Below are 71,279 nucleotides of genomic sequence, written 5' to 3'. Positions count from 1 at the left end.
AGAGAGAGAGCACAAGCAGCGGGGGGGGGGGGGGGGGGGGGGCGGCAGGCAGAGGGAGAGGGAAAAGCAGGCTCCTCGCTGAGCAGGGAGCCCGACCAGGGGGCTGGCTCATGACCTGAGTCGAAGGCAGACACTTAACCAATTGAGCTACCCAGGTGCCCCTGTATACTTTAAACTTACACAACATTCTTTGTCAATTATATCTCCATAAAGCTAGAAAAAAAATTTTTTTAAAGAATAGTTAAAAGGAGCGCCTGGATGGCTCAGTCAGTTAAGCGTCTGCCTTCGGCTCGGGTCATGATCTCAGGGTCCTGGGGTTGAGCCTCATGTTGGGCTACCGGCTCAGTGGGGAGTCTGTTTCTCTTTCCCTCTGCCCCTCCCCACCACTTGTCCTCTCTCTCTCTCTCAAATAAATGGATAAAACCTTTTTTCTTTTTTTTATTAAAAGATTTTATTTATTTATTTGACAGAGAGAGACACAGCAAGAGAGGGACCACAAGCAGGGGGAGTGGGAGAGGGAGAAGCAGGCTTCCCGTGGAGCAGGGAGCCCGATGCGGGGCTCAATCCCAGGACCCCGGGACCACGACCCGAGCCGAAGGCAGACGTCTAACGACTGAGCCACCCAGGCGCCCCAGGGATAAAATCTTAAAAAGAAAAAAAAAAAAAAAACAGTTAAAAAGAATAAAAGGTGATGCCAATTCTGCCTGGCTCTCTCTTGGGACACTCCCCCTTGGAACCCAGCTACCATGCTAGGAGGAAGCCCAGGCCCCATGGAGAGGCCACATGCAGTTTCCTACTGACAGCCTCACTGAGGTCCCAGCTGATAGCCAGCACCAGCTGGCAGCCACGTGTGTGAGGAAGCCTTTAAGATGACACCAGTCCAGCCACCATCTAACCGCAACCACACAGGAGGCCAAGAGCAAGAACTGCCCAGCTGAGCTCAATCAACCCCCACACCAAAAGATAATAATAAGGTTTATTGTTGTTTTATGCCACCAAGCATGGGTGGTTTGGTACATAGCAGTAGATAAATGGATGCCAAGGCAGAGACTTACCAACATTTAGCCTCAGACCGCCATGGGTAAGTGATGCCAAGCTCTTTGTCCTCCCTCCGGACCCTCCTCTTCTACCCCCAGGAGCCAGGATCTCAGAGCGCAATACTCATCATCTGATCCTCATACCACATGACCACCGGACGTCAAACCTCCTATCTGGGTGTGAGCTGTGGGGATAAGCTTCAGGCAAGTGCTTATCCCTATTTACTCTTCTGTCAAATGTGTAATAATTCCAGTCCTGTCCACCTCAAAGGGAGGCTACAAGGATCCATCCTGGAAGCTTGAGTTTAAGGGGCTGTTATTATTATTATTATTTTAAGATCTTATTTATTTATTTGACAGAGAGAGAGACAGCGAGAGCAGGAACACAAGCAGGGGGAGTAGGAGAGGGAGAAGCAGTCTTCCCCCCCTTCCCCCCCCGCCCCGAGCAGGGAGCCCGACGCAGGGCTCGATCCCAGGACCCTGAGATCATGACCTGAGCCAAAGGCAGACGCTTAATGACTGAGCCACCCAGGCGCTCCTAAGGGGTTATATTTTTTTATAAAGATTTTATTAAGTAATCTCCACACCCTTCTTGAACTCACAACCCCAAGATCAAGAGTCACACGCTCTACTGACTGAGCCAGCCAGGTGCTCCTAAGGGGTTATTTTTAATGCTTGCATTTTAGGATCTCGGTGGCAACTAAAAGATAGGTTATAACCTATCACATTTATAACCAACACAGGAAGTCCTGCAATGTGGGGACATCAAGGATAGGGGCAAACAACTCAGTGGTTGCTGTGCAAATGAGAATGGCAACCAGTGGCCACTGGGATGATCCTGGACCGTTGAGAAAAGTAAGTCAGGGATCAGACTGGCAGAACAACTAAAGTGGACCTGGGGCGGGGATGTATGTTGGCCTAGAGAACTTAAACACCATCTAAAGAGGACAGTTAACATCCAGCTTGCCCACCCATTGCTATATGACAACACCACTCAATTGCCATACCTGATCATCTTTTCAAGAGAACCTCGAAATATGGATTTTCATTTGAACTCTCCCAATTTAAAAAAATTGGCAAGTAATTCATATTTTATACTTTTTGGGGGGCCCTATAACACACTTTACTAAGCTGTTTGCCAAAACCAAAACAATACAATGTGGTCTCTAAGGGCACACTAGTGGAAAGTTCTTCTTGGACAGGAGGCTCCAGGATGCTTAGATGAATTTTGAAAGGAGTGGAGAGGGGGCCAGTATATTGTTGCACCTGTCAAGGGCCCCTTCAGTATCAGAAGGAGAGACAGGAAGGTCGTGTATGTGTGGGAAGCAGAAATGATCACAGCCAAAGCAGCAGAATCCTGGCACCATGAGTTTACACCTTGGAGCTAGGTGAAACTGGGTTCAGATCCTGACTCTGCAGCTTACCAGCTGGGTTTTCCTGACCCTCAGTTTCCTTATCTATAAAATGCAGTTAATAACGATTTTTATCCCATAGGATTGTTGAGGGGGTTAAACATGGAGGGTTCGAAAGAGTTCATGATGTTAGCTGCTATTTCCCCCCACTTTTTTACTCTGCCATGACTGCAAATGTTTCCACTCAGGAGCAGGTCTCTTTCTGCTTTCTCTGCTTGGCTCTTTCTAGACCCAGGTGGGCACCTCTTCCTCTGAGAAACCTCCGAGGCCCCCAGGCTGGTGCAACTTTCCTTCCCTCCCCTCTGGACGCTTTGTTCAGATGTGCCCTGGCATCAAAGGTCTATGTGGTGGTTTTTGGTGAGTCTTTGGCCCCCAGGGCTAGGAAGTTCCCCCAGAGCAGGAACCAGGTGTGAGTCATCCATGTTCCCCAGTAGTCTGCCCTCGAGTGGGTGGCCAGCAATGTTTGTGGAATAAAGGGAAGGGAAGAGGAAGGGAGGGGTGTCACAAACAACACTCAGATCACTGGCTGAACCTTGGGCCCCAGGCCTCTGGCAGTTAAAGCACAGGTCGAGGGCTGATCCTTGTCTAACACTTAACTGTGTGTAAGTGTGTGTCTGAATGTGTGTGAGTATGTGGCGGTGTGTGAATGTGTGTGCATGTGAATGAGTGAGAATATGTGTGTGTGTATATCTGTGTGTGATGGTGGGAAAAACGTATGTGTGTGCGGCTTTATATGATTGCATTTATGTGTAAACACACACATGGTCACTAAGATGGAGCTCCAGGGGAAAGGGTCTTTGCGCTGTTCCTCTTTGTGTCTTCACATCCCGCATCTGGCACTCCCCTGTATGTGCGTGTGTGTGGTTGGGGGCGGGGGCGGGGGTTTATCAGGAAGAGCATGATGGGAAAACAGAATAGCACAGTACTTACCAGCAGGGGTCCAAGAGTCAGATGTCATCAGTGCTTCTAACTTTGGGCCAGGTGACCACTATAAGCCTCAGTTTTTTCATCTGTAAAGTAGGTATAATCGCAGCAGCTAACCTATAGGGGGGAGCATAGGAAGTAGTTAATAAATGTCAGCCAGTATTATTATACAGAATGTCACTATCAACACCCAGAGTGGATGCTTCCATGGGCTAAAAACCCTCAAAATATGTCAACAGACTACTAGCCATATCCGTCAAAATTCTCTGAGCCTCAGTTTCTTCTACAAGGAGCAATAAACTGTATTTTGCCTCCCAGGGCAGCTAGGAGGTTTACGAGCTCACAGGACTGGGGTAGGCAGAAGCCAAACGTAGGAGCAGGGTGCCCTCTACTGGAAGTATGGGGTAAAGGTTGGCTTTCCCCCAACTAGTCGCTGACCTCATAGGTCAGGACTACCAGCAAACTGAGCAAACTGAGCAAACTGAGCCGCAAAGGGATAGCCCTGCGGAGAGGATTTCTACAGCTCCCTAGCATTAGCTGCCTCTCCGCAACCCCCTTTGTCTGCTGGACTCCTCCTTCCTCAGATCTCGCTTTAGGACAGCCAGACTGGGCCAGGCACCCCTGTTACAAGTTCTCAGAGCAAACCGTATTCATTTTGCATTCCCCTGTGTGATTATTTAGACAATGTCTATCTCTTCATGAGGGAAGGACTCATCTGAGAAATGAGAGGGAGTGGCAACATCGCAGACCACTGGATTCCTAGGGTCCCTGGACTAGGCAATGCTGGAATAAAAGGATTGTGGGGGACACCTCCGTGGCTCAGTCGGTTAAGCATCTGCCTTTGGCTCAGGTCATGATCTCAGGGTCCTGGGATCAAGTCCCGCATTGGGCTCGATTGCTCAGCGGGGAGCCTGCTTCTCCCTTCTCCCTCTCCCTCTGCCTCTGCTGCTCCCCCTGCTTGTGCTCTCTCTCTCTCTCTCTGGCAAATAAATAAATAAATAAAATCTTGAAGAAAAAAAAATAAAAGAATCGTGGAAGCCCAGATTCTAGTATGCTAGAGTCAAGAAGACATTTAAAAAAAGTTTTTTTCATCAAGAAAAAAATTTGTCATTTTCAAGTCAAGAAAACATTTTCTTTAAATTTTTTGTTTAAGTTCAATTTAATCAACATGTATTATTAGTTTCAGAGGTAGAATCCGGTGAGTTATGAGTTGCATACATCACCAGTGCTCATTACTTCAAGTGCCCTCCTTAATGACCATCAGCTGCTTACCTCATCCCCCACCTCCCTTCCAGCAAGCCTCAGTTTGTTTCCCATAGTTGAGTTTCTTATGGTTCGCCTCCCACTCTGTGCTCATCTTATTTTATTTTTCCTTCCCTTCCCCTATGTTCATCTGTCTTGTTTCTTAAATTCCACATATGAGTGAAATCATATGGTTTTTATCTTTCTCTTACTGACTTATTTTGCTTAGTACAATACCCTCTAGTTCCATCCATGTCATTGCAAATGGCAAGTTTGCATTCTTCTTGATGGCTGGATGTTTTCTTGGGTCAAGAAATGTTTTCTTGATGTCTGAGTAAGAAAACATCTCTTAACCCAAGAAAACATCCAGCCCCCTCAGGGGAAGGCTCCAGCTTCAGCCGGGGACATTAGAGACCTGGATTTGCAGAGTTCCTGACCCCCACCCCAAGGATAGCCAGGTCTGTGGGCTGAAGCCAAGAGACCCCACAAGGTGGGTTCCTGGTCTACGTCGGAGAGCATTAATTCATTCCACAAGTATTGGGTGCCTTCTGCATGCCAGGCACTCAGCTGGACAATGGGAATACAGGAGTAGGCAAAACCAGACACATTCCTGACCCTCCTAGAAGCGTGAGACAGTCAGACACATAATCAGATGATTTTGACATAATGATACATAGTTGCGCACACCCCCATATTTGAGTCTGAGGGCTCCTCCAAGGGAAATAACCCGTCTGCAGGTGGGCACAGTTGGCTCCTGGGACTCTCATAGGCCCCCTCACCACCCCTGATGCAGTCAACAGTCTAGGACAAGAAGATTGGGGGGGGGGGGGCGCCTGGGTGGCTCAGTTGGTTAAGCGACTGCCTTCGGCTCAGGTCATGATCCCGGAGTTCCAGGATCGAGTCCCGCATCGGGCTCCCTGCTCGGCGGGGAGTCTGCTTCTCCTTCGGACCCTCCCCCCCTCATGTGCTCTCTCTCTCCTTCATTCTCTCTCAAATAAATAAATAAAATCTTTTAAAAAAAAAGATTGAGGGGGTCTGGGGGAGTCCTGTTCCAAGCTCTCCAAAAAATCCCCCACCTCTGTACCCAACGCCCAGCAGTGACATCAAGGCCCACCCAAGGGTCGCGTACAAATCTGAGAGGGCCTGGAAGGAGGGTTGTGGAAGGAGTTGGGGAGGTGGGGAGACACCCTGATAGGCATGGAACAGTGGGAGGGGTCTCCCCAGAACTGCATTATTCCATCTCATCCCCATTGATGGGCATCCTCAGGATCTGGACTGCAGTCCCCCATCTGGCAGCCTCCCAAATAATTCAGAGTCTAAGTGCTGGTCCCTGGAGCTTGGGCAATCCAGAGGGCCCTTTGGCCAATGGGAGGCCTCCTTCCATCTCCACCCCTCTCCCCTTTCCAAGTTGAAGACCTAAGTGTCTGCAAAATCAAACACCCAAAGGGCAGGTTCAAAGGGCAGACAATGTGGCTGGCTATAGGGCCTGGCCTGTCTCTGCCTATTATTTAGGGTGCCTCACAGCCTCCCTGGAGTCCTAGGCTGGCGCCTGGCTCGGAGAAGGCCAGTCTGACAATTTTTGTCCACTGTGGCCTTGAGCACAGTGGGCATGAGTGGGGGACCCTCCAGGAAGCGCTTGTGTATTCAGCCTGATTTTTTTTTTTTTTTTTTTTACTTATCTCGGCAAATACTTGTTTGTGTTTTTTTTTTTTCCCTTTTAAACAAATAATGACATACCAGACACACTGTCCTGGGTGCTTTCTTTTTTCTTCACTTAACATTTTATCTTGATGACTGAATATTCCATATCAATAGATAAACACCTTCCTTTTTAAGAAGTGGCGGCAGCACCTCAGTAATCCACCGTTTGGACTGTACCATATTTATTTAACAAGTCTACTGAAGGGCATTTCGACTGTTTCCAATTTTTTGCTCTTACTGTCATTTTGCTCACATGTGCTTATGTCTTTGGGATAAATTCCTAAGAAGCAGAACTGTTTGATCAAAGGGCACATGAGTTTGTAATCTTGTTCCTGGGATGTTGCCCATGAAAGTTGGGTCAATGTACCATGTATGAGGGGCCTGCTTCCCCACAGCCTCACCAACAGATAACCAACTGTTATCATACATTTTAATTTTTATCAATCTGATAGTAAATGTAAAAAGAAATTTGATCACTCCCCCATAAACCATAGGAGCCTAGTTTCCACCCCCAGGTGCCACTAATAAAGAATCCCCTCTCTCTGATTTTTTTTTAATATATATTTTTTCCTACTATGTAATGATGAAAGGGTCAATCCACCAAGATGACAAAGCAATTCTAAGTGCATATGCACAAAACAACAGAGCTGTAAAATATGTGAAACAAAACTGATAGAACTGAAAGAAGTAGACAAATCCATAATTACAGTTAGGAGATTTTAATATACCTCTCAACAATTGATTGTTGGACAGAACAAGTGGACAGAAAATCAGCAAGGACACAGAAGACCTCAACAATATCACCAACTACAGTATCTACTTGACACAGACAGAATAGTGCACCTAACCACAGAACACACGTTTGCTTCTAGTGCCCAAAGAACACATACCATGATTGACCCCATCCTCAGTCACAAAAAAAAACAAATCTTAACAAATTTAAAATAATTGAAATCCTACAGAATGTGTTCTCTGATCACAATGGAGTCAAACTTAGAAATCAATAATAGAAAGATAATGGAAAGATTTCCAAACACTTGGAAACTAAATAACAGGCTTTGAAATAGTCCTTATGTCAAAGAGGAAGTCTCAAGGGAAATTATGAATAATAATGAAAATAAAAGCATAACATATTAAAATTTGTGCCAAAGCAGTGCTGAGAGGGAAATTCATAGCACTAAATGCATATATTAGAAAAGAAGAAAAGTCTCAAGTCAATCATCTAAGCTCCCACGTTAAGAACATAAAAAAACAGAGCAAAATAAATCAAAGCAAGCTGAAAGAAGGAAACAGGGGCACCTGGGTGGCTCAGTCAATTAAGCCACTGCCTTACACTCAGGTCATGATCTCGGGGTCCTGGGATCGAGTCCCACATCAGGGTCCCTGCTCAGTGGGGAGCATGCTTCTCCCTCTCCCTCTGCTGCTCCCCCTGCTTGTGCTCTCTCTCTCAAATGAATAAATAAAATCTTTTTTAAAAAAGAGAAAGGAAATAATAAAGATCAGAAATGAGTTGAAAACAGAAAAATAGGGAAATTCAATGAAACCCACCGCCAATTCTTTGAAAAGATTGATAAAATTGACAAAACTCTAGAAAGACAGACAAGAAAAAAGAGAGAAAAGACACAAATTACCAGTATCAGGAATGAAATAGGGATATCACTATAGACCACACAGACATTAAGAGCATAATAAGGGAATACTACAAATAACTCTACACCCACAAATTCAACTTCAACAAGATGGCTCACTCCTCAAAAAACACAAATGACAATGTGAAATAGGTAATTCGAAGAGCCCTGTACTATTAAGGAAATTAAATTCATAATTTAAAAACTCTCAAGGAAGGAATTTTCAGACCCAGATGATTTCATTGGAGAATTCTACCAAAGTTTTAAAGAATTATCACCAATTCTACACAATCTCTTCCAGAGAATAGAAGAGAAAGGAATACTTCCCAATTCTTTTTTTTTTAGAGAGAGAGAGAGCGCGCGCAGATGCGCATGTGAGCACACGAGTGGAGGGAGGGGCAGAGGGAGAGGGAGAGAGAGAATCCCAGGTAGGTTCCCTGCCTAGCATGGAGCCCAACATGGGGCTCAATCTCATGACCCTGAGATCATGACCTGAGCTGAAATCAAGAATGGGATGCTTAAGCGACTGGGCCACTCATGAGACCCTTCAATTCGTTTTATGAAGCTGTATTACCTTGGTACCAAAACCAGAGAGTATGAAGAAAAAAAACTACAGCCCATCATCCTTCATGAATACAGATGCAAAATTCTTTTTTTATTAAATCTTAACAAAGTATTAGCAAATATAATTCAGCAATAATTGTAAAGAATTATATACTATATAATTCTTTCAAGATCAATGGGGCTTATTCCAAGCGTGCAAATGTTTTTTTACCCATGAACATAACCTACCATATTAACAATTTAAAGAAGAAAAATCTCATGATATCAATTAATATCAGAAAAAGCACAAGACAGAATTCATCATCTGTTCATGATTTATTTATTTTTTTAAGATTTTATTTATTTATTCATGAGAGACAGAGAGAGAAAGAGAGAGAGAGGGGGAGGGAGAAGCAGGCTCCCAAGGAGCAGGGAGCCCAATGCGGGACTCAATCCTAGGACCCCAGGATCATGACCTGAGCCGAAGGCAGACGCCCAACCATCTGAGCCACCCAGGCACCCCTGTTCATGATTTAAAAAAAAAACAGAAATAGGAAAAGAGGGGAACTTTCCCAACTTGATAAAGAGCATCTACAAAAAAAATCTGTGGCTAACATACTTAATGGGGAAAGATTGAATTGAATGCTTTCTGCCTAAATTCAGAACAAAGCAAGGATGTCCGTTCTTACCATTCTTATTCAACACAGTGCTGGAAGTTCTAGTCAGTACAACAATGCAAGAAAAGGAAATAAAAGGCATACAGATCAGAAAGAAATAATAAAACTGTCCCTATTTGCAGGTGACAAGATTGGCTACACAGAAAATTCCAAAGAATCTACAAAAAACAAAACAAAACACAAAATGTCTACGACATGTGAGCTCAGCAAGGGTAATCTTTTATCCATAAGATACAAAAGAAACACAAAATCAATTGTACTTCTATATATTAGCAACGAACACATGGCCACCAAAATTTTAAAATGCTGTATCATTCAGGAAGAGGAGGAGATAAGCGGGAGAAAAAGAAGAAAGAAATACCTAGGTGTAAATCTAACACCACAGGTACAGGACTTGTATGCTTAAAGTTACAAGATGCTAGTAAAGGAAATCAAAGAAGATCCAAATACATGGGGAAACATACCATGTTCATGGATTGTAAGAATCAACATAGTAAAGATGTCAGTTCTCCTCAAATCCATATACAGTTTAATGCGATTCCTATCAACATCCCTGGAAGAATTTTTTAGACATGGACAGGATTATTCTAAAATTTATGTTGAAAGACAAAGAAATTAGAATAACTAAAACAATTTTGAAAAAGAGTAAAGTCAGAGGAATCAGTTTACCTGATCTCAAACCTAATTGTATAGTACAGAAATCAAGATTGTAGTACTGGCAGAGGGACAGACACACGGATCAATTGCGGGAATAGAAGAGGGAACTTAGGGGCGCCTGGGGGGCTCAGTTGGTTAAGCGTCTGCCTTCAGCTCAGGTCATGATCTCAGGGTCCTGGGATCGAGCCCCGCATCGGGCTCCCTGCTCAGTGGGGAGTCTGCTTCTTCCTCTCCCTCTGCTGCTTCCCCCACTCATGTGTGCACTCTCTCTCTCTCTCTCAAATAAATAAAATCTGAAAAAAAAATCACTCATACTTTGCTGGTGGGCACATAGCACAATGGTACAGCCCCTCTGGAAAACAGTTTGGCAGTTTATTCTTATAATAAAATTAAACATGCAATTACCATACAACCCAGCAATTTCACTTTTTAAAAAAGAGATTTTAAGCATTCTCCACATCCAATATGGGCCTTGAACTTACAGCCCCAAGATCAAGAGTTGCACGCTCCACTGACGGAGCCAGCCAGGTGCCCCCAACAATTCTACTTCTCAGCATTTATCCCCGAAAAATTAAAACTTACATTCACATAAATACCTGTACATGGATAGTCATAGCAACTTTATTTATAATAGTCAAAAAGTGGAAACAATCCAGATGTCTTTCAGCAGGTGACTGGTTAAACCAATTAGTGCATCCATACGAAGGAACGGTATTCAGCCATAAAAAGGAATGAACTTTGATAAATGCAGCAACCTGGATGAATCTCCAAAGAATTATGCTGAGTGGGAAAAGCCATCCAAATAGGTTACATAGTGTAGGATTCCATTTATATAACATTCTTTTCTCTTTAAAGATTTTATTCATTTATTTGAGAGGGAGGGGGGGAGAGAGAGAGAGAGCGCATGCGTACAGAGGGAGAATGAGTGGGAGAAGCAGACTCCCCGCTGAGCAGAGAGCCGGATTCGGGACTCAATCTGAGGACCCTGAGATCATGACCTGAGCTGAAGGCAGATGCTTAACCAACTGAGCCACTCAAGCACCCTATATAGCATTCTTGAAATGACAAAATTATAGAGATGGACTATAGATTAGTGGTTGGGGGAATAGAAGCAGGAGAGAAGTGGGTGTGGCTATAAAAGGGCAACATGAGGGATTTTTTTTTTTTAAGATTTTATTTATTTGACAGAGAGAGACACAGTGAGAGAGGGAACACAAGCAGGGGGAGTGGGAGAGGGAGAAGCCGGCTTCCGGCCGAACAGGGAGCCCGATGCAAGCCTTGATCCCAGGACCCTGAGATCATGCCCTGAGGCAAAAGCAGACGCCCAACAGCTGAGCCTCCCAGGAGCCCCCCTTTTTTTATTTTAAATGACACATTTATTTCAAGATCTAACAAGTATCCCTACTAAACTGAGATTTGATGTTACAAACTTGTTATTCTTTTTTTAATTTAAATTCAATTAATTAACATATAATACATTATTTGTTTCAGTGGTACAGGTGTGTGATTCATCAGTCTTATATAATACCCAGTGCTCATTACAACACATACCCTCCCCAATGTCTATCACCCAGTTACCCCATCCCCCACCTCCCTCCCCTCCAGCAACCCTGTTTGTTTCCTAAGATTCTCCTATGGTTTGCAACATGAGGGATTCTTGTGGTGATGGAAATGTTTTGTATCTTGACTGTATCAATGTCAATAACCCGGTAGTGATATTGAGCCGTTTTACAAGATGTCATCATTAGGGGAAACAGGGTAAAGGGACCATGGGATCACTTTGTATTATTTCTTACACCTGCATGTGAATCTTCAATTATCTCAAAATAAAAAGTTTATTAAAAAAGGATAATGCTTATGGTTGGAGAGTGGCCAAGTTTTTTTCATCCAATAAATTAGAAAATACTTGAAATATAATTATACCCAATTTTGGAGAGTATCAAGAATAGGAACCAAATTTCTGGAGGGTAATTTGGCAAATTGGATCAAGACTTTGACAAATATTGGAGCTCCTGAGTGGCTCAGTCAGTTAAGTGACCAAGTCTTTGTTTTGGCTCAGGTCATGATCTCTGGGTTGTGAGATAGAGCCCTGTATCTGGGCTCTGCACTCAGTGGGGAGTCCGTTTGAGATTCTCTCCCTCTCCCTCTGCCCCTCCTTCCCACACTCTCCCCCCAAAATATTTTTTTTAAAAAAGGACTTTGACAAATATTGATATTCCTTAAGCAAGCAGTTCTATTTCTGTTTATCTGAAGCCACAGTGTATCAAAGGTGGGACATGTTATTTCAGGGAAACTGAAACAAGAGATGTTTGGCTACATAAATTGTGATACATCCATAGACTGGAATTTCTGTAATAAGAGAAACTGCTTAATATAGGAGTTAGGAACAAATTTTGGAGTCTGACCACCTGTGTTGAAATTCTAGTTTACTTATTAACTGTGTAACTATAGGGGAATTACTTAACCTTTCTGTGCCAGTTTCCTCATTTGCAATATGAGGAAAACCTACTTAATATTATGAGGATTAAATGAGCTACTATTTACGAAGCACTTTGAATCCAACCAGGCATAAACTGAGAGCATTATGAAGCTAGCTCACATGATAATTTTAGGTATATAAAAAAAGGACGTATAGGGGAACCTGGATGGCTCAGTCGGTTAAGCGTCTGCCTTTGGCTCAGGTCGTGATCCAGGGTCCTGGGATCGAGTGCCCTGGTCGGGCTCCCTGCTCAGCGGGGAGCCTGCTTCTCCCTCTCCCTCTGCTTGCGGCTCCCCCTGTTTGTGCTCTCTCTCTATCTTTCTGTCGAATGAATAAATAAAATCTTAAAAAAAAAGAGGCATAAGACAGTCTATACAATATCTCAGATATAGAAAGCATATATATGTAATGAGAAGAGACCAGAAGGAAATTTATCAAAATGGTAATAGTCATAATCTCTGAAGTCATCTCTCTGAATTAGTTTTTCTTTTTTATACTTTTCTGTATTTTTTACATTACATGTAATGTATCTGTTTAACAGAAAAATTTATTAATTTTCCAAAGTAAGAAAATGGACTTAAAAGTGCTTTGTAACCTGTAAAGTGCTGTATCCATGTGAAGGTAAAGTACTTTTTGATTAGCACTAACCTCTAAAGTGATATTATTATTCTTTTTTTTAAAATTTTTTAAGATTTTATTTATTTATTTGAGAGAGACAATGAGATAGAGAGAGAGCATGAGAGGGGGGAGGGTCCGAGGGAGAAGCAGACTCCCTGCTCAGCAGGGAGTCCAATGCGGGACTCGATCCCGGGACTCCAGGATCATGACCTGAGCTGAAGGCAGTTGCTTAACCAACTGAGCCACCCAGGGGCCCTAAAGTGATATTATTATTCTTATTCCCATTTTAGAGTAGAGGAAAATGAGGCTCAGAAAGAGGATGTGCCTCCCCAAGGTTCACAGCAGGAGCGTAGACAAGGAAGTTTGAGGCTTGACAGGCAATGGGCCAGGTGGAAGTACTCTCCACCAGAGAAGGATGACAGTGAAAGGGGGATGGAAATCACTTCTGAAGAAACAAACTGGAAAATAAAGTATCTGTGCTATATAAGCACAGAATCAGATAGACTGTGGTCAGGTTTTAGTGGGATGTTCTTGCTAGGTTCATTCTGGAGCAGGAACATTTTCTTCCAATGGTGCAGAAATGTACATTTCAACAATGTATCATATTTACCTACTAAATTAGCAAAAAACAAAAACAAAAACAAGGATAATATAGATGCTGGTAAACATGCAGTAACATAAACTCAGACACCACAGATAATTTTTAGAAGCTATGGCAATAAAATCAGGAGGAGCCTTAAAAATGCTTATGTTCGGGGGCACCTGGGTGGCTCAGTCGGTTAAGCATTTGCCTTCTGCTCTGGTCGTGATCCTGGGGTCCTGCTCAGCCAGGAGCCTGCTTCTCTCTTTCCCTCGTCCTCTGCTGCTGCCCCTGCTTGTGCGCTCTTTCAAATGAATAAATAAAATCTTAAAAAAAAATGCTTATGTCCTTTGATCAAGTTACTCCAAATTCTAGGATTTTTTCCCCTCAAGGAAATGATCCAAAATACATAGAGAACTCTGCGTGAATGAACAACTCATCGCAGTTCTAATAGTGAAAAAATGGAAAAACCTGTGTGATACATCCATTCCGTGTAAACTTTAAAAAAAAATTATCCTCGTACATATTCTCTCATCTTGCTGGGGTATAGGTTACATGGATGTATGTATTTGTCAAAATTCATCTGTATAATACTTAAGTTCTGTGTATATCACTGTTTACCATTTGTATACTCTCTTTTTTTAGATTTTCTTTGTCAGAGAGAGAAAGAGGAGAGCACAAGCAGGGGGAGTGGCAGGCAGAGGGAGAAGCAGGCTCCCAAGGAGCCTGATGTGGGACTTGATCCCAGGACCCTGAGTTCATGACCTGAGCCGAAGGCAGACGCTTAACCAACTGAGCCACCCAGGCACCCCATAAATTGTATACTCTTGAAGAACATGGTGGCGGGGGCGGGGGAGGGGGCCTTCCCCTACCAGATATCAAGGTTTACTAGAAAGCTTTAGGGGCTCCTGGCTGGCTTAGTTGGTAGAGCATGCCACTCTTGATCTCAGGGTCATGAGTTCAAGCCCCACATTGGGCATGGAGCTTACCTAAGAAAAAATAAAAAAATTAAAAGGTTTACTATTTACTGTAAAGCTTTAGTCATTTCAACAGGGTACAGTTGGCATAGATCAATGCATTAAAATACAGAGTGCAGAAACAACCATGTATTTATGGACATTTAATCTGTGACAGAGACGGCACTGTAGGCCCCTGGGGAAAGGATGCACTAAGTGGCACTGGGACAGCTGCTTATTCATAGGGGAAAAAAATGAAACAGAATTCCTACCTCATACCAACCACACACATATTTGAATCATAAAACTTTGGGAAGACAATACAGGAGAAATTCATAAACCATAAACCTGGAGAAGATATCTGCAACACATATGATTGGTATGTATCCAGAATATGCAAAGAATTCCTATTAATTGAAAAGGAAAAACAAATCATCTATTTTTAAGTGGGCAAGACATGAATGGAACTTTTACAGAGAAAGGATAGCATATAGGATTCCTATAAATAAATAGCATATGAATAAGTGCTCAACCTCATTAGTCACAGACATCCAAATTAAAACCACAATGAGAGATCATTTCATACTTGCCGGGTTGGCAAAAAATAAAAATTGATAACAGGATGTGCTGTTAAGGGGACAGAACAATAATTTTTATCCAGAGTTGGTGGGGGTACAGACTGATGCAACCACTTTGGGAAACAGTTTCATATTACCTAAGTTGGACATGAGCATACCTGAAGAATGTTAGAGCAAATTATTTGTAGTAGAAAAAACTGGAACAACTCAGGGCCCATCAACGATTTAATGAATTAGTAAATTGTGGTATATTCATACAATGAATTATACAGAAAATAAATGAACCATAGCTACACCATCTACACAAATGACTCAAAAACAATGTTGAGAGAAAAGCAAGTTGCAGAAGAACATATACAGTATGATTTCATTTATACAAAGGCAAAAAGCAGTCAAAACTAAATGTGCTGTTTAGGGATAGTCACATAGGTAGTAAGGCCCATTAAGAAAAGCAAAGAAAAAAAAAAGAAAAAAGAGAGATGTTAAAGAGTCTTCAGGTGGCCAGTTAAAAATACAAGGAGATACATTTTCGCATCCATCAGGGCAGCAACAGAAATTTGCTAGACTGACAAGTGGTCACAGGGATATGGAAAAACAGGCCCTCTCAGATAATACTGGGGGGTGCGTAAATGGTAAAACTACCTTGGAAAGCAATTTGGCAATATCTAGGAAAGTTACAAATATGTCAGGAATGATTAAGGCAAAATTCACTGTAGCAATAACTCGTGGGGTGGAGAGAAAGGGCACGTGATTGAGAAGGGAAACAGGTGGCTTCTGGCATAAGGCACTGTTTTAATCCACGGACAGTGATTGAGAAGGGAAACAGGTGGCTTCTGGCATAGGGCTCTGTTTTAATCCACCGACACATGGGCAACTTGACACAAATGGTCACAACAGCCATAAGTGTGGGTGAAATGGCACAGGAAGGAGCAGAGCAAGAGGAAAAAGGTACATCTAAAGGCACTAGAGAAAGAGGAAGCTGCTAAGGTCAGAGAAGGAACTGAGTGAACAGGAATAAATACTGAGAGGAGAGACAGGAAGGAGAAAGCCAAGGTCTATTGTGTGCTGCAGGGGGGTGGGAATGCAGGCCGAGGCATATCTGTTGGATTCAGCCAGGTTTCCTGATGACCTTGGCTGCAAAAATTTCAGCCAAGACCTGGGGGTAGAGGCCACATAGCTGAGAACGGAGTGGGAGGTGAGAAGTGCAGATCCGGAAAGGGACAACTCTGAAAACGTTTGAGAAGGGGAGGAAGAAAATGGACAGCAGCTGGGCGGTTGGGTGGGGGGGGGGCAGGGTTCTTTGAGAGATGTTAAAGGGTCTTCAGGTGGCCAGTTAAAAATACAAGGAGATACATTTTCACATCCATCACATCCAGGGCAGCAACAGAAATTTGCTAGACTGACAAGTGGTCACAGGGATATGGAAAAACAGACCCTCTCAGATAATACGGGGGTGGGGGTGGTGGTGGTGGTAAATGGTAAAACTACCTTGGAAAGCAATTTGGCAGTATCTAGGAAAGTTACAAATATGTCAGCTCAGAAACTCCGCCCCCGGGTACATTGCTGCCCCAGAGACACCCACACATGTGCACTAAGAGACAAGTACAGAAATGTCCATTGCTCCATGTATGCATTAGCGATAGACTGTATATAACCTGGACATCAGCAAATAGAACAGATAATCATGGAACATATACATGAAATGCTGTCCACCAGCAAAAGTAAAAATAAGTACATGTTTAGCTATATGCGTGACTCGTACAAATGTAATATTGACAGAAAAAAGCAAGTTGCAGAAGGCTAAGTACAGTATGGTACCATTTATATAAAGGTCTTAAATACAGAAAGAATTCTATGAAACGTTTAACAATGCACACATATGTAGTAAAAGTAGTATAATGCATGCACATTTACCTAAACTCAGAATAGTAGTTACCTGGAGGGGAAGGTGGAATTATCTGGGATGTGCTGGGTACCTGAGATATTGCAACTTTACGTATAATCCGTTTGGTAGGTATCATTCGGTCCATTTTACTAATGGGGAAATTGCGGCTCAGGGAGGTGAGCTGGTTAGAATAGCAGTTTCACTAGGTTTTGATTATGGATTTCCTGGCTGAACGAACGAAAGAAAGGGAGCCTCAGGTTTGCTCTCAGGCCTCTCCCGGAGCTCTCTTCCAGACCCACCGCGGACAAAATCGGGTTTTTTTTCTCAGCAGGATTCGAAGTCTGTTCCAGCCCCTGCGCCCTCCCACCTTGCGTTGGGCCCCTCCCCGGACCACTCAGCGCTAGCGGGACTCATGAATATGCAAGATAGAGGAAGATATTTAAAGGCGCCGGCGCCTACTGCAGATCCCTGCCCAGCGCCGCCCTTCCTGCGCTAGTCCCTAGCCCCAGTGCCAGCTCCCTTCGTCCGTGTCCATCACTCTGTGCGGAAACTCTACCAGCATGTCGGACAAACTGCCCTACAAAGTCGGTGAGTTCCAGGAGTGCAGCTAGCTGGGTCGGCTCCGCGCCCGCCGGGGATTTGCCTGGGAGGCGGCCGCGGGGCCCTCGCGGGGCGCTCATGGTCCCCTTGAATCTTTGGCTCGGCTGATGTTGGCCCTGCGAGGCCGCCTGGGGGTTGGAGTTCTCGTGTCGCAGCGAGCCCGTCGTCGGAGGCGGCCGTGGACTACAAGTCCCGGCGTGCCGCGCGAGGCCCAGTGCAGGGGCGCGGGCTGCGGAGCCGCCAAGTGGCGGCGTGTAGCGCCGGGAGGAGGCTGGGCCAGGCGGAGAGCGCGCACCTGGCCGCGGCCTGGGACTGTTGGCACCTGCAGGGACCTACTCCAGGAGGCCAAGATCCTGCCGTCTGGGCTTGGACCGGCCCCTTGGCCAGCTGGGTGAACCCGAACAAGTGCCTACCCCTGTCTGGGCTTCCTGTAGGGAAGGCGAGGGCACTGGAGTTCCTAAGGCGTGTGCGGAGGAGAGGCCTGGAGAGCGAGCCAGAGGCCGGCCCTAGTCCACCCACAAGGGACTTTGGGCTCGTTACGCAGCCTCTGGGGTCACTCTCCCGGTCAGCAGGGACAGTCGTGCAGAGAATCTCGAAGAAAATTTGGAGTGCTTAGAAAAATCCTTGCTGTCCTGTGGATTGAAGTTGATAAACTGGCAGTTGATGTTTCATGGGCGTTTACTGTGGGATGGGCACCACCTTTGATCTTTATTCTACATCAATTCATTTTATTCTCACGGTTTTTTAGGGAAGGGACTATTACTTTCTCATTTGATGATGAGTATGCAGAGAAACAGGAATGAAGGTAGCTTGCTCAAGATCTTACAGCTGGGAGGTGTTGGGGCGGGATATGAACGTAGGCCTTGAAGGCCTCTAAGCACACCTTTTCACCACTGTATATAAGTGAACACACTTGGAGCAAACCTAATGAACTTTCGGCACGAACCTGTTCAGGCTGCTAGCAGTTTTTAAAGTAAATTCAAGACACCGTTAAACCTAGAGAAAGGCATCAGTATTTTTGGAGCACTTGCAGTGTATTTGGTGATTTGCGAGGTTTACAAAATAGTCTTTGGAAGTGGACTTTATCCTATTATACAGAGGAAGAAACTGAGGCACTAGTAGGAAGTACTTGTAAAGATTCTGTGGAAATAGGGCACCTGGGTGGCTAAGTGGGTTAGGTGGCTGCCTTGGGCTCAGGTTACAATCTCAGGGTCCTGGGATGGACCCCCGAGTTGGGCTCCTGCTCACTGGGAGTCTGCTTCTCCCTTGTCCTCTGCCCCTCTCCCGGCTTGTGCTCTCTCAAATAAATAAAATCTTCAAAAAAAAAAAAAAAAGATTGTGTGGAAATAGTAGCTTATCAAGTAGCCAGTTGCCCCCATGAAACTGAAGCCCAGAAAAGTTAAGTCAAGGTCTCATCAGTGCCTGAGCTAGAATGGGGGCTTGTCATACTGTGGCGAGATCAGCTGGTCAGGGTTGAGGGCCTATTTGGAATGTTGCTGATGGGCTGGAAAAGGGGGAGGCAGTGAAAGGGGAAAAGAAAAGAGGAATCAAGAAATCTTAAGATTTTGGCTGGGGTGGCTGGTCAAATGGTGGTTTCATTTCCTAAAATGGGAAGATTGGGGAAGTAAAAGTTTGAGAGGGAGGAGGAGTCCCAAGGGCTCAAATGTGACACATAATAGATCCAGCTGGGTGGGTATCCAAGTAGAGATGCTGAGTAGGTAAGTTGGATTATAGGAGTCCTAAATCCCGGGGAGAAGTTTGGGCTGGAAATAACATAGGAGTTGTTGCTGTAGGGGAGGTATTTAAAGCTGTAATGTGATGAGCTCATCTGGTAAGAGAGAAGAGGGAGATGATGGAGCCCCGAAGGCTTCCAAACATTAGAGTCAGTTATAGGAAGAGGAGGCAGGAGGGTGGGAAGAAAACCACAGGACGATGGGCATAAGCCTCAGGAGGACATCATTAGTGGGAGCAGTGCTTCAGGGAGAAACATGAACATAGATAATTGGCCAATAGATGTAGGATCAGGCCAGTCTTGGGAGACCTTGAGAACAGATTCAGCGGAGCAGTGAAGTTCTGCAAGGTGAGAGGACAGGGGATCAAGCCCCATCCAGCAGAGACTGTTCTCTTACTATTTTTTTTTTAAGATTTATTTATTTATTTGAGAGAGCGAGAAAGAGAGAGAGTACATGAGAGGGGGGAGGGCCAGAGGGAGAAGCAGGCTCCTCGCTGAGCAGGGAGCCCGATGCGGGACTCGATCCCCGGACTCCGGGATCATGACCTGAGCCGAAGGCAGTTGCTTAACCAACTGAGCAACCCAGGCGCCCGAGACTGTTCTCTCATAAAAAGAATGCTTGATCTATTGCAACAGAGGAGGACTAGTAGATTGCACAAAGGAAATATGGCATAGTTCTGAATTCTTCTCAATGAATTGTGAAGTGAGGTCATTAGTTGATGAGGAGAGGTGTTAGGGGTTTGGACAGAGTAGGAAAAGAGTAAATTTTTCTTTCTTTCTTTTTTTTTTTTTAAGAGAGAGTGTGTGCGCACACAAGATAGTACAAGGTGGAGGCAGAGGGGGAGAGAGAGTCTTAAGCAGACTCCACGCTGAGCATGGAGCCCAACGCAGGGCTCAATCTCACAACCCTGAGATCATGACCTGAGCCGAAATCAAGAGTCGAAAGCTTAACGGACTGAGCCACCCAGACGCCCCCACATAATGCATTTTTTTAAAACAACTTTATAGAGGTATAATTGACATACCATAAAATTCACCCGTTTAAAGGTACAATTCAATGATTTGTAGCAAATGTATTGAGCTGTGCAACCATCATATGGTTGTGATTTTCCTGCTGCTGGGCTCACTGGCTTGGGTGCAGTGGAGGGTTGGGTTTAACTAGGGTGGGAGTTTTGCCAAGGAGTTCTCAGAGGGAACAGGGGAATCTTAAACTGTGGAAGAAGTTGAGAATAGAAGGTGGTGTGGTGAGGGACTGTGGAAATCGGTAGGATTAATGCATTAGAGGTTCACCTGATCAGCTTTGCCGTTATTGGAGCTGGGGCTCCAGAGGGAGAGGATTGGAAAGATGGGACATGGCCAGAGTTGGTTTTGAAATCAAGATTTCCAAAGAGGGGTCAGAATTGGTGATGGCCTGCCAAGGTAGATGGGTGGGGGTGGGGTGGGAGGGTGAAAGGGGAGGGGGTGCATATTGAGGCACTGTGGGAGTCGTCCCTCCCATGAGGGAGGACTATTTTCTTCTCTGAAATTGTTTAGATACACGGTAGGAAGCGGACTTAGTTTCATTATTTGTTACTATTAAATTCTCTACGGTCCTTTCCCTCCCACCCACCACCTCTTTGGGTGATTGGCAGGATCTAAATTTCCCTAAAGATAAAAATCACCAGGAGTCCCCTCATCCTGGAACTATTGAATCTTTTTTTCCAGGGGTATGTTACAAGTATTGCCTGATGACTTACCAGGGAAGTTTGTAACCACTGACCTAGGGAGTGGGCTGGGGTGGCCTGGGAGAGAGCGAGGGTGAGATTATTAGAGAGAAGAGTATTGAGATGGTGAGAGAGCTTATTATAGTATTCTTCTTTCCTGTCTGAGAATTTGGACAAATTTGACACATTTGGGGTGTCAGAAGCCAAAATATAACTCTCATTACTGATAACATCAAAGCCAGAGGCTTTATAGATGACTCTTGAAGCCCGATGATCCTGCTAACAAACTGCCAAATTCAGCAGTTACCCTCCAGGTACAGGCAAGGTGAGCTTAGGTAGGTCCTCATGTGGAAGAACTTGCTCCCTGCAGGCTGGCTGGTTACTGCTTGCTTGCAGAAGGGAGAGCTGAACTGAGCATGCCCTTTATTCCTCCCAAGTTTACCAATCAGACCAGTCACGCTGGCTTCCCCTCGGGCAGAGAGAGGCCAAGAGCATTAGTTACACAGGTGAGTTTACTCCGAGTGGAAAGAAACATTCGTAGTGGGGAAGCAGCATTTTCTTTTCTTTTTTTTTTTTTAAGATTTTATTTATTTGAGAGAGAGAGAGCACACGAGGGGGGAGTGGGAGAGAGAGAAGCAGACTCCCCGCCGAGCAGGGAGCCCGACGCGGGACTTGATCCCAGGACCCTGAGATCATGACCTGAGCCGAAGGCAGACGCTTAACGACTGAACCACCCAGGTGCCTGAAGGAGCATTTTCATATGGTCAAGAAGATCAAGCAACTGTGTTGAGTCCAATGTGTTGTATATCATTTATGAGTGATGAAGTCATGAAGAATGATGACTTGGAAGATGGAGCGCCAGGAGCCAAAATCTTTAGGGAATGAGCGGTTGGTAGGTGACATCAGAAAGGGTAGTGGGAGGCACCTGGGTGGCTCACTTGGGTGACTACCTTCAGCTCAGGGCTCCCTGCTCATCAGGGAGTCTGCTTCTCCCTCTGACCTTACCCCCTCTCATGCTCTCTCTCGCTCTCTCATTCTCCTCTCTCAAATAAATAAATAAAATCTTTAAAAAAAAAAAAGGGTAGTGGGAGGTATGTTATAGGCTGATAGCTGTTTTTCAAGGGGCACTTACTTGTAATTTTCACATACCTGTGCGATTCTTTGTTTACATGTGTTCTCCCACAAGGCTGTAAGCTGGGGTTAGGCAGGGACCATGTCTGTCTTTGACTGGCCTGGCTCCATAAGTCCTTGTTGAGTGAGTGAGAGTGCGGAGACCAGATTGCTCACTTTAGTGTTTTGTGTCCACAAGTGGATGAGTGAGAATGGTGGTGTTTTGTGGTTGGGAGGAGGCAGCTCATGGAACTCCCATCCGTCATGGCCCTGCAGCCGACATCAGCCTGGCCTCCTGGGGACGCAAGGCCCTGGACATCGCGGAGAATGAGATGCCGGGCCTGATGCGCATGAGGGAGATGTACTCGGCCTCTAAGCCACTGAAGGGTGCCCGCATCGCTGGCTGCTTACACATGACTGTGGAGACAGCTGTCCTCATTGAGACCCTCGTGGCCCTGGGCGCAGAGGTGAGGCCCTCAGCATTTCCTGTGGGGGGTGGATAAGTCCAATGTGGTGCCCCTGGGGCCCAGCAGGGGCTCCAAGCTTGTCACAGTGTCACCACCCTTTGTGGTAACTATTCTTAGGCATATTTTCGCCCTGATTGGGAAGATAGTTTGAGTTCCTTCAGTTCACATCCTCCTGACTGAGGAGCTCTGGGTAGGAAAAACTCAACAGTGATATCCCACTGAGGCGTCTAAGGACTACCTCTCATTGGCCCTCCCAGGGTCACATGCCCACCATGGAGCAGTCACGGTGCCAGAAGGATGGTGTGCTCTCCTTGTTTCAGCCTGGGTTATAAGTACCAATGGCTGGCAGCTCTTCTAAGCTCTCTGAGAGTTTTGGAGTAAGACGGTTTCCCAAGACGGGGCAGGGAAGAGCAGCCAAAACCAACTAACAGAGTATACCAACACTCAGTCCTTGGACCTCTTGTTTCTTTTCAACATTCATACTCAGTGGTCTGATTTTATGGCTTTAGATACTGTCTGTATGACTCCCAAATATATGTGTATATATATATGTAGCCTGGACTTCTCCCTGCAACTCCAGACTTATGTATCTGGCAGCTGATGTGTCAGTCATCTCCACTTAGAGATCTTATAGACATCTCAACCTCAACATGTCCAAACTCATGATTTCCTGCCCCCCCCCCCCCCCGCAATCTTCCTCCTGTACGTAAATGGAAACATCAGCCTTCCAGGTTCTCTCAGTTCATCCCCGACTCCTTTTTCTCTTTCACCCCAACAACTAATCCCACAGCAAATTCTGTCATCTAAACCTTCAGAATAGACCCATCATCACCTCCATTGCTACCATTGCATTTCTGGTCTGAACTCTTACAGCAGCTTCTTCACTTGTCTCCTTGCTTCCTTGTGGAGCCCTTTGCCCTCCACACACAGCACCAGGTGATGTTTTAAAACCTAAATTGGGTTTCGTTAATGCTCTGGCTCCCGTCCACTCACCAGTTGTCCCCAGCCTATGGTTGAAGAACCTGTTGGGCCTCTTCCCCCCTGATGCAGGGCTTTGCTTGATCGCCGTCCAGTAGATGAGCTGTCTGTGACCAGCAGCCCTGTCTTGTTGGCCGTTCTAGGTGCAGTGGTCCAGCTGCAACATCTTCTCTACCCAGGACCATGCAGCTGCCGCCATTGCGAAGGCTGGCATTCCAGGTGAGTCCTGTTTGCTGCCGAGGGATGTGGGAATGCATGCTGGGGCTCTGCTTCTCCCTGTTTGCTTCACTGACCCCCACTGCGACAGGTTTTCCCATGGTGGGGGAGAGGAGTCATGGTTGCAGAATTCTAGTCTAGTAATTTAAGGAAAGAGTTGTCTTGTCCCACTGTCATCTAAAATCCTATGAAATGCACTTACTGGCCCATCTCCAATCATGTATCCAGGGAGGGTGGGATCTTATGATTGGGAACCACATGATGTTGAGGAGAAGAAGTTCCTTAAAGGAAGATGTAGGTCTATTTCCAAAAGAATCAGGGAGGGATACCGAGCAGAAAAAGAGCCTCAGAGGTCTGTTGCCTAGGGTCTGGTGGTCTAGGGGGCTGAGGAAATACTTTATCACAAGCTGCTAGAGAAACAGGCACACGTCTGCTGGGACTTGGGGAGGGAAGTGGTTAGCTCTGGTGGTGATTAATTAGGACATTGACAATTCCCTCTAACCAGCCATAGGTTTGGGTGGGGGAGGAACCTTCCAGAGCCTGGACTGGCAGGTCCCCCACTCCTTAGCCTTATTTGGCTCCGTGACCCTTTTCTGGGAAAGACCTTGTTTTCAAGACCACTGTCTGCTGTAGTTTGGGGGAGGGGGCAGCTGGGCCTGTTTGGCCAGTTTCGTGTGCTCACAGGAGATTCATGGGAGCCCAACGTCAGTGACCCAGTCTGGGCTGGCAGTTAGGAGTCCTGGATAATGGTGCCTGTTCTGGAATGCCCATGCTGAGTGACCTGGGCACCTTTTAGCCCTTCTCAGGGCATCTGTGAATGATAATGATGGTCATGCCTGCCTGAGAGTGTTACTGTGAGGAAAGATGAGATGGAGCCTGAGGTAGTTGGACTAATGTCTGGCACAGAGAAAGTGCTCCATGCATAGTAGCTGCTATTGGTAATTTTTTGACCAGATTTAGCCCAGGACAACCCCCCCACAGAGACTGCTGGGCCCTCAAATCCTTCCAGTGCAGAATGAATCTTGGATCTTGGCTCATGGGCCCACCTAAGTGTGGCTCACTGATCCTGTAGCACCTTCATTCCAGCAGCAGGCATTGTGGGTGGGAGCCCCAGTCACTGGTTGATGTCCCAGGCCTTGGGGCTCAGACAGAAGGGGAGAGGGAAGGATAGAATTATTTCCAGATACTTATATCTGGGGGGCTGTCCTTGGCTTCCATCTCACTTAATCAGTACTATTAAGAGATGAAGAAATTGAGCCTCACAGAGGTAAAGTGATTTGCTCAAAGTCACACAGCTGGTGAATGTAGAGCTAGGATTTGCACTCAGACCTATCTGGTTCCAAGTTCTGTTCTTTTCACCGCCTGAGTCCTCAGAGGGGCTGGAGGTGGCTGGGGCTGGGAATTTGGTTGGAGATCGAATTGGCTGTGTTCGGGTGGTTCCCTGGAGCAGGCATCAGTGGGGAAGGCCAGGCCCTGATGTACTGTGCCGCTCAACCTCCAGTGTACGCCTGGAAGGGTGAAACGGACGAGGAGTACCTGTGGTGCATTGAGCAGACACTGTACTTCAAGGACGGGCCCCTCAACATGATTCTGGATGACGGAGGCGACCTCACCAACCTCGTGCACACCAAGTACCCACAGCTCCTGTCAGGTAGGTGGGGTAGAGTAGGTGGGTGGGCAGGGTGTGGGGAGTCTAGATGGGGCCTGCTTGCCCATGTGAAAGCAGCAGGCCTGGCAGAACTCCACTGCCTAGAGCAGCCCATTCTCTGGAAAATGGGAGGATGGCAGGTTCCTGCAGACACGCTGGGGCCTGTCTTCCTGATTTCTGATGGTGTGGGGCTGAGGCAGTGAGGGGAGGCCTGGCTCAGGTCTGGTTTGAGGGCAAGCATAAGGCCAGGGCTGGGAACAGCTGGGAAGGAGTCAGCTTTGTTAAATCAGGGTGGGAAGGAATGTAGAGGGGGTAGTGAGTACAAAGGCCCTGAGGCAGGAAAGGATGGACTATTCAGGAAACTCAACGGAAGCCAACTTGGCAGTTCTTTACTGGGGAGAATTGCAGGGGGTGGCTGGAGCTTTAATTAAGGGCAGATGTGTAAGGACTTAACAGGCCAAGAGAGGAGTTTGGCTTGATCCTAAGAGCAAAGAGACGTAATTGGGTGGTATTAAAAAGATTTATCTGAAAATATACACATTAGAAATGGCTGCTGGCTTCTGTGTAGAAGATGGGTCGTGGCTGGGAGACCAGGCAAGAGACGATGGTGGCAGGGACTAGGGCGGTGGCAGTAGGAATGGAGCGCCTAGGGATTACTGGGAGACAGTCCTTAGGCCTGGTGATGGTGGTGACTCGTCTTGCATGCTGGCCTGGAGGATTGGGTGGCTGGTATCGGTCAGAGATGGGAACCCAGAAAGAAAAGTAGCTTTTGGGGGCAGAGATGAGGAATTTGGGTGAGTTGAGGTGGGGGCTCTTTGAGGCTCTTGGGGGTCTCATCCCGGAGGCACTGCCGTTATCCCTTCCTGGCCTTAGCCTCATTCCCTCCTCTCTGGTCCAGGCATCCGAGGCATTTCTGAAGAGACCACAACGGGGGTCCACAACCTATACAAGATGATGGCCAACGGGAAGCTGAAGGTGCCTGCCATGAACGTCAATGACTCTGTCACCAAGGTAAGTCTGTGGGGCAGTGTCATGTTCAGCTGTTCATTCCCAGTGCAGCTCAGGAGTAGGCCTCTGAAGAAAGGCCCCTGGGCAGGCTGTAGGCTAGGGACTTGAAGCCCTCATTTGAGGGGGGATAAAGGGGTAATAAGTGACTGAGGGTAATAAGTGCATTAAAGAGGGAAGAACTATACCATGAGTTTTAGAGCTGGGCAGCAAGAGCTTTAAAGTGAAGCAGATTCTAGGCAATCTCTCTTAGCAGTTGATCCTTAGGAGGCCTTCTAGACTGGCATAGAAAGGCTAGGGAGACCGTCTTGGGCTGATCCGAACAAGGGGCATATGAGCACATTAGCTGGTGGGGAGCAGTCACGAGAAGTGATCAGCCCAAGACCCCCTAGGGCCAAGAGGCTGAGAGTAGGTCTGAGGCCCCAGGGCCTTGCCTGCCCCTGTCACCCTTTTGCCCCCTCTTCTTTCAGAGCAAGTTCGACAACCTGTATGGCTGCCGGGAGTCTCTTATAGATGGCATCAAGAGGGCTACAGATGTGATGATTGCAGGCAAGGTGGCAGTGGTGGCAGGCTATGGCGACGTGGGCAAAGGTTGTGCCCAGGCCCTGAGGGGTTTTGGGGCCCGCGTCATCATCACGGAGATCGACCCCATCAATGCACTGCAGGCTGCCATGGAGGGTATGATAGGGCAAGGGTTGGCTGTCAGCCACTGGGGCCAGAGGGGCAGGGCCACCCTGGATGACCCGTGGACACCGTCTCTGCACAGGCTATGAGGTGACCACTATGGATGAGGCCTGTCAGGAGGGCAACATATTTGTCACCACCACAGGCTGTACTGACATCATCCTTGGCCGGTAGGTGCCAGGTTGGGGGTCATGGGGAGCGAGGAAGAAGGCAGGCTTGGGGCTGCTCTTTGTCCCTGACTGTCTTCCATGGGTCGGCACTCCCCAACAGGCACTTTGAGCAGATGAAAGATGACTCCATCGTCTGTAACATTGGACACTTTGACGTGGAGATTGATGTCAAGTGGCTGAACGAAAATGCTGTGGAGAAGGTGAACATCAAGCCCCAGGTGAGAAGCCCCAGCAAGGTGGGCAGATGGAACACAGAGGGGGATGTGTTTGTGGGCTGGTCACCAAGGAGGGTAGATGAGGCTCTGGCAACCTGGGCAGTGGAATGGGGGAGGACGAGGGCCTGGTTTCAGGGCCACTTAAATCAGAATCTTAGAGTGACACCAAGACATCTCCATTTTTTTTTTAAAGATTTATTTATTTGAGAGAGAGAGAGAGAAAGCACATGAGAGGGGGGAGGGTCCGAGGGAGAAGCAGACCCCCCGCTGAGCAGGGAGCCCGATGCGGGACTCGATCCCGGGACTCCAGGATCATGACCTGAGCCGAAGGCAGCCGCTCAACCAACTGAGCCACCCAGGCGCCCAAGACATCCCCATTTTTTTTTTTAAAGCTCCCAAGATGATTCTGCTGTGCAGCTAAGGTTGAGCACCACTCCAACTTTGACTAAGCATGATGATTGAGAACATAGGATTTATCTTCAAAATGTTCAGGCTCAAAGTGCAGCAACTTAACCCTTTAAACTTCAGTTTCTCTATCTGTGAAATGAGGATAATAATAGTACTTAAATCATAGGGTTGTTAGTAGAATCAAATGTGATAATTATACACACACACACACACACACACACACACACAATTAGTTTGTGTATGCTCTTAGCCCAGGGCATATGGCAATAATAATGATAATAACATTAGCTAATACTTACTAAGTACTTAGTATCTGCCAAGCCATGTGTCAAGTGCTTTACACGTGTCAGCCCATTAAATTCTCACAGCAGACCCGTGAGGTCTGTAGCTCAGAGCTACGATAAATATTAATAAATATTATATCTTAATAAATATTAATATTCTTTTTTTTTAAAGATTTTTATTTATTTATTTGAGAGAGAGAGAGATAGAGAGCATGAGAGGGAAGAGGGTCAGAGGGAGAAGCAGACCCCCCCGCCGAGCAGGGAGCCCGATGCGGGACTCGATCCCGGGACTCCGGGACCATGACCTGAGCCGAAGGCAGTCGCCCAACCAACTGAGCCACCCAGGCGCCCATAAATATTAATATTCTTAATATCTTAACTAATTGTGAGTGCCAGGCCCTGTGCTGGGGGTTGTTCTAGGACAGTCCAGTCCCTTCACAGACACCATTGGAGGCAGGAAAGCCTGCTGGACAAGAGGGTAGGATGAGGCAGGGATGGACATTGGGAAGAGTGCCCCGCCGACCCTCACTGCTGCTCTGCCCACTTGCAGGTGGACCGCTACTGGCTGAAAAATGGGCGCCGGATCATCCTGTTGGCTGAGGGCCGGCTGGTCAACCTGGGCTGCGCCATGGGCCATCCCAGCTTTGTGATGAGCAACTCGTTCACCAACCAAGTGCTGGCACAGATAGAGTTGTGGACCCACCCAGACAAGTATTCTGTTGGGGTCCACTTCCTGCCCAAGACGGTGGGTTTGCATTTCTACCCTCTCCGGGGTCCTCCCAGCGTCCTCCATAGGGCAGAAATCATTCTCTCCATTTAAAGGAAGAGGAAACTGAGGCCCAAAATCAGGGAATGACTCCCAGAGAGTGGCTGTTGTCATCTGAAGGCTTGACTGAGGCTGGAAGATTCAGTTCATGTCAGTGTTGGCAGGTCTCAGTTCCTCACTGCATGGGTCTGTCCCCATAGGGCTTAAGTATCCTGATGAGGACCACCACATGGGTCTGTCCCCATGGGGCTGCTTAAGTGTCCTGACGAGGTGGCAGCTGGCCTTCCCCTAGAGTGAGTGATCTACGGGAGAGCAAAGGAGGAAGCTGCAAGGGCCTTTTAGGACCTAGTCTCCCAAGTCTCACAACATCTTTTCTGCTTTATTCTATTCATTAGAAGTGAGTCACTCAGAGAGTGAGGAATTGGCGCTTGAAGGAAAGGGTATTACGAATTTATGGACAAAGAATTTAAAGATATATTTTAAAACGATCACAACCATTTTAATCTAAAAGGGAACTCTTGCCTATATAAAGGAGAAGTCTAAAATTCAGACAGTGGACCTAGGGATTCATCTTCCTCTGTGTCTTGGCTGTTTTCTTCTTTATATTCACTTCACTTGTCTAATAGACTTGCCACTGACGAGCTGAGACCGATACCTTCCCTGTTTAAGATTCCCTCCCTGTTATAGAAATTGAAGAATCCCTGTCTCTGTCATAGAAAATATGTTCTGTCCTAGATAAATTCCAGAGCAGCATTTGGCTGGTTGCTTGGGTTGGTGGAGGATGAGGAAGGAGATGTAGTTGATGGTCTCACCAGGGCTACTTCCTCTTGAGGAAGGGCAGCTGGGCAGCCAAAAACCACATCCACTGAGGCTGGCTGTGAGGATAGAATGAGGTAATATGTATACATACATGTTACAACACGTATGACAGATACTTCAAGAGTAGTTCTTGTCTCTGTTGGTAACTGGATGCAGGTAAGGGGTCCCAGAGCATGGCACTGATTCTAGATCTTCCTGTGTTTCTCTCCAGTTGGATGAAGCAGTGGCTGAAGCCCACCTGGGTAAGCTGAATGTGAAGCTGACCAAACTGACTGAGAAGCAGGCCCAGTACCTGGGCTTGTCCCGTGATGGCCCCTTCAAGCCTGATCATTACCGCTACTGAGAACCAGGCCTATTGTTTGCCTTATAACTGCTGGCCTTGCTGGGGTTCCACCTCTCTTCCCCCAAGAGCAAATGGCACCAACTTTGAGATAGTTTTGTTAATGTCCCCCACTTACTCCCCAGAACTAGTCACTCTGTCTTTGGCCTCTGGTGCATCCCTCATACTGTTGTAAGTGTGGCAGAAGGAATTGAGAAGCCCCTTCTCAAGCCCTGGTCATGATAGAAGTACACAGGAGATAACCCACAGGGAACCGTGAGCTCAGGGATTTTGGAACTGCTCACTCAGTCAGTCCTTACTTGGGTTGGAAGTCAGCAATGGTGGTCACAAAGTGCATGCACTTTACCATCTAGGCCCTCACCTGGCCTATGGACTTGGTACACATGTTCTTAGTTTACTGGTTCACTGGTTCCTCAGCCCATGACAGATGAGAATGAACTATGTCAAAGAACAGGGAGGAACTTTTGGGAGTTTGATGCCCCTGAGAGCCCACCTTAGTGCTGGGCATTCTCTTGTTTAAGAGGTTTCACAGAACAATGAAGTTAGTACTTTAAATTTCTATTTTACAGAGGTTAGAATATACCGTTAAGGGACAGCCAAAAAAGGATAAGAGAAGTGACAGCCAGAGGTTGAGAGAGGCCAGAGAATCATTAAAAGCAGGCATAGATCTACCACCTCTTTGTAATATGATGGTTCCTATCACAACCCTGGATCAAAAAGATTAATTTGGTTTATAATGTTTAATTAATGTTTATAATGTTAAAAGAGAGCAGGAAGGTGGGTAAATAAAAATTTTGGTGCCTAAAAGAATTCTGAGCCTTTATTATATAGATAATCCACAGCCAACAATATATGGCATAAGTAGTAAGAAGTAATAGTTGCGTGCTGATGAAGACAAGGGGTTGTCGGCAGTGTGGGGTGATTAAGGCTGCAGGCAAATCCTTGGACTTGGAAGAATGGGTAAAGCGAAGAGAGAATTCTGTCTCTTGAGGTATGTCTTGTAAACAGCCTGTTTTTTAACCTAATTTATCATTTAATAGGTGAATTTAGCCCACTTATATTTACTGTAATCCATGTTCAAATGTTTTCCTCTACCTTATATTTTTGTGTGTTCCATTCATATTTTCTTTTCCTCCCCCTTTATACTTTGGGTTGATCCAGTGCTACTTTGGGGGGGGAGCTATTATTTATTGAGCATCTATTGGATGCTAGGTGCTTCGTAATTGATTTTCTTTATTCTCACAATAAGCTTAGTAATAATGTTACCCTAATTTTATAGTCGAGAGTGGAGACTCAGATTAAATGTCTTTCCTAAAGTCCCACAGTTTATAAGAGGCCACTTACAGGAAATTGAGGTCCCTCCTATTTGCTGAAATGGTCATATGTTGAACTCTGTGCTGGTCTTGGAAGTCAACCCACCTGGAAAGGGTAACTGGAGCCTATTCTAAGGGTCATTCACTGGATGGAGGGCCTGATGGGGCTATTGGGATATTTGAGACCTGACCCTAGCCTTCTGGGATCTCAAGCTAGAGGGAGAATGCCCTTAAAAAACAGCTTTGCCATCTGCTGGCATTCCTTTTTCTCTGCCCAGCTTTCGAGTTCAGTCCCTGGCAGTAAGAGGAGAAAGGCAGCAGGGAAGAGGTGATGCTTGAAATGGATTTGGAAAGAACTGATGATCTTTAACAGGAGGAATTGATGCCGAGGGCATTCCGGGCAGAAGAACAGCTTAAGCAAGAGTGAGTTGAGGGGATGGGGTAGGAAAGAGTTGTTTGGCTGTAGTTGGGGGGAGCCCTGAGGTCAAGGGCTCGAAAGGTGGCCTGGAGGATAGGAAGGAAAGGCTTTGAACACTAAGGTGAGATCGCTGGTTTTAATCCTTGAGCTGCACAGGCTCCTGAAATGTCCCTACTTGACTGAACGTTCCACAAATGTGGTTTGTTCATGTTTGTATTCTCAGCCTCCGGCTATGAGGTGGTATTATTATTCCCATGTTACTAATGAGGACAGAGGTTCAGAGAGGCCAAGTAGCCTGACTCCAGGTCATACAATACGTTGTATGCATATATGACACGACTCCACTGTAATGTAAATAATTTTATGAATTTTGGTACTTCAACGATTACCAGTAACAAATGACATAGGACCCACTTCTCAACTGATTGCGACACCAGTGGTCAAACAGATCCATTACCATGCCCACTGCTGTTTCTTGCATACCTAATTGTCCATCAGGCATTGTGCTAAGGAAGTGCTTACTTACTCCTTGTGATAACCTTGTAGGGACTTGAATTCCTGTTTTGCAGATCAGGAAACAGGCTCTGAAAGGAGCCATGAGAGTGAACTGGCTTTTGTTACTAGGTAGGATTCTGAGCCCCGATCCAAGCCCTATCCATACCCACAGGCCCAGGTTTAGGACTGCCCAGCATTTGGATCAGTAACTCTGGAACTGTAATACAGATCCCCTAAAGGCAAGACTTCCACCAGAGAGTGCTGCCCACAGCACCCACCTCAGCAACTCTACCATGGTGGTCTTTGGGACAATGACCTCTCAGTGGAAAAGAGGGGCAGGCCACTGTTCCTCTGAGCCGGAGAGGTTAGACACTTTGGCTCACATGGCAGTCATGCTGCTCCCTCCAAGAAGCCCCTGCCTTTGTGTAAGCACATTCCCTTCCCTCAAGCCCGCCTCCTTCCAGACCTAGAAAATAACCTTTCTAGAGTTCCCTCCTGTGACATCCCATGCAATCCCCCACCTCCAGTCTCCCAGGAGTTCTGGTTTCTGTTATCCAGGCCTTTTTTTCCTCTTTCCTGTTTGGAAATGTCCTGCCAGTTCTTAGAATCTTTCTTCTGAAACACCCTCTCCTACACTGTGTATAAGTATCTTTCGAGCAACATCCTCACTAAGACACAAATGTTTGTACACTTACATGTAGAAATGGGGATGGCCTCAGGTAAACTCAATAAAACTACACTGTGTATAAAAACAACCCCCTCCTTTTACATCTGGTCTCAGCCTTGCCTCTGATCTCAGGTCTGCTAATCTGTCACATGTCTAACACTGACCAGGTACCTACAATGAAAGATGATGTGTCTCCTATGTCCCCAGTCCCCACTCCTGATGTCTGGGCTCCACCATCAAAGCTTCATGGGGAGAGAAGGAATTGGCCAAGGGTCCTGTAGTATCTAACCTGGCCATGGCTGTTTCCGCACCACCCCCCCGCCCCCAGGTAATGGAGAAAGGAGGTTAAGGCATTTGGGGGTTGGGTGGGGGTTGTGGAGCAGGGGGCTGGGCTTTGAAAGGAGGAGACATGGGTCTGCTGTTAACACCATGTGACTTGGGGCAGGCACGAGTATCTACCTCAGGTGGCTGTTTTGAGGGTCAAATGATGTAACATGTATGAAGAGTTTCATGTCAAGTTTTTAGTGTTGTGTCAAGCACAGTGGGTGTGAGGGAGCAGTTTTGAGGGCAGAGAATTTAGAATATTTGGAAAATTAGACAACACTTCAGAAAAAAAATCATAGGCTCTTAGAACCAGGAAAGGCCTTAGAGCATCTACAATACAAATCCAGCATTTGTATATGGAGAAGTCGAGGCTCAGAGAGCTTAAGTGACACTCAGAGTCATCCTGCAGATCCAGGTGTTCAGCTTGCCTCCAGATCGGAGCTCTTTCCTGGATACCAACCAGGCCCCTCTGCCCACATCTGTGTGTTGACAGGGCCCTACTAGGCTGGGGTCTAGCTGGCATCCTTTTCAAGTTGTGTTGGGCATGAGTAATGAGCTTGGAGGGGTCATGTGGGCCTGTTGATACCAGTGGGAACTAGAAGAGACAGCAGGCAGGGGTCACCACTGTGTTTTGGGGTGGTCCAAAGTTTCAGGGAACCTCAGGAATCCAGATTCTTATTCCTGAGACCCACTCAGGACTACCCCAGGGGACCCGGATAGGAAACCTGCTTGAAGTGATGGAGGCAGCCAGGGGCGCTGATGTGATCCAGGCCTTGTCAGTCAGCTTCAGTCCCTTCCTCATCTATCCGCTCTCCAAACTGGCTCAAGGACAGGCACATGGCTCAAGTAGGTCCAGACTCAACTGCAGGGCTTTAGGACTTTTACTAGAAATCCGGTGTGTGCAATGTAGAACATTGTCCAACAGCGACCCCTGGAGCTTACTATGGGCTGCCTGGACCCAGGGAGAGCTGTGCTTGTTCCCAGACACCCCCAGGACTACCGCTTTCTCTCCCAGGCTGGGGGAGTTACAATCTCACAGGGGTCCCAAAGGTCCCAAGTGCTAGGCAGTATGCTTTTTATTTTTATTTTTATTTTTTTTAAAGATTTTATTTATGTATTTGACAGAGAGACAGTGAGAGAGGGAACACAAGCAGGGGGAGTGGGAGAGGGAGAAGCAGGCTTCCCGCGGAGCAGGGAGCCCGATGTGGGGCTCGATCCCAGGACCCTGGGATCATGACCTGAGCTGAAGGCAGACGCTTAACGACTGAAACACCCAGGCGCCCTTAGGCAGTATGCTTTTTCTGACAATTGCCATAAGTACAGTTGGTACCTAAGGCCGGTCTGCCTGCACTCACACTTGTTCTCATACTTGCCCTATTAAAAGGGAGAGAAACAGGTGGGTGGGAACATACCCCTACAGTGTGTCCAACAGAAGGCCTTGCCTCAGCATGTCTCCTTTGCTACTAACTGCTGGCTTAAGGGTAACTCCAGTAAAGCCTCTTCCCTAACCCAGTGGCTCTTAACCTTAGTGTGCATCAGAACCACGTAGTGGGCTTATTAAAACAGATTGTTGGGCCTACCCCCAGAGCTTCTGATTCAGTAGGTCTGGGATCAGGCCCTACAATTTGCATTTCTAACAAGTTCCCAGGTGATGCCTATGCTGTAGAGCAATCGTTGTACAATTTGCCTCTGTGCCGGTTGCACGGCAGATGGCACCTGTGGAAGAGACCCACCTGTCCTGAAGATGGAGAAAAGGCACGCTCTTCAGTGGGGCTGCCAGGCTTGGTAATGATGTGAACTCAGACCTGCTTCTTTGCCCCAACTAGGGGAAGCCTACCTGAGGGTGACAGCAACACAGACTTGGGAGACAGAGTGACACATTCCAGAGGACCTGAATCTAGACTTTATGCTAACTAGAAATACCCTCTGGACTTTTTAGTGATGTGAACAACAACAAAGTTCCCTTTTTCTTTTAGCCTGTTTGAACTAGGTTGCTGTCTCTGGCAATTTCAAGGGTCTTGCTGAGGTGGAGAAGATAGAAATGACACCAGGTTGTAGGAAAATAACAGAGAAAATGGGAAAAGGCCTTTAGGCTGAATCTGCTATAAAGTGTTGGCTCCAGGGAGATAGAATCTCATACCTGGCTTGCAGTGGCCTACGGCTTAAGGTGGGCTGGATGTGAATCAGCAGTGAGGTGTAAGGTCTACACATAATACTTAGCCTTTCTGAGCCCCAGTTCCCTTATTTATAATACCTACCTCAGGAAGTAAATTTGGGAGCTTGGGTATCATCCAGGCACAAAGTAGCTGCTCAATCATTTATCACTGTTAGTGTGACATTATGATAATTGCAGAGCACATGGTCTCAGGCTGTAAGAAGCAGCTCTGGGTCTGTGGCAAAAGTGAGGAAACAAACTTAGAGGCATCCTGGGGAGAGGGGGTACGTCTCAGGGCCTCCAGAGGTGTCAGCAAGTGCAGGTTTCCATGATTCTGGCTTGAGTGAAACTACTGAAGATTAGTTGGGGTATTGGGCCTTCAGGGGTAGGGGGGTGGGGGATGCTCTGTCAAATGGACATCAACTGATTCCTAGATAATTTTAAGACGGCAGAACAGGCTGCTTTGGGATCCCAAAAGGTCAGCCTTTGGCTCATCAGTGAATTGACTGTCCCCTTCCCCTCATTAAGTCCCCCCCAACACTTTATTTCCCAGCTCTCCAGGGTTAGCACCTCTGTCACTCCCCACCAGGCCCCATTTCTACTTTTCCTTTGCAACCTCTGACATGCATACATATGCAGAATTCCAGATGTTGATAGATATTGGGATAAATAATGAGAGGGGAAAAGATAAAAGAGAAGAAAAAATAAAGTAGCAGAAAGAGAAATGAAGAAAATCCCCATTTGGAATTGCATCAAAGGGTATAAAATGCCTAGGAATAAACTTAACCAAGGAGATGAAAGACCTGTACAACTCTAAAAACTATAAAACATTGATGAAAAAAACTGAAGATGACACAAACAAATGGAAAGCATTCCATGCTCATGGATTGGAAGAACAAATGTTAAAATGTCCATACTACCCAAGAAATCTACAGATTTAATGCAATCTCTATCAAAAAACCAATAGCATTTTTCAGAGAACTAGAACAATCCTAAAATTTGTATGAAACTACAAAAGACCCCAAATAGCCAAAGCAATCTTGAAAAAGAACAAAATTGGAGGTATCACAATCCTAGATTTCAAGATATACTACAAATCTGTAGTAATCAAAATAGTATGGCGTTGGCACAGAAACAGATGCATAAATCAGTGGAACAGAAGAAAGAGCCCAGGAATAAACCCATGATTATATGGTCACTCTTCAAAAAAGGAGGCAAGAAAATGCAATGGAAAAAAAAGTCTCCAACAAAGGCGTTGAGAAAACTGGACAGCTACTTGCAAAAGAATGAAACAACCACTTTCTTCCACCACCACACACACACCACAAAAACAACCTCAAAATGGATGAAAGACCTAAATGTGAGACCTGAAACCATCAAAATCCTAGAAGAGAGCATAGGCAGTAATTTCTCTGGCATCAGCTGTAGCAACATTTTTCTAGATATGTCTCCCGAGGCAAGGGAAACAAAAGCAAAAATAAACTATTGGGACTACATCAAAATAAAAGTCTCCTGCACAGCAAAGGGAACAACCAATAAAACTAAAAGATAACCTACTGAATGGGAGAAGATATTTGCAAATGACATATCCAATAAAGGGTTAGTATCCAAAATATATAAAGAACTTACAGAGGTCAACAACAAAAACACCAACCCAATTTTTTAAATGGGCATAAAACATGAACAAACACATGAAAAGATGCTCAATATCACTCATCATCAGGGAAATATAAATCAAAACCACAATGAGCTATCACCTCACACCTGTCAGAATGGCTAAAATAAACACAAAAAACGAGTGTTGCCAAGAATGTGGAGAAAAAGGAACTCTTGTGCACCGTTGGTGGGAATGCAAACTGATGCAGTAGCCACTGTGGAGGTTCCTCAAAATATTCAAAATAGAATTACCACATAAATCCAGTAATCCCACTACACAGTATTTACCCAAAGACTACAAAAACACAATTCAAAAGGATATTGCACCCCTATATTTTATTGCAGCATTATTTACAATAGTCGTATTATGGAAGCAGCCCAAGTGTCCATCAATAAATGAATAGATAAAGAAGATACGGTACACGTACACACACACACACACACACACACACACACACACACACACACACACACACACACACACACACACACACACACACCAGAATATTACTAAGCCATAAAAAAGAATAAAATCTTGGCATTTGCAACAACATGAATGGATCTAGAGGGTTAAATGCTAAGTGAAATAAATCAGAGGGAGACAAATGCCATATGACTTCACTCATATGTGGAATTTAAGAAACAAAACAAAAAAGAGACAACCCAAAAAACAGCCTCTTGACTATAGAGAACAAACTGGTGGTTACCAGAGTGGAGGTTAGTGGCGGGGGGGAAACGGGTGCAACAGGTGATGGGGATTAAGAGTACCCTTATTTTGATGAGCACTGAGGAATATATAGAATTGTTGAATCACTATATTGTACACCTGAAACTAATATAACACTGTAGGTTAACTATACTGGAATTAAAATTTTTTAAAAATTAAAAAAATAAATTTGACTGAGATTGAATTTTTATTAAAAAGAGAGGGGGAGGGAGAGAGAGAGAGAAAGGGAGAGAGAAAACTTTTCCCCAAAGTCAAAAAGCTCTGCTTTTTGATTTGGGGAGGAATCAGCTCACCCAATGGCTTACAGATGTGATCTCACCAAATTAGATGACTTGGAAAAGTTATTTTTTTATCATCATCATTTTCATTATATTGGTATTTCTGGAGTTGTCTTTTATTATTGTTCTGGCAGTTTATACAGCCACTGGATCCAGGAATTCTAAAGAGGAGTTCTGGACAGTGTGGAAACCTTCAGGAGCTTAAGCTATTTGCTGGGCTCCCCAGGCAATAAGAAAGCATCACCACCACCACCACCACCACCACCATCATCATCATCATCATCATCATCAATCACCATCATCACCATTAGGTGGTGCCACCTCCCAGATTCTACAACTCCCATAGCCAGTTGGGAGAGCTGGCAACAGGAACTGTCTCTCTGCAAGCCATTAAGGGAAAGCTTTCTGGAGTGAACATAAGCATTTGATGATTTTTACCAATAAAACAAAGGACATTCCTGCCCCACCTTCAACCCCTTCAACACACACACCCCACCCCCATTGTAACTGTATTTGGTTCATGGAAGAAGAAAGAGGTGAGCAAGTTTATTTCAGGCTAATCTGGAATTTACTACAAATAATTTGGCTAATTCAGTTAAAATCAAATTATTTTCTTCCCCTATCCTGTCCCCTTCACACATAGAAATTAGCTCTTGAAGTCAGAATCCTCTATAAAGTTTCTGTGGTAGGACTGGGGGTTAACATCCTGACAGCGGGTGGAGATGCTACATCTGCAGTTGTTCATGCAGATGAAGGATCTTATAATAAGGAGCCAAAGATTGCCAATTAGGTTGGCCTATGGTCCACAATCCAGGAAGGGGTTTGAGGCCCTGAAGGTCATGGTTTTTGAAGAACATTACTTCTGTAGAACCATGAGCTTCAATTTCTACTTTTAAAAACATTGAAGACTTTAAGAAGATGTAAAGACTTGCATGTTTTATTATTGTTCTGGCAGTTTCTTCTTTTATTATTGCATCCAAATTCTAACACATTGGCGAGCCCCTGGATCAGATTTTGAAATAAATTATTTGCCCTTTCTCTTTAATAGAAGATTGTTTAGAGATCACAGGGGGAGCTGTTAAAACCTTTTTGCAGTAACTTCTCTGTGTGAGTTAGATCTTTCTCAGTACTGTGCAGCCAAAACAAGACAGAAACAAACTGGTTGCTGAGGCTGACATAGGAGGCAACTGTTAATCTCGAACCCCAATTTCAAATTTTTGTGTGCATCATTATCATGTTTTACTAACTTGAAACTGCTTTAATGTGTATTATATAATGAGGATCCGCCTTAAGATTTCAACTGAGGAAGGGTACGTCTTTAAAATTAAAGCAAAGCAAAGCAAACCATTGCTTCAGATTATGTTGCAGAATTTCTGGAGATGGAAGTATCCTCAGAATGAATCTGGGGCAGCTCTCTCATAGTGACCAGCTGCAGATTTTACCCCCCAACAAGTTTATCTTTGATTTTTCTCTTGGAGAATTACCCCTCCTACATTACAAATAGGGTTTGTGGGACTGTTCATCAAAATGGACCGCACGTTCCCGGGGAACCACTTCAGGTCAGTCAGATCCTCTCTCCTGGGAATTGGAATTATGAGTGGTCCAATGCAAGAACTGAAGTGGTTGGAGCTGACTTGTCCTGTGGCCTTGTCCTGAAGACATTGTCTGCTGGTTTCTTTGACCTGGCTCTCTTAGCACCCCTTAAGGTACTGTCCTTTCTAAGGCCTGTCATATGGCTTTTCCTTTGATTCTTTGAGGTTCCCAGGTCACTCCAGTAGATTACTGCCCCGCCTTTATTTTTTGCTTAGGGTAGGCAGAATTATTTCTGTTGTTTGCAATCATAACACTGAATGATTTACTCTTCACTTTGCAAACAGGAAAGTGGTAGTAGCATCAAGAAGTCAATAACTTGTCCAAGGCTATATTGTGAGAACTTTGGGCACAAGTTTAAGGCCATGTCCTAGAGGAAGAAATTATTCTGAATCAATAACCACAAAAGTAGAACAAATCTTCCCAGGACAGAGTTCACCCTGTGTCTGTACGAGAGACAGAAAGCAGATGTGTGTACGGGTCGCGGAGGGGAGGATGAATGAATAATGCCGTGTTAACTTGGGGAGGGGCCGATCTTCACAATGCTGGAATCGTTAAGTCTGAGCCACGGATGCGTTTCAGTTCTGGTCATTCAGATAGGGTTTTGCAGAAGCTCAGAACCATGTTATCAGTATCCTAAGGTTTGAGGAAGAATTCTGAAAAGGTGGAGGAATCTTAGGATCTCAAACTGAAGGAGGACTTGGGTGTATAAATAATTTACCAGGGATCTGAGACAAGGGAAGTGACAATTGAGAGTCTGAGGGAATAGACCATATATGCCGACAATGGTTCTAGCCTCTAATAAGGGACAATGGTTATAGTATTCACAGCACCTGGCACAATGCCTGGCACATGGTAGGTGCTCAATACACGTTTGCTAAATGAGCCAATGGGTTGGACTTCCATGTAGTTGTCTAGACCTAGCAGCCAAGTGATTTTGTCACTAATGGACTGGATCTCTGGCTTTGCATCCCTGGCCTCATGCCTAAGGGCAAAATGGTGCCTGGCTGGTGCCTGTTTTCCAATGTCTGGAAAACACAGGTGCTGCAGCTGCAACATGTTCCCAGTGTTCTCATTATGGATGACATTTCCTCAGTGGCAGCCGTGGTACAAACAAAGGGTTCTTGTCCTGTGGGTTTGTAGCCTAAATAACAAAACAAAACAAGCAACTGACAGCTTTTCTCTCTGTGTATATGTGTGTTTCTTGTCTTTTTAAGGTATAGGAAGCACCGATATCTCAGATTTATAATGAGAACAGCAAAAATGATTATTTCCCATTTTGCACACAAGTAAATGGAAGCCCAGAGAAACACAGAAACTGACCCGGTGTGCAGAACTGTGTCACCAGCCTAGCCTGGAGTGTCCACCTTTTTTCTTGTGCTCTATCCAGTCCAGGTCTGGGGTTTGCCTCCTCCATTCCCTACTGACTACATCACTACAGACACAACCTGGGTCTCTGGTTGAGAAAAGGTCCTTGGAAAGGAGAGAGTTTTAAGGCATTTGAAAGATGGAAGGTTCCAAGTAGACAAGTGGGCCAGGAGAGGTGGCCTCACCTGTGCTCATCCTTGAGCCCCACTACCCTCATGTGTAAGGACAAAGAAACATGGTAGTTATCAGGGCTGAGGCAACTGCTCCACATTATTCTGTCACATAGGATCTATCTTGTGCACAGGCTTTTTAAAAATCATCTTCTTAGGCCACCATTGTTTCCTGCTTCCTCTTTCTTGTTTATATTGATTTCTTGTTGGAAGAGCTCCAGTTGCTGGGGAGCACACATAGGTGACAGCTCAGCTTTTCTCCCTAGTGGCAGGGATGCCCCCAGCCATGCAGTGCAAAGTAGATGTTGTCATTTGGAGCCCTTGCCCCTCAAGCTTCCATGTGATCCCTGACCTTGGCTGGTCCTTCCTCATAGACCCTGCTCCCACCTCTACCCTCTCTCCCCCCAGTATCTCAGGTGCTTTTGCTTCCAGGGGCTTTCTAAAGATACAATGCTTCAGTTTCTCACAGATTCAAAGAATCTCTAAGGACCCAATTTCAGGCAACAGCTTGGGACATTTTAGGTGACAGCGCTTCTGATAAACCAGGACAAAGTTTGTTGCCAACTCACCAAGCCTAGGCTCATTGCCTGGTTACTGGGCTGACAGAGCTGGGGTGAGGAGTGAGGAAGTATTCCTGAACTCCTTCTTACTTGGGAGTACACACTCTGGACCATCAGGGTTAAAAATGCCTGGGACCAATGGTCAGTGTTCATTTTGCCTTGAAGTGGGAGAAATTCCTTCAGGCCCCAGAACCTCTGTAAACTCCTAGGAGAAAGGGAGGAGTGGGCACAAGTGGTACCTTTGTTTAGGAGCCTCCTAAAACTAGGATTCTCAGGCCAGAGACTTCTGGCTGCAGGGACCCATGTCACAACCAGCCACCACAATTTCTATCTGCAGACTTCCCAGGACAGAAGGCCCAGTGAGACTGTGTAAGGAGTTTTAGCCTTTCTTGGTTTTCTTTTGGGGGGGGGTGGTCAGGGGAGCTTCTTAAAAGGGGGAAAGGGTAAGGGACTGGAGGGTCCTTAATGTTTATTTTCTGCCTAGCTGGTCTGCATTCCCTGGTTTTGGAGGCAGGGCAGAGAGCAAGATGGAGTCACTCATGTCAGTCAGGGGACTGTGTCAAGCAATGATGCAAGCAGCTAAGGGCACTGCAGCTGTAAGTCCAGTCACCTTAGGTCCTTTCACACCTACAGGGTATAAGACAGCTCAGTTGCTCCAACACCATTCCTACCTATGACACATCTTTCTGCAAATTACTTAATATGATTGGCACATACAATGCTACCTTAATATCAAAATCTGAAGTCAACCTATATGACATAACAAAGGAAGAGATCGTACCGATATGTCCATTATAACAATTACGTTCAATACATTTTTACTATCCTTTGATTAATAAAACCTCAATTGTGCAAGGAAAATCAACAGCATGGTGGGAAACATTGGGAATTGATTTTAATGCAAATTTAGTGACACATATTGATCCAGGTATGCAACAATATTTCTTTTCATTGATCCAACCATCAGATGCACAAGGCATGGAAAATACATGGTCAGCACAGCACCATATCTGTGAGAATATACCAGAACTGATTCCTCTATAGCAATTTACATAGCTAAAAGAGTCACCTTTGACAAATGTGCTGTACTACCCAATAGTTCAGGCCCATGTATTATTGAGAGAGGATGTTGGAATACTACACGGTGTTTGAGAATTTGCCATTGGAAGCCACAATGGACACATGACATTACCAACACAACACCAAAACTCAAGCCAAATATGTTTGAACCTAATTACTTAACCCTCTGAGAATTGTATACAAACCTATGCCACAGAGATTGGAAATAACCTTCCAAAAGGAACAACTCAATTTGTTCTATTTACAACCCGAATGTAAAATTTATGCCACAGAGCTAGCAACAACCACCCATGAATGGCCCAACCAACCACCCGTCAATAGGATTGGAGTTAGAAAGCCTACAACCCTGGGTGGGGCTAGGCATTACCTCCAACTTAATTTTCTCTGGAATTCAGAAAGCAGACATCCAGACTCTTAAGCAGGAACTATCTGCATTAAAAAAACATGTGAACCCCTACTAAATCCAGTAGGATGTTTAGGTTCCAAGATCTCCTCAGCATTCAGAGAACCACATTCCATCGTCTCAACCATGCATGATTATCATGCCCACCAACTGGAATTTAACTATAACATTGACCACAAAGTTCAGGCCCTCCAGCAAAATTTACTTAATTTCAGACATTTCTACATAAGAGAACTAAAAAATAATTGCTGCAGAATCAATAACCTACTGGAGAGAGCACAGAATGATATCAGAAGCATTTCCTGTAGCAGGAAAAAGTATTCTTCTGACTGGATGGAGTCTCTCTTACAATTAGACACCTCCAGACCATCAAGTTGTGACAATACAGGACAATGTAAACTTTCATTGTTAAGACTTTTAGGGGGTCAGAGCATCTGGGTGGCTCAGTCGGTTAAGCATCTGCCTTCGGCTTGGGTCATGACCCCAGGGTCCTGGGATCGAGCCCTTGCATCGGGCTCCCTGCTCAGGGGGAGCCTGCTTCTCCCTCTCGCTCTGCCTGCTGTTCTGCCCACTTGTGCTCTCTCTCTCTCAAATAAATAAATAAAATCTTAAAAAAAAAAAGACTTTTAGGGGGTCAAAGCTTATTAGCATACGATATAGAGGCTGGACCACATAAATACATTATAGTACAGCACTTCTGGCAACACATACACCCTCGTGGATAATGGATATTTACTATCCAAAGAGATGGTATTTCAATGGTCTAATAACATGTATTATACCTGCCATGAATTAGAAATCAATGCTAATCTTTTTCCTTTAACAAGAACATCTATTGAAAATTTACTTTTGGACATGGGACACTTGAACTGGATAACTTGTAGTAATAACTTCTTAGAGGTCACGTTCTTTTTCTTTTATTTAAGATTTATTTATTTATTTGAGAGAGAGAGAGCATGTGAGCAGGGGGAGGGGCAGAGGGAGAGGAAGAGAGAATCCTCAAGCAGACACCCCGCTGAGTGTGTAGGCCGACTGGGGCTCTATCCCAGGACCCTGAGATCATGACCTGAGCTGAAATCAAGAGTCAGCTGCCCAACTGACTGAGCTACCCAGGTGCCCTTCAGAGGTCATGTTCTTTAATCATAGCAGAATGAATGATACTATCATAACTGTAGACAATGAGTGTGTTAAAATATTGTATACTATTAGTGTAACATTTAGTAATGTTACCAAAATGGGTACCTTTGTCTCAGAATATTCATTTAAATTTTTTTCAACATTTTGTACTAAAATAACAGAAATACCTTGGGTGAAAATTAACAAAATTGATAAACTTTTAGATGAAAACTTAGAAGGGCTCAAAGCAGCCCATAAAACCTTGACCAACAAGCTAACCCACTTTGAGCATGATACAAAGGCCATTCAAGCAGCCTCAGCAGTCATTAACACCAACTTAGCCGCACTGAACAAAAATATACAAAACTTATGTAATAAATGTTCCTTTCTAGAGTTGTTAACAAAACCCTTCAAACACATGATTTGTTCTGGCTCATGGTCTGACAATAACCCTTTGTAAAATATTTAAAGGAATTCTCTCTCTACATGTTTCAGAATCCATTAGGGAAATCCTTCTATTATTTTCAGCTATTATTTTTGTTATAGTTCTTATTAAACATGCTATTAAAATGTTGTGCACCCTCAAGCTTAAGTAGGAAAAATTACAAAAAGACTGATTAACCATACCCTCACCGTTCCTTTCTAGATGTGCCAAGAGCCTATGTTGAAGATTCCATATGTATTTTTGTACTTTTATCTGCCTATAGCTGGCAATGTGATTATTTCATTTATTTGACTGCTTTGTTGATTTGTTAACTTACCTTAATAAAGTTTTTCTTCTTTTTGACTTAATTCTTATTAGATGTGACTTTGAGTTGGGGTTTTAAAATTTGATCCTTACTTAATTTTGCTTTATTTGACTCAGTTTAATGTATCTAACTTGTTTGGATTTGATGTGATCTTTGTTTTCTGTCAATTGACATTTCATACGATTTGAGATGTATTTGATTTCGTTTGATTCTCATTGAAAACACAATTGAATGGTTTGGATTTACCTTCCTCCACGTTAGCAAACTAGTACTGCTGACCCTAGTTTAAGACATATTTGATTCCTGTATGACCCTTAAAGATTTGTCATGAGGAATCATGGGGTAGAATGTAGAGAGCAAGATGGAATCACCCATGTCAAGCAGGGGCCCGTGTCAAGCAGTGATGCAAGCAGCTGAGGGCATTGCAGCTAAGACCAGATATCACTGAGACCAGCACCAGCTTTTGACACATTCAGAAGTGATAACCAATGGAAACAGAGGAGGTCTGCAAAGGCTCAAGACTGATTAAACCCCTTTAAAAAAGAGGATATTTGCAGCAAACTGTCAGACTCCTCAGACACTGACCTATGTCTGGTCACTTCAAAAAGGCAGCTGCTGCTGAAGGCTGCCTGATGTCCAAAAAGAACAGAGATCCTTCTTGTTATGTTATGCTTGAACGTAACAAGCAGTAAGTGCCAAGAGCTGACCCAGACCGGAGTGAGGCCTTATCTCAACTGCTGGCTCACAGATTTTCACCTTTGGCTTGTTAACTTCCTGTCCTCTGTTCTCTACTGTTTGTTGTGTGGCTTGTGCTTTGCGTGACCTTTAAGAAGCCAAGTTAAACACCTGGTGAAATGTTACTGCGTTTAGAATACCAAACCTGCTTTATAATTGTTAACCTTGCTCTATGACTGAAAAAGCTGACATTGTGGAAAGACACAGCTCATGTGCGAGCCTTCATAGCGAGCTCCGGAAAGGCAGCTTCCTGTGTCCCCAGTTTTTTTTTTTTTAAGATTTTATTTATTTATTTTTTTTTTTGAGAGAGGGACACAGCGAGAGCGGGAACACAAGCAGGGGGAGTGGGAGAGGGAGAAGCAGGCCTCCCGCTGAGTAGGGAGCCCGAAGCGGGGCTCGATCCCAGGACCCTGAGATCATGACCCCAGCCAAGGCAGAGGCTCAACGACTGAGCCACCCAGCCCGCCCGCCCCGAGTTTTAAAGGTAGGGAGTAACATCTGTCTCCCGCAGAGAAGCGCTTAAGGAGAGTGCAATCCTAGGGCCGGGGAAATCGGGTTTCCCAGGCCCAGGAGACAGAGCATGCGCAGTCCACGGGTCTTCCGCTGTGAAGGGGCCAGGAGGAAGGGAAAGGATCTTTGGGGTCCTTTAAAGAAACAGCCACACACCTTGGAGTGGCCTCCATATGTTTGGGTTTTTGGGTTTTAGCCCCAAGCCAAGTCTTCTTGAAGTCCCGCCTCTGAAAGCTCCGCCCCAACCTAAGCAACTACGCCCGCGCCAGGGTCCCGGGAAGCCACACCTATTAGAAATCACCCGCCCCCTGGAGGCGGCTGGGCGCGCTCAGCAGACCGGGCGGAGCACGCGGCAGGAGCAGACACTGCGGAAGAAGCGGCACTGGCAGGAGGCGCAGGGGTCGCAGCAGGCCGGCGCCGGCGCCTTGCAGCTGTCACGAGTGGCCACGCAGGGGGTGGGTGGCGGGGGCCGGGTCTCAGCCACGTTCTTCATGGGAGCCTTTTTCTGCGGGGAAACGCCGGGGCTGCCCAAGCCGGCCACGCCCACCCCACCCGTCCTCACATCTGCCTGGGAACTCCTTGGGTAGTGGAGACCCCAGACCAGACATCCCCACCCGCTGCCCCACTATCCCCTGGGCTTCATGTCCGCAAGGGGCCCCAGGGGTCCCTGCCTCCCCCAGTCATCCACCCTCTGCCTCCAAACCCATTAACATTTACTAACCTGGCTGGGCTTGGGCCACTTTTCTCCCTAGGGGATCCCACTCAGTTCTAGAGTTTTCACCACCTCTGCATCTTACCCCTTCCAGTGTATTCCCCAATCTCCTGTCAGTCCTGCCTTCACATTAAATCCGGATCCACCCACTTCACCACCTCGCTGTCCTAGGCCAAGCCACTATCTTTGGTGTGCTGCTCTGGCCCACTTACAGTCCATCCTCCGTTGCACCAAACGGACCTCCCCGAAAACCTGTGATGGCAACCACTCTGGCTTAAAGCCCCCAGTGGGTTTTCTTTGAATTTGGAATAAACATAAATTTCACTTTGGCTCTTGAGGCCTTCAGGTTTGGCCCTGCCCGCCTCCCTGAGCTGAGCTGTTGTTCCCACACTGCCTTCTTTCCGTGCACCAAAAGCAGAAAATGAGTCCCTGCTACAGGGCTTTTGAACTGGCTGCTCACTTTCCTGAAACCATTCTTTGCTGTGCTGTTCAGTGCATGTAGCCATCAGCCATGAGGCTACTGAGTACTTGAAATGTGTCTAGTGCAACTGAATCTTCAAATTCTATTTAATTTTAATTTACATTTTAAAATAGCAGTGTAAAATTTTTTCTTTAAACAATTTTTTTGTTAGCACTACAGTTGACTTCATTAAAAATTAGCATCAGAATTGAGACGTACTGTGAGTGTAAAGATGCACCACCAGGTTTCAGACTTAGCACACACACAAAATAAAATATATCACTTTTTATATTGGTTACATATCAAAATGATAATATTTTGGATATATTGGGTTAAATATTACTAAAGTTAACTACACGTACTTTTTACTTTTTTTTTTAATGTGGCTACTAGGAAATTTAAATTTATATATGTGGCTCACATTGTATTTTTTTATTTTTTTTTTAAGCTTTTATTTATTTACATGAGAGAGAGAGAGCACAAGCAGGGGGAGCAGCAGAGGGAGATAGAGAAGCAAGCTCCCCACGGAGCAGGAAGCCGGGTGTGGGGCTCCATCCCAGTACCCTGGGATCATGACCTGAGCCAAAGGTAGACACTTTAACCTGTTGAGCCACCCAGGTGCTCTTCACATTGTATTTCTATTGGGGGTGGCTGCTTGAGATTACTGAATTTTTCAATACGTAAGTGCTGCTTCCTCGGGGAGGGCTTCTGAGACCACTCTTCCCTTCACTTTCATTGCCATGCTTTAATTCCTTTACAGTGTTTATTATCTGAATTTATTTTACCTATTTATTGGCTTACTTGCTGTTTGTCTACTTTCCCCACAAGAATGTAAACTCCATGATAGTGGGGATATATCTCTCTCTTGTTCCACTTCTATAATCCCCATACCTAGCATGCAAATACATTTGTCAACTATGTATTCTTACATGTCAATCATCTGATCTGCTTGTTTACAGGGGTCTAGAGAGGAGCAGGGACTTTCTCAAAATCATACAGTGCCAGGTCTAAGACAGGAATAATGTGTGCATTTCAACAATGCCTTAATCCCATATTTCCCACAGTGTGGGAGCCTGTGCCATGGTAGTATGATTTTAGGTGGTACACGAGTATTAAATGACATTAAATCACATAGAGTGAGAAAGGATTCTTAATCTCTTTCAACTTTAAAGGCTCTGTTTGGTGCCAATATATCATTAATGCTTTCCCAACACGTTCCTATTTTCTTTCCTTCCTTCCTTCTTTTCCTTTCCTTCCTTCCTCCCTCCCTTCCTTCTTGCTTTCTTTTTTAGGATTTTATCAATTATTTGATAGAGAGCGAGAGAGCACAAGCAGGGGAAGTGGCAGAGGGAGAGGGAGAAGCAGGCTCCCCGCTGAGCAGGGAGCCAGCCCCAGGACATGAGGACTCGGATCAGGACCAGGTTGAGGACCTGAGCAGAAGGCAGACGCGTAAGCTGAACTGACTGAGCCAGCCAGGCGCCCTTTCCCAACACTTTCTAACCTTTTAATACAGAGAACAAGCCTCAGCTTTAGAGCATTTGGCAGGCAACCCCATCCAGCTAAAATCCACTAACAATGTTTTATTTTCTTTATGCTTATTTTTATGGTTACCTTATATTTATGGCAAGTGATATTGACTTTCTATCATAGTTACATATTTCTTAAGTTTTAATTCAATTTTTAAAGATTTTATTTTTTATTTTATTTATTTATTTTATTAAAAAGAGAGTGAGAGAGAGAGAGAGAGAGCACAACTGGGGGGGAGGGAGAGGAAGAAGAAGACTCCCCACTGAGCAGGGAGCCCACTCTGGGGCTCCATCCCAGGACTCTGGAATCATGACCTGAGCTGAAAGCAGACACTTAACTGACTGAGCCACCCAGGTGCCCCTTAAGTTTTCATTTCATTTAATTTTTTTTTTAACCAACTGAGCCACCCAGGTCCCTTAGGTTTTAATTTTAAACAAATATATTAAGTAAATAAGTGAAACTCGGTTATGGCAAAAATTGTGTGTGGGGGGGTACCTGGCCGGCTCAGTCAGTGGAGCATGTGACTCTTCATCTCGGGGCTGTGAGTTCAGGCCCCACGCTGGGTGTAGAAATTACTTAAAAATAAAAGCTTTCAAAAAAAAAAATTGTGGAAGTGGTTCTGAAATAACTGAGCTTTAGGAAACAGTGCATTCATTCAAAAGAATGAGTAATGGTGATATTTCAGTAAGAGGGCTGGCCCGTATAAGAAGATGTTTTTTAGCAAGTAAGCTATTTTGCTTAGTGAACCTTAGCTCTCTGGGCTTCTGTGGGGGTCTGATTCAGGGCTTGAGGCCAGGAAGCCTTTGGACAGCTTTCAGCTTCTTTCGTTCATGTAAGGCTGGAAAATCTTTCATTTAATTCCTAGCTAGAATTCTCTCTTAAGTCCGGTCCCACCCCCACAATGAGAACTCCCAGTCCTACCTTGGAAGATCTCTTCTTTTCCGCCTCTTTTCTGCTGATCTTTTTGGATTTCTTGTTCAGCGCTTCAAAGAGAGACAGAAGGAGCAAAGCCAGATATTTCTGGAGGCCATGAGCTTCAGTAAAGTGGGAGGAATCGGAGGGGGCTCCAGGAAGTCTCAGGGTGGGGAAGAAGAAGGATTGGCTGGATAAATCACAACTTGGGACTTAGACCAACAGGTTCTTGTTAGCCTGGCTGCTGAGCTGGAGCCAGGGACTGAAAGAAAAGTGTCCTCTGAGGGAAGGCAAAGAGGAAATCCAAGAAGGCCCTGAAAAATGGATTCAGTGTCATGTACATGGATGGACCTGTGTTTCCTGTATTCCTAATTTTCATTTCTCAGAGCTATGGAGCCAGGCACACCTGATTTGAATCCTGACTCTGCCATTTAACAGCTGTGTCTCCTTATGCAACCTACTTAATCTTAAGATCCAGTTTTCTCATCTGTAAATAGGGTACTGTAATATCCACCTTGCAGGGTTGTCTTGAGGACAAAAAAGGTATGTTTATAAAGTGAGAAGTCCAGCACATCAAAGGTGATCAAAGGTGATACTTATTTTCCTGATACATCTAGAATATTCTCTTTTCGTAGTGAGAGGCAAGGCAGTGAGGGACATTAGTTTAGAACTTGGGTTCTGGAATTAAACACCTGGGTTTGAATTCTGGCTCTACCAATTAAGAACTGTGTGATCTCATGTTAGTCACTTTGCTAAGCCTCAATTTCCTCAACTGTGAAGTAGGAATAAAAAGTAGTACTCACTTTACAGTGCCTAGCACACAAGGAGTATATCTGTTACTATTATTTTTATCAGAAGAAGTTGAACTAGAAGATGTTTGGTACCAGGCTGTAATGCCCCTGATATTTTCCCCTGAGCGGTCATTCTCAATTCTCAACCCTGAAAGGACTAGTTCATCCCACATTCAGTTATATTCCGCAGCATTCTCTAACATTTTTACTGTTGACAATTCTGTGATTCAGTAAGTTTCAGAAGTGCTAAGTTAAACCAAATTCACAAAGTGTCTTAACTTCAGGGTTTCTCTGAGCCTCTAACATGCGAAGCTGCGTATTAGATTAGTGGTATGCAGGGCTTTTTAAAACCATGAGTCGGGGAATACTTTAGTCCTCTAGCATTACTTTGAAGAGTAAGAACAAAGGAACTCTGACGTATGTCAATGAATCCCGGGGAGCATGTTTGACTCCTGTAGCCCCCTCTCATGGGCCAGAGTCCAGAGACTAGGCACCAAGACAGGCTACTTACCTACAATAGAGACAGAGGGGAAATCCAACAGGTTCACGGAGGAGTTGCTCCTTAGGCTTCTGTCATCCCTGGGCTTTTCCTCAGGTGCCAGGTGGCTGTAGGCAGTGAGGAAGCACAGGGAGACCAGCAGTGTGGCCAGGAGTAGGCGGAAGATATTCATCTTCTTGGAGGCCTGAGTGGGACAGAGATGGCAGTCAGGCTGGTGGGCCAGGGGTCCTGGCAAGAGGATGTGCCCTCTTGCTTTCCTTGTGTTTCTTTGGGCTGGTGCTCTGACCCCATTTTATAAGGGTCCCAGTGGAGCTGGAGGACCACCAAGGCTTAGGATGGGAAAGAGGAGCTGATGAAGGAAGCAGAGAGAAAAGGAGAGATAGAGAGAGGAAGAGAGACAAGGGAAGGAGGGAGATTGAAGCAAAGAGAAAAAACGCATTGCAGTTGGTCTCTGTCATCCGGGGTGGGGGGGTGATTTTTTTTTTTTTTTTTAAGTCAGTGGCCCCAGGAGACCCTAAGCTTGGGCAGAATTGTTGAATGGTCCCCAGTAGCGCCTCACAGTGGTAGAGGTTTTACTAAGGTGCAGAGGATAAAGCTCATAAGACTCTCTGAGAAAGATGCAGTGATAAATGGCATCTTCAGACAAGTGTATATGTTGTTGCATATGCCGTATTCCCATGCCCAGAGGGAATGATGCGGGTACGGTTTATGTGAGAAGGATGGACCTGTTGACGTAGGCTAACTGCATTTACTGACTTATTGCTAGCTGGATTTTGATGAAGCAGACAGATCCTAGAGTGGATTTCTTCCCATGCATCCTCCGTTTGGCTTATATTAGGGTTCAAAACTTCAGTAGCATCTTCACCTTCTCTGAGTGTGGGATCCCCACTCCTTCCCTGCTCTGCACATTGTTCTCTCCGGTCTGGGAAAAAACAGTCTGCTTTTCCAAAGTTCTCTCTGCCCAGCCACAAAGCACCGTGGGTGAGAGGAGAATAAAAACAATCTGCTCATGCTGGTCTTGCTGCTCCTGGGGCTCCCCTTACAGCAGCCTGGCAATTTCTAGCCTACTCCTTCCAGCCTAATAAACTACAATTAACAAAATACAATTTCTTAGGACCTAAGTAATTTAGTGGAACTATATAACTAAACTGAGTCTGAGAAGGGTGAAATCTCAGTGGAATTAACCTTATTTGTGTGTTGGGAGAGGGCAAAGAATGACTACTCCTTGCACCAATTCTGGAGAGGGATATGTATATCCTAAATGTAATACAGGCCTGTGATGCCTAGTTGTATTATCATCCTCAGGGTCAGATTTTCTTTCTTTCTTTCTTTCTTTTTTTTTTTTAGAGTTCAGAATTGTGTGGATTTTAGAAAACTAATATCATCTATATACTATGTTAAACCACATACAAGGGGTCTGGGAGTACCCATAATAAAAATTTTGATACTTCTGCAGCAAAAAGGTGGGGATATTCATAATAAACAGGATAGACAAAGACTATGAATTGATTTGCATCAACTGAGCATAGCTTTTGTTGCCAAGAGACTTCAGGTAAGGTCAGATTTTGCCGCCAAAGGAAAAAAGAAAACTGACAGTTTTCAGACTTTTGGGATTTTGCAGTTTCAGGTAACGGATTATGGACCTGTACAAACCTTCATTGCTGTTACTACTCAACATGGGACACACACGTCCTGCTATTAATACAGGATAATAACGCTGACAGCAATGACTACTTGTGCAATTGTGTTTCTCAAGAGTAATTCGTCCTTCCATTCTGTCATGGTGAAGACTGTTCTTTGATCTGTGGTATCACTGGAGACAGTTCCTTCTCTTAAACTCATCATCTGGTTTAAGTTACTACTCAGGATTTAAGATGAGATTCTGTTCATCTGTGGCTGTATGACCCTGGATGCATCTGGGCCTCTGCTTTCTCTTCTGTAAAAAGAGAGGATAGGACTACATGACTTAGTACACATTATGAGGCACAGAATTGAAACTTAATAAAGACTTGTTTAATGAATGAAAGAATCTTAAGACCTTTCTAAAATCCTATGAATCAGTGATTTCTGATTCTTGCTTCCTGGACTTTGGAGCAGGTTGACCAGTTGTACAAGGATTTTGTTATAAGGCCACTTGTATATCCTTAAGAGTTAAGGGATTTGCAAATGCATGAATATGACCGAATCTGATTAAACCCTGGAAAAGAGGGCATGGAAAGTCATGGCTAAATGCAACTGACTGTATCTCAGGAGTCTTGCTGATGTGTGTGTGCACATGTGCATGTATGTGTGTTGTGCGAGCACATGGGTGCTAATACATAATGGCTCCAGTTGAGGGGATATGGGAGACAACAGTATCCAGATCATCTCTGAGTTTGATAAAATGAGTACACAGTAGTGCACACTCACTATGCACTGCAGATACCCCCTTAGCTGTAGCACTGGGGATAGCCTGATACCTTAATCCTTTAGGGTCAAGGCCTTGGTCCCCAAAGCAAAAGAAAGGATTATAATCTCCCAGTGATGAGGAAGGGCTAACCACCTATTGGGACAGAGGTATAGTGAGAGATAAGAGCTGAGGAAGAGGTGAAGGCAGCAGAGTCTTGTTGAAAAGAGTGAACAATATTAGTTGCTGACCATACTACGTGTAAATGAGGTGCAGCCCTGACAGCCTGCCTTGGGTTTTGCTCGTGGCATCAGTGAGGGGAACCAAGGTGTCTGGGAAGCCAGCAAGTTGGCATTGCTGGGGAGGTGACTGGGCTCTGTTGGTTGTAATAGTGGCTTCTATCAGTCTTGCCAAGCACCAATTGCCAGGAACATGGGGGTCTGGGTGAAGCTCATCCCTGTGGAGGAAAAGGGTGGCCAGAAGCAAAGTAGTGTTTGGTAGAGGCCTAACATAGAGGAGCATCTCATATAGGCCAGTGGTGTTGGAGGCAGACTCTCCCCTGATCAATCTTTTGGAACAAAACATATAATTGGGAAGAAAAGGAAATTAAAGCAGGAGGGAATCTCACCTTGAGATTGTCTGCAAACCTTTGCCCATATATGCATTTTTTTTCCGGGGAGAAGGTCCATAGCTTTCTCTGGATCTATAAGGGGGTCTCTAGCCCCTAAAAAGCTCAGAACCCCTTCTTTGCAACTTGAGTGAGGCTCATCCAGAACCACAGGCACATGAGAACAGAGGATACTGTCATTTTATTTTTCTGTTCAGGCAATAATTGAGTTCTATATCTGGGAAAGTGTGCTTGTTGGAAGGGGCATATCATTCCAGTACTGGTATAAAATAAAGAAATATAATAATGAAGCAAATCAAAAAATATAAACACTATGGTTCCATTTGTGAACAAATACCAAAATTCCCTCAAATGTAAATACGCTTACATATGCAAAGAAAAAAGAGTGGAAGGATACACATTAAAATTTTAATAATGAGGGCGCCTGGGTGGCTCAGATGGTTAAGCGTCTGCCTTCAGCTCAGGTCATGATCCCAGGGTCCTGGGATCGAGTCCCGCATCAGGCTCCCTGCTCCTTGGGAGCCTGCTTCTCCCTCTGCCTCTATCTCTCTGTCTCTCATGAATAAATAAATAAAATCTTCATAAACAAATAAATAAAATTTTAATAATGAATAATTCTTAGGAGTGGAATTGAGGATGGGGAGTGAGGTAGAGACATGTACTTCTTCATGTACTTCTGTATTTGAACTTCCTTTTCAAGAATGTTATTACTTTGGGGCACCTGGGTGGCTCAGTTGGTTAAGCATCTGCCTTCAGCTCCGGTCATGATCCCGGAGTCCTGGGATCGAGCCCCGCATCGGGCTCCCTGCTCAGCGGGGAGCCTGCTTCTCCCTCTCCCTCTGCTCCCCCCTCTTTCTCTCTCTCTCAAATAAATAAATAAAATCTTAAAAAAGAATGTTATTACTTTGTAATAAAAAAATAAAAGATGATAGAAATAAAATACTGAATGCTACTTGACATAACATCAAAGGATTTAAAGAAGATGGATGGAGAGTTATATTTGATTTCTGACATTGCGGCTGTGGAATTTGCAGGACCCTCCTCCCCATTTGTACCTCAAATTCAAGGTACAGTTTGCTCTCAGCACCTACTGCTCTGCCACCAAAATGTAGGGCTTTCTCATAGCATATCTTCCTTTTACCCTTCTCTGTCCTGGAAAGCTCTCAAAGCCTTTTACCCTTCTGGTTCATCAGCCACTGTTTCTGATATGTCAAAACCTAGGAGAGGTAACACAAAATTTTTGTTATGGTTTTGTTTCTCAGCCAAATGAGCTATACCAAATACTGAATGTCAGAGCTACAGGAGAAATATCTCTCATTCATAATTACCTAGAGTCCCCCCACAAGATGTTCAGTGGCTGCACAGGAATCCTACCACCCTACACATCTTTGACCCATCTGAGCAACAGGTGATAGGCATCCATGACAGGTGTCTGGCTGTGTGTTGAGCTTAGGAGGCTCCATTAGGGCTATCGGCTCATTCCTTAATGTTCCCTCAGGCTTATCAGTGATGGTAATTCCTGGGGTAGCATGAAGGTGTCAATATGTTTTATCTATTTAGTTTTCTCCTAGAATAGCCAATCAAGCAACAAATATTTTCTGAGGCTTCCTTCCCATGGCAGTTAGTGTTACAGGATTAGGCAGACCTCTGAGAAGGGCAAGAGAAGGAGAAGCAAAGAAAGAAGGGTTCAGGAACTTTGGGACATGATGTTAGGAGAGGAGATTTTGCTGAGAGTGGGGATGGGACACCAAAAGGGAGGAAGGGACTGATGGAAAGGGCCTGAAGGAAGGCACTTGAGGGACTGAGCCCAGCATTCCAAGGGATCATTTAATTAACCTCATCTATAACACGTGGGAAAAACGTTAGAAAGACAAGGCCAACAGAGCGTGAGGAATTCACCAACTTCATAGTTCTTGCTCTGTCTTTGGTTAACCCAGTCCCAGAGGTTCAGCATCCCTGCTGAACTGCTAACCAAAGCTACCTTAAGGCCAAGCCACTGACACTGATGCCTAGACAACTGTGAATGTCTCGTGTGTGTGAATGTCTCTTTATTGACAACCTGCCTCCTTTCTTGTTCCGTTCCATCCATTCCCCAAATAGTAGCCAGTGACTGGGGAAGGGGTCATGATTCTTTTTTTTTTTTTTAAAGATTTTATTTATTTATTTGATGTATATAGAGAGCACAAGTAGGCAGAGAGGCAGACAGAGGGAGAGGAGAAGCAGGCTTCCCGCGGAGCAGGGAGCCCGATGTGGGGCTCTATCCCAGGACCCTAGGATCATGACCTGAGCCGAAGGCAGACGCTTAACTGACTGAGCCATCCAGGAGGCCCTGGGGGGCATGATTCAAATCACACATCACTCCCTGCTTAAAACCTGTTAGAGCTTCCCATTGTTCTTGAAATAAAATCAGAATTTCCTGCAAAGCCCTGTTACTCTCTCTGGACTCATCTGAGAGACTCTCCTGTGTAATCACTATATTCTAGACATACTGTACTCCTTTCTGTTCCTAGAATATGCTAAACTTTCCTATCTCAGGGCCTTTACACCTGTCATTCCCTTAACCCTAAATGTTCATTCCCTGGCCTTGAACTTGATTCCCTCAGTTCTTCACGTGGCTGGATCATTGGCAACCTTTGGATCCTTATACAAATATCACCTCTTTCTTTGACCACTTTATCTGAAAGTGTACTTTCTCCAGTTTCTGTCTATCCCATTATCCATTTCTTTCAGAGCTCTTACAAATTAGCAATTATCTATGTTTATCTTCATAATGGCTTTCCTTTTCTTGTATAATTTCAACTCCCAGAAGGTAGGGACCTTGTTGTCATGTTCATTTTGCTGCCCCCACTACTAGGCAATGCCTGGTACATAGCAGACACTCAATAAATACTTGGTGAATGAGTGAATGAATGAATGAATGCGTAGCAAAGACAACCAACAACAGAAAATCTTTAGACTTGCTGGTCCCTTCAGGCCAACAAGACCGGTTACACGTCAAATTTGATTGTGATTCAATGTCTTTTCCTTGGCCTTTGTTCTATCATACTGGGGCTTGGACAGTTCTTGAGTTTCATCAGTATCCTTTATCTGAGTGCTAGAATAGGACTCTGGCTTTTCTTAATATCTTTGATCTTGTGCTTGACCAAAAAAGGTAAAAGAGACCATTTACTTTGTGGATAAAAGTGCCTGGCAAGGGGGCCAAGATAGGGATATAAGAATCTTAGGGCTTTAGAACTGGAAGAGACTTTAAGGATCTTGTCCAAGGAACTTAAACCTGGCTATGCATTAGAATTATCAGGGGAGTTTTTGCCACCATGCCCACAATACTGTGTTAAGATACAATTTACATACAATAAAATGCACAAATTTTAAGTATCCAGCTTGATGAATTTTAACTTATATATACACTTATGTAACCATCACTCAGATCAAGGTATAGAATACTTCTTTCACTCCTGAACGTTCCCTTGTGTGCCTCTTTCTAGGCAATACCTATTTTTACCCCTCAGATGTAACCTCTATTCTCACTCTAACCACCATAGACCAATTTTTCTGGTTTTTGTATTCATGTAAATGGAATCATACTGAATGAAATCTTTTGTGTGGGACTTATTTCTTCTTTTGCTCAACATATTTTTGAGGTTTTATCTACTTTGTTGCATACATAAGTAGTTTCTTTCTTTCTTTCTTTTTGCTGACTAGTATTTCACTGTAAATACATCACATTTGTTTATCCATTCTCTTGGGGAGCTTGTACAAGAAGTAAACCCAAACCTTGTCCTAGGCCCACTGAATCTGAATCTCCAGGAATCGACCCTGGGAAACATATTTTTAATAAGCTTCCAGGTGATTGTGATGTACAGCCATGTGCGAGAAACACTAATTTTGCCCATCTACCTTGGTTCTACAGATAAGAAAACTGAGGCTCAGAGTAGGAAAGGGGTTCCCTAAGTAGACACTTGAACGAGTAAGAAGCAAGACTAGAACTTCTACTGTGCTACTCTTTCCACTTCAAGACAACTCAAACAGCTAATTAGTGACAAAGGCAGGGATGTGAATCATAATCGTTTCCGTTTATTAAGTACTGGTATATGCCAGACTCTGCCCCAGGCACATTATGTACATTTAATGCTCTTTTTTTTTTTTAAGATTTTTATTTATTTATTTGAAAGAGAGAGTGAATGAGAGAGAGAGCATGAGCAGGGAGAAGGGGAGAAGCAGACTCCCCTGCCGAGCAGGGAGCCCGATGCGGGGCTCGATCTCAGAACCCTGGGATCATGACCTGAGCCGAAGGCAGTCGCTCAACCGACTGAGCCACCCAGGCGCCCCTTAATGCTCTTAATAAACTACATATCATAGCTGAGGAAACCGAAACCCAGAGCAGCCCAAAGGACAGAAATAGTGCGTACACAGAGAGGCATCAATCCCAAGTCTGACTCGAGTCACACAAGAAGGCTGGCACCTTTTCCTAAAGTGGAAAGGAAAAACGCTACAAACTCGTTGGTTTGGGGGCTTGCTGTCCTTGCCCAGTCCAGCTTGCTATGGTAGAAATAAACAAAACCAAACAAAAGAGTATTTACCTTGCTTTTCAAGCCCTGGTTTTAGAACTCCCTCAGTTCTGTATATTCACTGTTCCATCAGTGAAAGTTGTTGACTGTCAGATTAATTAAATGTTCCAGCTAAGGAGAGGGTGATATGTTTCCTTAGCCACTTGCACTTTCTCCTCTATTCACAAGTCTCCCCACAGGGGTGGGGACTACAAATGCTGAGTCTGTCAGGGATGCCTCTCCAAATCTGGGAAGCATGTTTCCTGAAGCGGGGAGGGCCTTGACTCTTTCACCAGGGAGTAAATTGACCCTAACAATCAGGAACTGGAATGAGTCAGAGACACATCTGCTAGTTGACATGTTGAACCTGGAGTTCTGAGAGTCTGGCGAGCTCTGTTTTTCAATAATGAGGGAGTCTGGGAAGTATAAGTGAAGGGCCAGCTGAGGAAATAGAGACTTCTCTTTTGTAGCTGGTGGGATTGAAGGAGCAGAATGGGAAAGGGTGGGGAAGGAGAGAAGAAAGCTTGTGGGTACTGACAAAGACTCTTCCTGATCAAACTTTAGGCTCCTCTGAGGCTTTTCAACTAGGCCTCAGTCTTGGCCCTCATCCTGTCTTTGGCCTGCCTAGCATAGTTTTAGCAAGAATCCTGTCGATTTAGTGAGAATCTCCCCCACCAGATATCTGATCGAGTTCCTCATCCCCCACCTTTGATGTATAAGGTTGCCTTTAGCAAGAATCCTGTTAGGTCAGTTTAGCAAGAATTCCCCCTATCCTTGATGTTTCTTTTTGGGTAATTTTCCATCCACTGACCCTCACTCTACTCCTTGGCTATAAATCCACAACTATCTTTGCTGTATTCGGAGCTGAGCCTGATCTCCATTCCTTATTGCACTATCCCTATTGAAAGTCTTTTTTTTTTTTTAAGATTTTATTTATTTATTTGACAGAGAGAGACACAGTAAGAGAGGGAACACAAGCAGGGGGAGTGGGAGAGGGAGAAGCAGGCTTCCCGCAGAGCAGGGAGCCCGATGCGGGGCTCGATCCCAGGACCCTGGGATCATGACCTGAGCCGAAGGCAGATGCCCAACAACTGAGCCACCCAGGCGCCCCTCGTCTTTTTTTTTTTTAAGATTTTTTACTTATTCATTTGACAGAGAGAGAGAGAGAGCACAAGCAGAGGGAGTGGCAGGCAGATGGAGATGGAGAAGCATGCTCCCCAGGGAGCAGGGAGCCTGAGGTGGGGGCCGATCCTAGGACACTAGGGATCACAACCTGAACTGAAGGCAGACACCCAACCAACTGAGCTACCCAGGTGCCCCCCTATTGAAAGAGTCTTGAAGAAAATCTTCCTTACCATTTTAACAAGCATCAGAATGATTTTTTCTTTAACGATACAAAACAATTTGATCTCTTCGGCTGTTTCTATATATACAGACAAATTTGACTGTTGTGACTGAATTGACTAGTCTAATTTTTAGGCCTAACAGATGCCAAATTGGATAATATTCTAATGGGTGGTTTTGGTCTTAGGTGGACAGCCTGTCAGGACTCTTCTGCAGAGATCAAGAACCATGTGGCAGGCCCAGGATCTGCCTAAGGGGCCCTGAGTTAGAATTTGAGAGAAGGCTTAATTAAGTCTCTGTTCCTCCTCAAGAAGCATAAAGACAGAAATCATCCAGGCAGCTGCTTGTCAGCATGAAATATGTCTCCATGTTCTACTGAAACAGGGATCAGAGTCCAGGCTCCCCGGATATTCATTCCCACAGTATACAAGGAATACAATGCTCGTAGGAACTGCTAAAATGATTACTTTGATCACCTGACATCATTCCCCTCAGTCTGATTTAGTGCTTATTACTCAACAAAGACCTTAGTGGGGACTTCACTGATTTTGTTTTTGTCTTTCAGAAACCACTTCTCTCCCATTTCTTTGCCCAAGACTATGCTGTCTTCTGATTTTCTAAATTCCTTTGACTTGGGGTACATTCTGAACTCACTAAGCATGGCTGATGGTCTGCTACAGCTCACAACAACTTTACAGCAGATAGAAGGGAAGAGGCTTTGATGTCAAATGAAATTTTCTGCAGCAAAGGATCAAGGCAGAACCAAGGAAATTCAGCTGAACAAATCTTTTTTTAAAAAAGATTTTATTTATTTTAGAACGAGCACAAGCAGGGGGAGGGGCAGAAGGAGAGGGAGAGGGAGAGAATCTCAAGTAGATTCCATGTTGAGTGCAGAGCCCCTTCGGGGCTTGATCTCATGACCCTGAAATCATGACCTGAGCCAAAATCAAGAGTCGGATGCTTAACTGACTGAGCCACCCAGGTGCCCCAGAGCTGAACAAATCTTAAGACTACGTATGAATTAGTTCCAAGAGAAGGTAGAACAAGTTTTAAAACAGATACCCATGCAAGTGTTTCTGTAGTAGGTCAGGATCTTTTGATCCCACGAAGTCCTCTAAAATAACCAAAGAAAACCAAAAGTGGCTCCAGCATGCCATTCCTTCTCCTAGCGTCTCTTCAGTGGAAATGGCAGAACAAATGTCCAATGTTGCTGAAGTGGAGCAAATTCAACCACAATAGAAAATATTAACCTGAGCTTTTCTCTGCGCCAGTAAAATGTGCCAAAAGGGGAATCCACTATGAAACCTCAGACATTTAGAAAGGAAAAGGAGGCTTTGACATAAATGGACTTTTGGTTTCTGTTTTGGCTTTAATAAATATGAAACGAACCAGTTCTACACAGGCAGATTGATCCCAAATCCTAAATTCTGCTCTGTTACAACCATTTGAAATCTGAAACTATAGGTGACTTTCTGAAGACATTGAAGAAGTGCTAAAATTTGACTCTGGAGTCAGAGTTGAGATTTTGGAGTACTTCTTCTTAAGGACTTAAAAAAAATTTTTTTTTTTTTTTTATTGCTAGGAAATGGAAAAAGCAGAGTAAAGAAAAGTAAGAAGCTGCTAGTTAGCAGAAGGTAAACTGCTTCAACTAACAAGTTCTTTAAACTTTCAAAGTAGTAGCAGCTTCACTCATTCTGAAAGCATATTTAAGTTGCCAACTAAACTCCATATGCTTCCCCTCAAAGAACAGAGGCCAAAGGAACTTTGTTTCTGACCTTGTAGCAGAAGAGCCTTGCTGCTTGTTTGTCTGTAATTTCAAAGACAAGAATAAGAAAACAACCAATCATACTATAAAAATTATTCCAAACTTCACTCCATCTCATGGGCAGGAAGATTCTCACTGATGTGCAGTGAAAAGAACTGTTTCATCAGCTGAAAAGCATCAGTAAGCAGGACCAGGAGAGCAGGCCAGGTTTGACAAGAGAAGCAAAACTGAAGGGTAGCATTTATTTTACAGAGGGCCTCTCTAACAACTCAGGTCATTTGAAACTTAAACCCAGAGAAGAAGATGGGCTCTCTGCAGGCAGCAGAAGAAAAGTGTTTTCCTCCTACTTACAGTGCCCTTTAGTCAGCCTCTGTAATGAAGGGAAGCTGGAGCTGAGAGTCTTCCCTGTCCTTAAGCAGCAGAGGCAAGATGTGCTGCAGTGAGATTTTTAAAAGACCTGGCGAGCTCCCAGCAGATGGCTTCACATCCCATCCTTTTGCTGTCAGTCACTCAAAGACTGTGCCTTCATTCATTCTGGCAGCCACAAAGATGTCTAACTTCCCTATATTTGTTGTCTGACTTCATATGTTTCTCTTCAGTTCTGGAATTGGAATTGGGGTTGACACAAAAGTTAGAAGAAGTTGAAAAGGAAGTGGTTGTACTGAGGATACCCTTGGCCACGATTTAATGAGAATTTACTTCAGAATTGATCCCAGGAGAGAGAACGAAACTTTGACCTAAGGAGTTAACCTGGAAAAACAAATCCTGTCAGAGAAGGGTTTAGTTCAGCTTCTTTCAGAACTTCTGGGTGGGCTAAGGAGCACTTGGTGGAGAAGTTAACCTTAGATGGGCAGATTGCTGAGACCTCGCTTGTCTTATTAGTAAAATCTCTTTGGAGACTTTCAATAATGGTCTCATAATTTTAAAATTTCTATGCAAGTTTCCATCAGTTGAGGGTCTGCCCTTTTGCTGACTCTGTAGGTTATTAGGCTGCGGCTCATCTCTTCTCCTTATTCATTTGGGTTTTACTTGAACATATTAGAATTACAAGGTCACAATTTATGGCCCCCCTGGGTGATGTGAAACTTAGAGGCTCTGTAGAAGGGAAGAGCTTAACATAGCGCCCTGCAGCAAGCATTATCTGTTTTTGTGGAGCTGTCAGTGAATGAGTGTGATAGGAAATGGCACAGCTCTACATTGATTTAGCCTTATTTGTTTCTGTATATCCACTTTTTAAATTCCAGTATAGTTAACATACAGTGTTCTATTAGTTTCAGAGGTACAATATAGTGACTCAACAATTCCATACATCACCCAGTGCTCATCAAAATAAGTGTACTCTTAATCTCCTTCACCTGTTTCACCCATCCCCACCTACCTTCCCTCTGGCAACCACCAGTTCTCTAGAGTTAAGAGGCTGTTTTTTAGGTTGTCTGTTTTTTTCTTTGTTGTTTTGTTTCTTAAGTTCCACATATGAGTGAAATCATAGGGTATTTGTCTTTTTCTGACTTATTTCACTTAGCAATATACTTTCTAGATCCATCCATTTGTTGCAAAAGCCAAGATTTCATTCCTTTTTTACAGCTGAGTAATATCCCATTGTATATATACACCACATCTTCTTTATTCATTCATCAGTCAATGGACATTTGGGCTGTTTCAATAATTTGGCTATTGTTGATAATGCTGCTATAAACATTATGGTGCATGTATCCCTTTGAATTAGTATTTTTGTATCCTTTAAGTAAATACCTACTAGTGCAATCACTAGATCATAGGATAATTCTATTTTTAATGTTTTGAGGAATCTCCATATTGTTTTCTAGAGTGGCTGCACCAGTTTGCATCCCGACCAACAGTGTAATAGGATTGCCTTTTCTCCACATCCTTGCCAACACCTGCTGTTTCCTGTGTTGTTAATTTTAGCCATTCTGACAGGTGTGAAGTGATATCTCATATAGTTTCTCTGATGATTGATGTTGAGTATCTTTTCATGTGTCTGTTAGCCTTCTGTATGTCTTCTTTGGAAAAATGTCTATTCATGTCTTCTGCCCATTTTTTTTTTAAAGATTTTATTTATTTGACAGAGAGAGACACAGTGAGAGAGGGAACACAAGAAGGGGGAGTGGGAGAGGGAGAAGCAGGCTTCCCGTGGAGCAGGGAGCCTGATGCAGGGCTCGATCCCAGGACCTGGGATCATGACCTGAGCCGAAGGCAGACGCTTAACCGACTGAGCCACCCAGGCACCCGTCTTCTGCCCATTTTTAACTGTATTATTTGTTTTTCAGGTGTTGAGTTTTAAAAGTTTTTTTTTTAGGATTTTATTTATTTATTTGACAGAGAGAGACACAGAGAGAGGGAACACAAGCAGTGGGAGTTGGAGAAGCAGGCTCCCCATGGAGCAGGAGCCCAATGCGGGGCTCGATACCAGGACCCTGGGATCATGACCTGAGCCAAAGGCAGACACCCAACAACTGAGCCACCCAGGTACCCCTAAAAGTTTTTTTATATATTTTCGATACTAACCCTTTATCGGATATGTCATTTGCAAATATGTTCTCCCATTCTGTAGGTTGCATTTTAGTTTTGTTGATTGTTTCCTTCACTGGCAGAAGCTTTTTATTTTATTTATTTATTTAAGATTTTATTTATTTATTTGACAGAGAGAGACACAGCGAAAGAGGGAACACAAGCAAGGGGAGTGGGAGAGGGAGAAGCAGGCTTCCTGCAGAGCAGGGAGCTCGAAGCAGGGCTCGATCCCAGGACCCTGGGATCATGACCTGAGTGGAAGGCACATACTTAACGACTGAGCCACCCAGGTGTCCCAGAAGGTTTTTATTTTGATGAAGTCCCAATAGTTTATTTTTGCTTTTGTTTCCTTTGCCTCAGAGACATATATAGTAAGAAGGAGTTATGGCCAATGTTAAAGAGGTTATTACGTGTGTTCTCTAGGATTTTGATGGTTCCTGTCTCACATTTAGGTCTTTAATCCATTTTGCGTTTATTTTTGTGTATGGTGTAAGAAAGTGGTCCAGTTTCATTCTTTTGCATGTAGGTGTCCAATTTCCCCAATACCATTTATTGAAGACGCTGTCTTTTTCCCATTGCACATTGTTGCCTCCTTTGTCAAAGATTAATTGGCCACACCATCACACGTTTATTTCTGGGGTCTCTATTCTGTTCCATCGACTTGTGTGTCTGTTTTTGTGCCAATACCATACCGTTTTGGTTAGTACAGCTTTGTAGTATAACTTGAAACCTGAAATCATGATACTTCCAGTTTTGTTTTTCTTTTTCAAGATTGCTTTGGCTATTTGGGGTCTTTTGTGTTTCCATACAAATTTTGGGATTCTTTGTTCTAGTTCTGTGAAAAATGCTGCTGGTATTTTGACAGGGATTGCATTAAGTCTGTAGTTTGCTTTCGGTAGTATAGACATTTTAACAACATTTGTTAAAATCCATGAGCATGGAATGTCTTTCCATTTGTTTGTGTTGTCGTCAGTTTCTTTCATCAGTATTTCTTAGTTTTCAGAGGACAGGTCTTTCACCTCCTTGGTTAAATTTATTCTTAGGTATTTCATTCTCTTTGATACAATTGTAAACGGATTGTTTTCTTCATTTCTCTTCTGCTGCTTCATTATTAGTGTATAGAAATGCAATGGATTTCTGTAACTGATTTTGTATCCTCAACTTTACTGAATTCATTTATCAGTTCTAGTAGTTTTTGGTAGAGTCTTTAGGGTTTTCTATATAGAGTATCAAGTCATCTGCAAATAGCGAAAGTTTTACTTCTTCCTTACCAATTTGGATGCCTTTTATTCCTTTTTGTGTGTGTGATTGCTGTGGCAAGGACTTCCAGTACTGTGTTGAATAGAAGTGGTGAGGGACGCCTGGGTGGCTCGGTCAGTGAAACATCTGCCTTCAGCTCAGGTCATGATCCCAGGGTCCTGGGATCGAGCCCTGCATCAGGCTCCCTGCTCAGTGGGGAGTCTGCTTCTCCCTCTCCCTCTCCCACTCCCACTGCTCGTGCTTTCCCTCTCTCAAATAAATAAATAAAAATCTTTGGAAAAAGAAAAAGAAGTGGTGAGAGTGGACTGTCTTGTTCTTGATCTTAGGGGAAAAGCTGTCACTTTACCACCATTGAGTATAATGTTAGCTGTGGCTTTTTCATATATGGTCTTTATTATGCTGAGGTATGTTTCCTCTAAGCCTACTTTGTTGAGGGTGTTTATCATGAATGGATGTTGTACATTGTATTTTCTGCATCTATTGAAATGAGCATATGGTTTTTATGCTTTCTCTTGTTGATGTGATGTATCACACTGATTGATTTGCAAATATTGAACCATGCTTGCATCCCAGGAATAAACCCCACTTGATTGTGGTGAATGATTTTTTTAATGTATTGTGGGATTCGGTTTGCTAATATTTTGTTGAGGATTTTCGCATCTGTGCTCATCAGGGATGTTGGCCTGTAGTTCTCTTTTTTTGTAGTGTTTTTATCTGGTTTTGGGGTCGGGGTAATGCTGGCCTTGTAGGATGAATTTGGAAGCTTTCTTTCTTCTTCTATTTTTTGGAATAGTTTAAGAAGAATAGATATTAACTGTTCTTTAAGTGTTTGGTAGAATTCCCCTGTGAAGCCATCTGGTCCTGGACTTCTGTTTTTTGGGAGCTTTTTGATTACTGATTCAACTTCATTGTTGGTAATCTGTCTGTTCAAATTTTCTATTCTTCCTGATTCAGTTTTGGGAGGTTATATGTTTCTAGGAATTTACCTATTTCTTCTAGGTTGTCCAATTTGTTGGGATATAATTTTTCATAATATTCACTTATATCCCCCTGTATTTCTGCAGTGTCAGTTGGTCAATTGTTATTTCTCCTCTTTCATTTCTTTTTTTTAATAAAGATTTTTATTTATTTATTTTGAGAGAGTGAGAATGAGAGAGAGAGAGAGAGAGCACATGAGAGGGGGGAGGGCCAGAGGGAGAAGCAGGTTCCTCGCTGAGCAGGGAGCCTGATGTGGGACTCGATCCTGGGACTCCAGGATCATGACCCGAGCCGAAGGCAGTCATTTAACCAACTGAGCCACCCAGGCGCCCCATCATTTCTTTTTTTTTTTAAAGATTTTATTTATTTATTTTTTAAGATTTTTATTTATTTATTTATTTATTTATTTATTTATTTATTTATTTGAGAGAGAGAGAGAATGAGATAGAGCATGAGAGGGGTGAGGGTCAGAGGGAGAAGCAGACTCCCCGCTGAGCAGGGAGCCCGATGCGGGACTCGATCCTGAGACTCCAGGATCGTGACCTGAGCCGAAGGCAGTTGCTTAACCAACTGAGCCACCCAGGCGCCCTATTTATTTATTTGACAGAGAGAGACACAGCGAGAGAGGGAACACAAGCAGGGGGAGTGGGAGAGGGAGAAGCAGGCTTCCCGCGGAGGAGGGAGCCCGATGTGGGGCTCAATCCCAGGACCCTGGGATCATGACCTGAGCCGAAGGCAGACGCTTAACAACTGAGCCACCCAGGTACCCCTCATTTCTTTTTTTTTGCCATGTTTTTATTTAAATTCCAGTTAGTTAACATACAGTGCAACATGAGTTTCAGCTGTAGAATTTAGTGATTTATCACCCATAAACAACACCCAGTGCTCGTCACAAGTGCCCTCCTTAATACCCATGACCTATTTAGCCCATCCCCCCCACGCCCACTCCAGTAATCCTGTTTGTTCTCTATAGTTAAGAGTCTGTTTCTTGGTTTGCTTCTCTTTTTCTCCTCCCTGTATTCATTTGTTTCTTAAATTCTACATAGGAGTGAAATTATATGGTATTTGTCTTTCTCCGACTGACTTATTTCACTTAGCGTAACACTCTCTAGGTTCCATCCACCTCACTGCAAATGGCAAGATTTCATTCTTTTTTTTTAATTAACATATAATGTATTATTTGTTTCGGGGGTACAGGTCTGTGATTCATCAGTCTTAGACAATACCCAGCACTCACGACAACACATACCCTCCCCAATGTCCATCACCCAGCCACCCCGTACCCCACCCCCCCTCCCCTCAAGCAACCCTCAGTTTGTTTCCTGTGATTAAGAGTCTCTTATGGTTTGTCTTCCTCTCTGGTTTCATCTTGTTCCATGTTTTCCTCTCTTCTTCCTATGATCCTCTGCCTTGTTTCTTAGATTCCGCATATCAGTGAGATCATATGATAATTTTCTTTCTCTGATTTACTTATTTCACTTAGCATAATACCCTCTAGTCCCATCCATGTCGTTGCAAATGGCAAGATTTCATTTTTTTGATGGCTGCATAATATTTCATTATATATATATATATCACATCTTCTTTATCCATTCATATGTCGATGGACATCTGGGCTCTTTCCATAGTTTGACAATTGTGGACATTGCTGCTACAAACATTGGGGTGCTGGTGCCCCTTTGATTTACTACATATGTATCTTTGGGTTAAATACCCAGTAGTGCAATTGCTGGGTCATAGAGTAGCTCTATTTTCAACTTTTTGAGGAACTTCCATACTGTTTTTCAGAGTGGCTACACCAGCTTGCATTCCTACTGACATTCCCCTTTCTCCACATCTTCATCAACACCTGTCATTTCCTGACTTCTTGATTGTAGCCATTCTGACTGGTGTGAGGTGGTATCTTTTTTTTTTAAACATCACAAATATGATTTTTATTTGTCACCATTAAATGTCTGACTTTTAAACAGATTCTTGGACTGGTTCCTCATATCCATCAGCTCATTCAACTTTAGCACCGGTCTCATCCCCAGTAGCTTTTCCAGAACTACTACCTTCACCATGAAGCTCCATGAGCTTTCCCAATTCAAACTTGGGCTTCTTCAGGATTTTTACTTTTCTAACAAAGATATCATGGAGTGGATAAATAGACTGACAAGTCTTTTCTGTATCTTTTCTGATGCTGTCTGGAATCAATTTATTGACCACTTCTTTCAAGTCATCTGTTTGCACCTCTTGGGTCATGATTTCCATCATCTTTTTCCAAATTTGATGGACCTGTTGGTGCTGAGCATAAGAGGTCTTCCAAATGTGATTATTGCGTTTTTTAGTAAAACCAACCCAAAATAGATGAAGCAAATAACCATCAGTAGTCTTGAAATCAACATGAGCTTCAATCATGGTCTGCCATTTTTTGACCATGGAGCACATTTTGTCACGGGTAAGATCCATGCCATGGAAATTAGTCAGGCAGTTTTTGCCCTGAACATCCTCAGTAATTAGCTTGAATTTTCTAAACGCAACTTCATCATTCTGCAGATCAGCAAGGCTCACTTCAAAAACACGACCCTTGAGGCCATCAGATGCGATTTTCGTTCCTTGAGTTCTTGTGACTAATGTTTTTCCAATATTTCTTATATTGAACATAGCTGGTGCTTTCACATCAAACCAATCTTTCTTAGAAAATGGATCAACCAGTTTCTTCTTGGCTCCCTTTTAGCCACCTTTCGTAAGGTGCTTGTTCTTGCTGACCGCCATGGCGCTGCTCAGGGAGCCAAAAAAAAGGCGTGAGGTGGTATCTTATTGTGGTTTTGAATTGTACTTCCCTGATGCCGAGTGATGTTGAGCACTTTTTCATGTGTCTGTTGGCCATTTGGATGTCTTCTTTGGAGAAATGTCTGTTCATGTCTTCTGCCCATTTCTTGACTAGATTATTTGTTCTTTGGGTGTTGAGTTTGATAACTTCTTTATAGATTTTGGATACAAACCCTTTATCTGATAAAACATTTGCAAAAATCTTCTCCCATTCTGTTGGTTGTCTTTTGGTTTTGTCAACTGTTTCCTTTGCTGTGCAAAACCTTTTTATCTTGATGAAGTCCCAATAGTTCATTTTTGCCTTTGTTTCCCTGGCCTTTGGGGACATGTTTAGCAAGAAGTTGCTGTGATCGAGGTCGAAGAGGTTGCTGCCTGTGTTCTCCTCTAGGATTTTGATGGATCCCTGTCTCACATTTAGGTCTTTCATCCATTTTGAGTCTATTTTTGTGTATGGTGTAAGGAAATGGTCCAGTTTCATTCTTCTGCATGTTGCTGTCCAATTATTCCAACACCATTTGTGAAGAGACTGTCTTTTTTCCATTGGATATTCTTTCCTGCTTTGTCAAAAATTAGTTGACCATAGAGTTGAGGGTCCATTTCTGGGTTCTCTATTCTGTTCCATTGATCTATGTGTCTGTTTTTGTGCCAGTACCATACTGTCTTGATGATTACAGCTTTGTAATAGAGCTTGAAATCTGGAATTGTGATGCCACCAGCTTTGGTTTTCTTTTTCAACTGTCCTTTGGCTATTTGGGGTCTTTTCTGGTTCCATACAAATTTTAGGATTATTTGTTCCAGTTCTGTGAGAAAAGTTGATGGTATTTTTTTTAAACTTTTTATTTATTTATTCATGAGAGACAGAGAGAGAGAGAGAGAGGCAGAGGGAGAAGCAGGCTCCCAAGGAGCAGGGAGCCTGATGCAGGACTCGATCCCAGGACCCTGGGATCATGACCTGAGCCAAAGGCAGACGCTTAACCATCTGAGCCACCCAGGCGCCCAAAAGTTGATGGTATTTTTATAGGGATTGCATTCAATGTGTAGATTGCTCTAGGTAGCATAGACATTTAATAATATTCATTCATCCAATCCATAAGCATGGAAAGTTTTTCCATTTCTTTGTATCTTCCTCAGTTTCGTTCATGAGTATTCTATGGTTTTCTGTGTACAGATCCTTTGCCTCTTTGGTTAGATTTATTTCTAGGTATCTTATGGTTTTGGATGCAGTTGTAAATGGGATCGACTCAATTTCTTTTTCTTTTGTCTCATTGTTGGTGTATAGAAATGCAACTGATTTCTGTGCATTGATTTCATTTCCTGCCACTTTACTGAATTCCTGTATGAGTTCTAGCAATTTTGGGGTGGAGTCTTTTGGGTTTTCCACATAAAGTATCGTATCACTTGCAAAGTCTCCTCTTTCATTTCTGATTTTGTTTCTTTGAATCCTCTCTCTCTCCTTTTTTTTTTTTTTTTTTTTTGGATGGGTCTCCCTAAAGGCTTATCAAGTTTGTTGATCTTTTCAAAGAACCAGCTCCTGGTTTCATTGATCTGTTCTATTGTTTGTTTGTTTTTTAGTTTTAGTTTTGTTTATTTCTGCTCTAATCTTTATTAGTTCCTTCCTTCTACTGATTTGGGGTTTTGTTTGTTCTTTTTTTTTTTTTTCTAGCTCATTTAGATGTAAGGTTAGCTTTGAGATTCTTCCTGCTTCTTGAGGTAGGCCTGTATTGCTATAAACTTCTCCCTTAGAACAGCTT

General features: G+C 44.3%; 2 protein-coding genes and 1 pseudogene across 4 annotated transcripts; 1 reads left to right on the top strand and 2 right to left on the bottom strand.

Annotated features, from left to right (window-relative positions):
• The first annotated feature begins 17,347 nt into the window (after positions 1-17,347).
• AHCY (adenosylhomocysteinase) lies at positions 17,348-30,869 on the top strand. Its single transcript, XM_027620682.2, has 10 exons — positions 17,348-17,505; positions 22,339-22,529; positions 23,651-23,726; positions 25,225-25,374; positions 26,270-26,382; positions 26,847-27,054; positions 27,143-27,230; positions 27,331-27,448; positions 28,688-28,882; positions 29,934-30,869. Exons 1-10 carry the CDS (start codon positions 17,478-17,480, stop codon positions 30,063-30,065), a joined length of 1,299 nt encoding a protein of 432 aa, XP_027476483.1. The 5' UTR covers positions 17,348-17,477; the 3' UTR covers positions 30,066-30,869.
• LOC113937039 (agouti signaling protein) lies at positions 27,823-58,912 on the bottom strand. Of its 3 annotated transcripts, none has more exons than XM_027620685.1 (4): positions 52,931-53,200; positions 51,290-51,461; positions 49,997-50,058; positions 27,823-27,982 (listed from the first exon to the last, which is right to left on the bottom strand). In XM_027620685.1, the coding sequence occupies exons 1-4, from the start codon at positions 52,934-52,936 to the stop codon at positions 27,863-27,865; spliced, it is 360 nt and encodes a 119-aa protein (XP_027476486.1). In that variant the 5' UTR covers positions 52,937-53,200; the 3' UTR covers positions 27,823-27,862. The 3 variants fall into 3 exon arrangements, with proteins under 3 accessions (XP_027476486.1, XP_027476485.1, XP_027476484.1); XM_027620684.1 differs by lacking the exons at positions 27,823-27,982; positions 52,931-53,200 and adding exons at positions 46,344-46,881; positions 58,872-58,912; XM_027620683.1 differs by lacking the exon at positions 27,823-27,982 and adding an exon at positions 46,344-46,881.
• Positions 58,913-68,678: 9,766 nt separating this feature from the next.
• Positions 68,679-69,471, bottom strand: LOC113937037 (annotated as a pseudogene).
• Between the last annotated feature and the right edge of the window lie 1,808 nt (positions 69,472-71,279).

The sequence above is a fragment of the Zalophus californianus genome, chromosome 8 (genome assembly GCF_009762305.2).
Source record: "Zalophus californianus isolate mZalCal1 chromosome 8, mZalCal1.pri.v2, whole genome shotgun sequence".
In the NCBI taxonomy this organism is placed as follows: Eukaryota; Metazoa; Chordata; class Mammalia; order Carnivora; family Otariidae; genus Zalophus; species Zalophus californianus.
Note: the sequence above shows the minus strand (reverse complement) of the source record. Positions and strands in the feature narration are given on the sequence as shown.

Coding starts and splice junctions, on each gene's coding strand:
- LOC113937039 (XM_027620683.1), bottom strand. Junction 50,059..51,289: donor CCCCTCTGTCTCTATTGTAG/GTAAGTAGCCTG, acceptor CTCTCTTTGAAG/CGCTGAACAAGAAATCCAAA. Junction 46,882..49,996: donor AAAAGAAGAGATCTTCCAAG/GTAGGACTGGGA, acceptor GTTTCCCCGCAG/AAAAAGGCTCCCATGAAGAA.
- AHCY (XM_027620682.2), top strand. CDS start 17,478: ATGTCGGACAAACTGCCCTACAAAGTCG. Junction 17,506..22,338: donor CAAACTGCCCTACAAAGTCG/GTGAGTTCCAGG, acceptor ATGGCCCTGCAG/CCGACATCAGCCTGGCCTCC. Junction 26,383..26,846: donor TCAATGACTCTGTCACCAAG/GTAAGTCTGTGG, acceptor CTCTTCTTTCAG/AGCAAGTTCGACAACCTGTA.